At 53.2% G+C, this 59608-nt stretch overlaps 4 protein-coding genes and 1 non-coding gene across 16 annotated transcripts; 2 read left to right on the plus strand and 3 right to left on the minus strand.

Moving 5' to 3' along the window:
• The first annotated feature begins 3707 nt into the window (after positions 1–3707).
• Positions 3708–16061, plus strand: SLC34A1 (solute carrier family 34 member 1). 6 transcript variants are annotated; one of them, XM_041748802.1, is made up of 13 exons: positions 3708–3831; positions 5024–5152; positions 5286–5448; positions 5537–5665; positions 5737–5880; positions 6783–6894; positions 7018–7213; positions 7304–7399; positions 12229–12298; positions 12582–12749; positions 13976–14092; positions 14187–14311; positions 14993–16061. In XM_041748802.1, the coding sequence occupies exons 2-13, from the start codon at positions 5135–5137 to the stop codon at positions 15494–15496; spliced, it is 1842 nt and encodes a 613-aa protein (XP_041604736.1). In that variant the 5' UTR covers positions 3708–3831; positions 5024–5134; the 3' UTR covers positions 15497–16061. The 6 variants fall into 6 exon arrangements, 4 of the variants coding, with proteins under 4 accessions (XP_041604736.1, XP_041604735.1, XP_041604737.1 ...); XM_041748801.1 differs by having other exon boundaries at positions 5299–5448; XM_041748803.1 differs by having other exon boundaries at positions 5299–5448; positions 6783–6790; positions 7088–7213.
• On the minus strand, positions 9661–26549 carry F12 (coagulation factor XII). Of its 6 annotated transcripts, none has more exons than XM_041748806.1 (14): positions 26463–26547; positions 26040–26097; positions 22525–22624; positions 22298–22368; positions 21888–21998; positions 21614–21745; positions 21372–21476; positions 21090–21255; positions 20804–21006; positions 20484–20706; positions 20160–20296; positions 19910–20065; positions 19269–19417; positions 9661–9796 (listed from the first exon to the last, which is right to left on the minus strand). In XM_041748806.1, exons 1-14 carry the CDS (start codon positions 26517–26519, stop codon positions 9743–9745), a joined length of 1722 nt encoding a protein of 573 aa, XP_041604740.1. In that variant the 5' UTR covers positions 26520–26547; the 3' UTR covers positions 9661–9742. The 6 variants fall into 6 exon arrangements, with proteins under 6 accessions (XP_041604740.1, XP_041604744.1, XP_041604739.1 ...); XM_041748805.1 differs by lacking the exon at positions 9661–9796 and adding an exon at positions 18866–19181; XM_041748811.1 differs by lacking the exon at positions 9661–9796 and adding an exon at positions 18866–19181 and having other exon boundaries at positions 20484–20751.
• On the minus strand, positions 16960–18050 carry PFN3 (profilin 3). Its single transcript, XM_041748812.1, has one exon. It carries the CDS (start codon positions 17638–17640, stop codon positions 17227–17229), a length of 414 nt encoding a protein of 137 aa, XP_041604746.1. The 5' UTR covers positions 17641–18050; the 3' UTR covers positions 16960–17226.
• A 4196-nt stretch (positions 26550–30745) lies between the features above and the next one.
• On the minus strand, positions 30746–30852 carry LOC121488423. Its single transcript, XR_005987052.1, has one exon. It is a non-coding gene; the product is annotated as a U6 spliceosomal RNA (small nuclear RNA).
• Positions 30853–33973: 3121 nt separating this feature from the next.
• Positions 33974–49836, plus strand: GRK6 (G protein-coupled receptor kinase 6). 2 transcript variants are annotated; one of them, XM_041750711.1, is made up of 16 exons: positions 33974–34201; positions 37889–37984; positions 38963–39075; positions 39199–39276; positions 39591–39691; positions 40027–40119; positions 40212–40275; positions 40413–40553; positions 40809–40999; positions 41756–41793; positions 41889–41978; positions 42874–43082; positions 43180–43317; positions 47682–47819; positions 47902–48036; positions 48229–49836. In XM_041750711.1, the coding sequence occupies exons 1-16, from the start codon at positions 34150–34152 to the stop codon at positions 48232–48234; spliced, it is 1683 nt and encodes a 560-aa protein (XP_041606645.1). In that variant the 5' UTR covers positions 33974–34149; the 3' UTR covers positions 48235–49836. The 2 variants fall into 2 exon arrangements, with proteins under 2 accessions (XP_041606645.1, XP_041606644.1); XM_041750710.1 differs by having other exon boundaries at positions 48708–49836.
• The last annotated feature ends 9772 nt before the right edge of the window (positions 49837–59608 follow it).

Raw genomic sequence — 59608 nt, forward strand, 5'->3', positions numbered from 1 at the left:
TCCTGGGTGCCATTTCTCAATGTGAGACACCTGCCAATCATCCAGGCTCCAGGCTCCCCCATCTGGGGGAGGCCGTGGCCAGAGTGCAAATGGACAGACAGGGCAGGAGTCATCACTCAGGGGACATGCAGAGTCTGTCACAGACTGAGAGGAGGCAGAAAGTGAGTAGAAGGAGGTTGAAGTGAACAGAGGGGCAGCTCTCAGGCGTCCTGAAAACAACTCTGGTCAGCTCCCAAATTTTGGTGCTTTGACTAGTGCTCTAGCAGCCACCCTCCCAAATACATTCAGAAGCGGCCACTGTTCATAGCATTTTATAATTCTATCTCCTATAGTGCATTTGATGGATAACTGCGTCCTTCACAAAACCCCAAGCTCCAAAATTATCAAAATTTCTAGCTTTATTAAAAAGAAGCACTCCTGGTTCATTAGGAGCACCTTGGATACTGCTGCTCCTGTATCAGGTCTGACCAGAGCAGGGCAGGGGAAAGGAAGAGGGCCTGTGGTTGAGGTCCCTGGACCCACTGTGGATGGGAGTGCTTGGACCCAGACAGCCTCTAGCCCAATGTGATTTTAACAGGTTTGTGAGCCCAAGGACGATTCTGACACGAGAACTTCCCTGGTTCAGCAGCACCCCTCCCACCCATGCACAAACCCCAATCTTACCCAAATCGCTCCCTCCGATTTGAAGTGTTTCTGGGGCACCCAAGGGTTCACTACATAAATTAGGTTCACGGCAGAACATGATGCAACCATTAAAAACAACATTGGCACTGATTGTAAATACACAGGGAAAGCAATATGTAATGGTAGGTGGGAAAGGAGCAAGAGGCAGTCTTTCATAGACAATAAAACCTAGTAGGTTAAAGAGGTGCAGAGAAAAGAACGAGAGGCAGTGTTCTGTTAACAGCAATGTGTTAAAGAAGCAGGCTTGTTGGGATCCCCGGGTGGCTCAGCGGTTTGGTGCCTGCCTTCAGCCCAGGGTGTGATCCTGGAGTCCTGCGATCGAGTCCCATGTCTGGCTTCCTGCACGGAGCCTGCTTCTCCTCTATCTGTGTCTCTGCCTCTCTCTCTCTCTCCCTGTGTGTCTCTCATGAATAAATAAAGAAAATCTTAAAAAAAAAAAAAAGAAGAAGAAGCACGCTTGTTTTTATTTTCCTTTTTGTATGAATGGAGACCTTTCTAGTAAGCAGCAGGTGGCTGATTGCCTGCCTCAGTTCTCCAGAATCTCCCAGAACAAGCCATAAGACCATATGGCTGATTTTCCAAACCAGGGCACTTTTTAAGTGGAAAGGAACTCTCAGCCAACAGCCCTACACCATGAGTTGGCCAGGCAAACCAGGACTTACGGTCACTCTACCCAAAAACAATCCCAGCTGCACCTCTCCTCTGCCTCTCACCCCTTCCCACTTCCCTGAGGGTTTTGTGGCCTAAACTGACACAGCCACAGTGTGGTGGAGCTGGGATCCAAACCCAGGGTGGCGTTGCTCTCTGCTTTTAACCATTTTGACAGAGAGTCCATTGTGAACACTGCCCAGAGGATAACTCCACAATGCTTTGCAAATTAAGTACAAACTAGGTAACATTTTAAAAAAGATTTTTTTTATTTATTTATTCGAGAGAGAGGAAAGAGCACAGTGGAGAGAGGGGAGAAGGGGAGAGGGAGGGGAGAAGCAGACTCCTTGCTCAGCAGGGAGCCTGACATGGGGCTGGATCCCTGGACCTAGGATCATAACCTGAATCAAAGGCAGATGCTTAACTGAATGAGCCACCCAGGAGCTCCCAAATTAGTTAACTTTTGTCACATTAAAAGGGAACTGTGCAGAAATGACCATCTACCTTGATAGGAAAGGCTGGGTCTGTGTCAATAGGAGATATTGAATAGGACTGCAGCTCAGTCAGGGGGCCCCAAGCTATCAAAGGGCAACCAGTGAGCCAAGAGGAGTTGTTGACCTGAAATAGGGCTGAGAACTTAAAGGAAGTGGGGCCATTACCTTGGGAATGCAGCCATCTCAGGGACAGGGAGAGGGGCACAAGAATGTGAAGAGAACACATACTCCAGGACTCTTGTAGGCACTGAGATGGGTCAGTTAGCTCATTGATTTCAACTCACTGCAAAAGAGCTTCTGGTTGCCATTTTGTTATTTTTATTTTTTGAAGATTTATTCATGGGACACCTGGGTGGCTCAGTGGTTGAGCACCTTCGTTTGGCCCAGGGCGTGATCCTGGAGTCCTGGGATCAAGTCCCACATTGAGCTCCCTGCATGGAGCCTGCTTCTCCCTCTGTCTGTGTCTCTGCCTCTCTCTGTGTGTCTCTCATGAATAAATAAATAAAATCTTTAAAAGAAAAGATTTATTCATTTATTTGAGAGAAGGAAAGAGAGAGCAGGAGTGGGAGGGACAGAGGAAGAGGGAGAGAGAATCTCCAGTGGACTCCATGCTGAGTGTTGAGCCCGATGCTGGGCTTAATCTCATGACTCTGAGATCAAGACCTGAGTCAAAACTTAAGAATTGGCTGCCCAACTGATTGTGCCACCCAGGTGCCCCTCTGATTGCCATTTTATAGGTAAAGTGACTTGCCTCAGCACTCCAGGCTGACTCAGGGATTAGATCAGGAGGGAGCTGGCCTAGCTAACCTTGGCTCAGCATTGAGTAGGAACTCAACTAATGTTCTTAGGAATGGGTGGATAGACATATGACTGGCTGGCTAGGTGGGTGGGTGGGTGCATGAATGGATGGACGGATGGATAATGTTGGACAGGTTACTCACATAGTTGCCCACGCTAAATTTTGAATGGAACCCACCGCTGCTGGATCTGTTCAATCTTCCTCTCTTAGAAGGGAAGCTCCCTTCTCATCATTCATGTGAATCTGGGCCCCAATTCAGGCTCCAGAGTCCCATGAAAGGGAAACAAGCTACTCAAAGGCTCCCTAAGAGCCTTCTCTGGGTTTTAGAAGTTTTGCAACAGACCTCATGCCATCATCAGCTTCTTGATCCAGAAATCCAACTGTCATATAGTTCCTCTTTCTGCCATGCTCCCCATCGCCCATTCCACTGTCAAAGAATCCCTGGGATGCATCTTCTCTCCATCCCTCCTGTTCCACTTGATTCAGACCTCATCGTCTCTCCTCTAGACCATCTCATCAGCCTCTTAGCTGGTCTCTCTGCTTCCAGACTTGCCCCCTTTGACAGACAACCCCCTTTTCTCCTACTAAAGAGACCATTCTAAAATGCAGACCAGGCCCTTCCTGATCTGGCCAGGGGCTCCACGTTCTCTCAGACACATCCTGGATTTGTGGTTACACACTGGAGACCCTCCCTGACTCAATACTATGAAGCCTTCCCAGATTTCTCTATTACTCTTTCCATCACATGCTCCCTCTCCTCCAAGTGCTCCTAAGACCCACAGACAGATCCACAGACATCCAGGTGTGTGGCAAGACAAGAGTCCTGTCAGACCAAGAATGAGGAGAAGGGGCTAGAGCCATGAAATCTTTTTGGGGACCCTGGGAATAAAGTGCCTAAGTAGCATAAGGGTCTTTGCCTGAAGGCAAATGTGTCTGTGCCCTAGCTGGCTTGGGTCTCTTTCAGACTGAGTTTCTGCATGGGGAAAGGGAAAGCCTGACCACAGACTCCCCAAGCAGAGCTGACGATTAGTAATTAACTGGGAGGAATCTCAGGGGTGAGGTTAATCGGGGAACAGAGAGAGGGCAGCTAGGGTTTTGGGACTTTGCCCTTGACCCAAGGGTATAAAGAGGAGGGTCCCAGCTCTTCCTCAGGCCCCTGGGGCTTCCTTAAGTAGCTGAGCAGGAGCTGAAACACAGAATCCCAAGGTAAGCCTAGGGCTCCCCACTCCCAAACCCATCCCCAAGTCTTAGAAGGAAATAGCCTATCAGTCTTGCTCCCTCACCTCTGCCCTAACTGTGCTTCCCCTTCCTGCACCCATAACATCTCAGTCCCAGTCCAACCTGGCTTAACCCCCGCAAAGGAAAGAACTCATGCACTTCTCTTCCAGCTCCCTGCAATTCCACCAAATAGCCAAGGGCCCTTGGGACAACATAGGGGTGTGGGGGTACGGGCTGCTGATATAGACTGGGTATGCCCACCCCAACCACCAAGAACTCCTGAGGCAGTTCAGGGGGCTCTAAAGCATGCCAAGGGCTTCTCAGATTGGGGCAGGCATGGGGAAACCTCCTTACCTAAACCGGTCCTGGTCTGAAAGTCATTCATAGGAGAAAGGAATTGGTGTTTGTTTATTGCTGTGAGGGAGAGAGACAGGTGGGGGAAAGAAGTTTGTTTGCGAAGGGAACTCCCAAACCTGAGATCCAGGCCAGTGGATTCTCCCGAGTGCACATCCAGCAGGTCCCATGAGCAAGCAGGTGTCCATGGCTCTTCTCTGCTCTCAGGATGATCAGAACTCCTCCCACACACATAGCCTTGGCCCACATCTGCAAGCTCTGCTGACACACGTTCCCTGGCCCCCTCTGGCTGCAGGGCACTCACAGCTCCTGTCCCTCCCGAGGCCGCTGCACACATGCCCTTCTCCCTCGCCCTCAGGCGACTCCTACTCATGTTCATCTCAGATGAACAGCCCAGTCATCTCTGCCCTCCACCCCTTCCATGGGGCACTCTGGTGGCACCTGTATCTGTCATTAGAACCCTTGTTCCCATTGCCACTTTCTATGTGAGGGGTTACTTCATCGGCATCTGTCTCCCTGCAAGACTTGGAGCTTCCTGAGAGCAGGGGTTGCCTTTGTATTGAGTCATCACTGTACCCTAGCATCTAGCTCAATGCCTAGGATAGAGTTGATACTCAACAAATACTTGTTGAACAAATGAATACATGAATCTGGGATGAGTACCTGAACGTGCATCTCTGGTACATGTGGGGGTGGAGGATGTGCGTTAGGGATCGCACACCATGGGTATTTGTGCATATGTGTATGTGGGTGTGGATGTGGACAGGGGCGTGTGAGCATGGGTCGGTTCCCAGGACGCAGCAGTTGTCATTCAGTGTTACTGCAGCTCCACAGCGTGCACCCAGGATGATGTCCTATGGAGAAAGGATGGGGGGCCCAGCTGTCTCCCCACACCCAGTCCGAGGCGGACACGTGATACGTGGGACAGCCTTTGCCTATGTGCCCAGCCCTCAGGGTGAGTGCTGCTCCCATCCTTGGACCCTGAGTGCCCACAGTTGCTACCATCCCCGGTGAGGTCTCCACCCCTCTCCCTGCCCAGCATGTCCTTGACCCTGCCTATCCCAGGGCTTCTGGGAACTCCTTATCAGCCTCCCTCCCCAGTCCTGCATAGGATCCCAGGGACCTCCGCCTACGCCTTCCCCAGCCTGGGCCCTGTGGCCCTTCCTGAGCACGGCTGCCCCTACGGAGAGGTTCTGGAGTGCCATGACCCCCTGCCTGCCAAGCTGGCCCTGGAGGAGGACCAAAAGCCAGGTAGGCCTGGGCAGGGGTGGACAGCAAGGATGTCAGCAATTGATGCCTTAACCCCTGGCCCCTGTGCTTACAACTGGTTCATCTCCAGATCTGGGCCTGGCCCAGAAGCTGCGCCAGGTTGGCATGACATTCCTCAAGGTGCCACTGATGCTCGCCTTTCTGTACCTCTTCGTCTGCTCCTTGGACGTGCTTAGCTCTGCCTTCCAACTGGCTGGAGGTAGGACCAGAGGAGGGGACCGGGCCAGGGTTCCTGAAGGGCATCAGGCAATGCTGGCTAATACTCCTCAGGGAAGGTGGCTGGTGACATCTTCAAGGACAACGCCATCCTGTCCAACCCAGTAGCGGGGCTGGTGGTAGGGATCCTGGTGACGGTGCTGGTGCAGAGCTCCAGCACCTCCACGTCCATCATTGTCAGCATGGTCTCTTCTGGCTGTAAGTTGGCCCACCAGGGCTAGGGAAAGAGTGTGGGGGGCTGAGTGTGCTGGATGGGGGCTGAGGTGGTGCGTCAGAGCTGGGGGCCAGGAAAAGAAGTGGGGCCAGGGAGCTAAGGGCAAGGGGCAGGACTCCAGCATCTCCCACTCCATCTTCCAAGGCATGGCCAGGAATCTTGGCCAGGAGAAGTGCCTCAAGATTTAGGAAGGGTGGCAAATGGGGAGTCCAGACCCAGGAAGGCTCAGCTCCCTATCACCACATAGTCCTTTCTTCCATCAGTCAGGGAAACAGAACCTACTGGAGATATACATATGATTTATTGCAAGGAATTGGTTTATACAATTGTGGGGCTGGCTAAGTAAATCTAAAATCTGTAGCAGAGGTTGTTGGGAAGGGCAGGCTGAAACTCTGAGGTGCAGCCAAGGCCGGATAGCCTCAGTTTTGCTCTTAAGGCCTTTTATCTCACCAGATGAGGCCCACTCAGATATCAAGAATAATCTCCTTTACTTAAACTCAACTGGCTGTAGAGGTGAATCACACCTGCAGAATATCTTCACAGCAGTAGGCCAGTGTTGGACTGAATGAGTGCTACAGCCTAGCTAAGCTGATGCATGAAACTTACCATCACACTTTGGATGCATGCACACACAAGCACAGATCTGCATTTGCGTACAGGACACGTGCCTCATATACATATATGTGCACATACAGTGTATCCATTCACATGCACGCATATGTATCATGTATACTCACATGTACCTGTGACATCAAGGCTGGGCAGCATCATGGCAGGACTGCCCAGTGGAGGCCAGGACGTGGGCAGCGAGCTGGAGGGAGATGTTGTGGGGGCAGGAGCTAGGAGGCCCTCACACAGTTATGTAAGAGGTCCTCTCTTCTGCTAGTGCTGGAGGTGAGCTCTGCTATCCCCATCATCATGGGCTCCAACATCGGCACCTCTGTCACCAATACCATTGTGGCATTGATGCAGGCGGGGGATCGGACTGACTTCAGGCGGTGAGGGGGTAGAGTGGTGAGGGGCCTGTGTTTGTCGGGGGAGGGTGGTTCCAGGTGCCAGGAGCCCCTGGTATAAGTGCATCCTGGCTCTGGCCTGTCCTGCAATGTGGCCTCCCCACCCAGGGCCTTTGCAGGGGCCACAGTGCATGATTGCTTTAACTGGCTGTCGGTTCTGGTCCTGCTGCCCCTGGAGGCTGCCACTGGGTACCTGCACCATGTTACTGGGCTGGTGGTTGCCTCTTTCAACATTCATGGTGGCCGCGATGCCCCTGATCTGCTCAAGATCATCACAGAGCCCTTTACCAAGCTCATCATCCAGGTGGGGGCAAGGTGGGCATGGGGCATGGGGTGGGGGCTGGGGGATGTAAGGACCCCTCTCTCACTCCCCCCACCCACATCTTGCCCACAGCTGGACAAGTCTGTGATTACCAGCATTGCCACTGGTGACGAGTCCCTGAGAAACCACAGTCTCATCCGGATCTGGTGCCACCCAGACTCCATGGGGGTGAGTCTCAGGTCTGGCCACAAGTAGTACTGTCCAGTCCCTTCCAGTCTCACAGCGGCTTTAGGCAGCTATTGCCAATCAACTCAGTCTAGCCCCATGGTTCTCAAAGTGTGGCCCGGCAGCACCTGTACCGCTGGGAACCTATTAGAGCTACAGGCTATTCAGCCCTTCCCAAGACCTTAGGAGGTCCAGGGAAAACATATTAGAAAAAACTTGGGGTGGGGTGGGACGCAGTACCCTATGTTGCAATAAGTCCTCTAGGTCTGCTCCATGCTCAAGTTTGAGAATCACTGATCTGGTTCAACCTGCTGGTTTCACAGGTAGAGAATAGGCTCCTAGAGGCTAAGACACTTACTGGAGCTTGTCCAGCCATTTCAGGGCCCTGAGTACAGGTGTAGCAGTCTAGGGCTCTCTTCTCCCCACTAGGGTGCCAGGGGGAGTAGTGATTCAGCTGTGCCATGTATTGGGGCCCAGACAGGGAGGGGGTAGTGAGGGGGTTACAAGGATGCCTGGGAAAGCTAGAAAAACAGGGACGAGACAAGTGGGCCACATGGAAACCTCAGTGGAAACACAACAGCCACTTGTACTGATGTCGGGGCCCCTTCCCCAGAGACTGCCACAGAAGTGTCCTTCTGCACCATGTCTACTGCCCAGAATGAAGATCTGTTTGGATCAGTTGGACACCTGTGGAGCTGCCATGACACTAAGCTCACAAGAAAGCAGGCAATCAGCATACTTTCTCACTCAGCCACGAAAATGGAAGTGCTTCATCAAAACTGTAATCCACAGTATTTGCTTCTTAATTGTCACATATAAGAAGCAACTCCACTTAGAACAAGATAGAAGGAAACCCGAAGCCCAAGGCTCCACGCAGGTGGCCCCCTCATCCTTCCTGTTACCTGATGGCCCTTTATCCCAGCTATCCCAGCTTGAACAGAGAGCATCCTTTCAACCTGCCCTCTGTGGTTCCTTTGTGTCTGAGCAGTGTGCAGCTTTGGTTTGGCACTTCTGAGTGTTCAAGGCAGTTTGACATCAAAAGCCCATGTGGGCAGCTCTTGGGCTGGCTTTCTGACCCCTCCAACACAGTGCCACCTTCTCACCAGCCCCCTGGGCAGTCTCTGAGCTCTCTGAATTGACCAAATCCTTTTCACTTAATAGCAGAACCTGGATAACACAGAAATCACAGGGTTTGGTCTTCACAGAAAACCAGCCACAGGAGGGAGCTCCTCAGCTGTGGAGTACCTCCCTCGCTCTGAAAGCCCTGCCCCCGCCCCAGCTGCCTTGGGCAGGTATCCCCTCACATGTGCCCCGGATGTAGCCCTCCCCTGATGGGATCCACGCAAAACGCTGGCAAGGTGGACATGAGTATCCTGTCTTCCACAAGAGGAACCCAGGGCCTCGTGGTGTGAAGTAAGCCAGCCAAGTTCACGTGGCGGGGGCTGTCCTCACTGTCGCAGACGCCGCCTGCCTGAGTAGTGGTCTCGCGTCCCAGCTCTCTGGGAAGAGCCTCTCCTCGAGAGCAGTATCCACTTGGGATTTCCTTGGCTTGGACAGTAGCTGCGGGGGAGGGGGTGGCATACAAGCTCCCTGTTCTCACCCGCCCCTCTAGGTCAGATCACGGGGAACAGGGCTCTGCTGCCCTGTGCTTGCTCTCACCGCGTGTGCTGGTAGCTCCTCCCACACCAGACTCCTAATTTCCCTTTGGCCGCCCGGTCTCCCTTCCAACCTGTCCTTGTGGCCTCCAACTTTCACCAGACTGGACCCAACCTCACCTAAAGCAAGTCATCAAAGACAGTGTTGGGAATCTGAGGGTTTTCAAATAGTGGAAGAAAATCCACAGGCAATTGCAATTTTTTCTTAATTTTTTAAAGATTTTATTTGAGAGAGAGAAGGAGCAGGGGGAGAGGGGATGGGGTGAAGCAGTCTCCCTGCTGAGCAGGGAGCCCCGACGTGGGGCTCAGTCCGAGGACCTTGGGATCATGACCTGAGCTGAAGGCAGACACTCAACCAACTGAGCCACCCAGGTGCCCCTCCAGAGGCAATGGTTTAAACAAGCATCCTTTGAGGACCTGCAAAGGGGGAAAACAGGATTTATCACTTGCCCATTTTACAGTTAAGGAAACTGAGGCTCAGAGAGGCTTACCCAAGTCCATACCATTGAGGTAAGATGAAAATCCTGGTGTAATCTGGAGCCCATACTTCTGAATCCCCATCTTGCTGCCTCTTCCAGAAGCCAGTGTGGTAATCCACCATATATGTCCATTCTCCACTCTTCCTATCGGGCCTGAATGCCGTGGGTGACCACAACCACTCCCAGACTGCTCCAGAGTGGCAGGTAGTGCTCTAAGAGGGAGTTCTCCTCTTTGCCACCAGACGGCGCAGCTGGCACAGTGATTTCTGTGTCGAGAAAAAGAAAGACCCTGGAGTTCCCTTTACCTTGCAGGCTGAACTACACACAGCACAAGCCACACATCCTGTATGTTTCTCCCCAGGGAAAGGATTCTCAGAGCCTGTGAGCTTAATTCTGGCCTTCAGTTTCCAGAGATGCCTCATTAATTTGGATGTTCCTACAGGCACTTAAATCCTCTCTTCCAAGATTCCTCAAAACTAGCCCCTGGGAAGAGGTTGGCAGCATTAGAACTCCTGCTGTAGGGAAGAAAATTAAGGCCCAGAGAGGTTAAGTGTTTGGTGCAGTATCACACAGCTGGGAAAGGTGCAGCAGGGGTTTCAGCTTAGGGCTCCTGGGGTTCATTTATTCTGTTCTTCCCACAGAAATCAGCACCCCACCACACACCACCGGCCCAGGAAGGATGGGTGTGTCTACGGGGTATGTCCCAGACCCTGGGCAGTCCAGTTATTTCTCTAGGCTAGAGCTCCCACCTTCCTGACAAGGAAGGATGTAGGCCTGCTCCCTCCCCTCACTCAGTACCCACCCCCTGCCTGACCATGCAGGTCCAGCCTGCCTACCTTCTGACATCCCCACCACCACTCCTCTCTTGCACTTCACAGGTTCTATGCTGCCCCCACCTTCTCCCACTTCCCCCACTGTGGGAGCTCTGCCAGAGCCCCGCAACCCCAGGCAGGAAGGTCAAGGGTCAAAACCCCAGAGGCCTGAGTCCTCAGCCTTGGCCTGCCCTTAGGCAGCCAGCCCCCAGTGGGACCCTCCCCTTCCAGCCATGAACATCCTCCCTTAAGAAACCATGGGCCGGCCCAGCCAGGTCAGGGGCACAGGCTGGTCAGGCAGCCGTTCATCTCAGGGATCATATGCCTCCCAGGGCTCTGGGCTGGTCCACCAAGGTCTTTCCCACTAGAGCCAGGATCCTCAGGCACACCTGCAGGAGCCATTGATCCTGACCTGACCTAGGAAGTCAATCTCACACAAACACCTACGCACACACCCTTCCCACTGTGTAAGCCTAGATAGGCTCAGGGACAAAGGGGGGTCTAATCCTTATGAGGAGGCACAGTATCTTACGGAAGACTTATCATGAGATAAGCCTTTGAAGAGCGCTTCACACACATTTTCTCCTGTAATTGTTTATAACAGCTCTTATGTCATCCAGCTTTAAACAGGCTCAGAGAGGTGGCATGACTTGCTCCAGGATGTTGGTATAAGAAACAGGACTGCTGGTATGGACAGCTGGAACACATTGGGGTACAGTGCCCCACTCACAGCAGCACATGTCACTAAAATAAACCAGATTTAAAGCCAGGCACCAGAAATAGTTCTTATCTCTATCATACATTTTATAAATGACACAGGTTGGAATAAACCCTAAAGGAGCTGTGACATTGAAGTGCCAGTGCCCTGCCTGAGACACTACCCTCAGCACAAGGGAGGTCTGGGGGTGTGGGATGCAGAACTTCCTGGGACCAGGGCCTAAATCAGCCTCCAGAGGAGGCAGAATGTGAATAAGGAAACGTTGTGGCTCTTGTGTTTTGCCTATGGCCTTGGGAGTAACTGCCCCTCATTGGGGTTCAGTTCCTCCTCGGGGAGACGGTTTCTGCTCATCCAAGCCCAGCCCAATTTTTCCTTTCAAGGCTGGGATCCTAAGGGAAAGATAAGCACCCCAGTTGCACTTGAGAAAAAATAATTCCTCGATCCAATGAGGCTGCAAATTAGTGGTCCAGAACAAACTGGCCCTCACATAATTGGAAAATATGGGGTTTCTCTTGTAGAATTGGGCCATTTGGCCATGCTGGCTTGTCCCTGGATGGTGACAGTGGCCTAGAGCTGAGTGGCTACTGCCCCTATAAGCTACCTGCCTAGTCCTGCGCCCTCTGAACTGGAGGGCCTCTTTAGGAACCCCCCTCACTTTACTGACAGTAGGTGAGGGCTGAAGAAGAGTGGTTCCCCCACCTCCTGTACCCAACCTCCCCCTATAAAGATTTGAGCAGGACAATGAAGTCTGGGCTAATGGTGCCTCAGGTGAGAAGATGGGGCACAGATGCTGGGGAAGCGGGGGGGGGGGGGGCACCAAGAGAGGGACTGGTAAATAAAGGATGGGCAAGGGAGGGTGTTTGGAAGGAGGGCCATGGTCAGAAGCCACAGGATCAGGATACCTCTGTGGGTCACAGTGAGGTCCAGATCAGCAGACTGATAGGACAGTGTTCAGAGGGCTGACCATGGCCAGATTCTTCTGCAGCAGGCATTTCCATCCCCATCTCTCTAGCAGAGGAGACAGGCTCAGAGTACAAGCAAACTATCCACAAGCATGGAGCCAGGAGGCCCACCTCCATCCTACCCCCTACCTCTCCCTAATTCCCATCTTATCCCCAACCCCAGGCTACATTTTCCTATTTTCTAAGTCACTCTCCTCTTCATTTAGGTTCCGACCCTTATGCCCAGGGCAGAGGCGAACACCAGCAGGATGCCTGGAAATGCCTCCATGGAGAAATGTGAGTGCCTGCATCATGGGAGATGTCTGGCATGGTGGGGGCAGAGCTGGGCAGAGAAAGGGCTATCCCTCTCCTGGCCACTGCTGCTACCAGTCCCAGGAAAGCCAGCTGTCTACCAGCTCAGCTCCTGGGCTTGGATTAGGCCCTGTTGTTGAGGCTGAGGGAGCCTGAGGTGGGTCCTTAAGCTCCAATCCTGAGGGCAGCAAAGGCAGGGGACTGGGATACTAGCTGTGGGGGGGGGGGGGGGGTCAGCTTTCAGCAGCTTGACACTTCTCCCTACTAGGCAACCACATCTTCGTGGACACAGGGCTGCCTGACTTGGCTGTGGGGCTCATTCTGCTGGCCAGCTCCCTGATGGTCCTGTGCACTTGCCTCATCCTCCTTGTCAAGATGCTCAATTCTCTGCTTAAGGGCCAGGTGGCTAAGGTCATTCAGAAGGTTATCAACACTGGTGAGCCCCAAGAACTGGGTGTGTGGGCCCCAGGATGGACCCTTCCAAATCTTAAGTCCCACCACTGCCTTGCTGTGTGATCTGGGTAAAGCCCTGCCATCTCTGAGCCTCGGTTTCTCCCTGCAAACAAAGAAGAGATTGGGCTGGGTGGTTTATGAGGCTCCTGAGGTGCTGGCAGCTGGGGATCTGTGACTGCCTCTGGCTGTGGTTCCATTCTAGTAGGTGGCTCTAAACAGATTCTTAGAGGCCACTGATTTATTCAACAAATACTCATTAAACCCATGTGCTCAAGCATGATCTAGTGCCAGGGATACAGAGGTGAGCCGCAGAGATGGATCCTACCCTCAGGGGATTCACAGCCCAGAGAAGGAGATGGACATACAATGAAAGATAAATGATCAAGGGGGGATACATTCAGATATAGAGAGGAGTGACCAAGGAGAAAGCGAAAATGACAGAGAATATGGAAGAAGCTTCCTTCAATGGGCTTTCAGCAGCCTCTGTGAGGCTAAAATGAGTAGTAGTAATCAGAGGTGGCTGAAAAGTGTTCTGTGTGGAGGGAATAACAAGTGCAAAGGCACAAACGCAGGAACCAGCTGGGCAGAAAGGTGGCCAGCAGTGTGGTGGGAGCTCAGTGAGTGAGGCAGGGAGGAGTCAGCAAGGTAACAGGGAGGAGCAGATCGTGCACCCCACCCACCCCCCAAGCTGTGCTCAGAGCCTGGACTTTATACAGATGACTTTATACTTGAAGGGTTGGGGCAGGGGAGTGACACCATCTGATTTTCATTTTAAGCTTCATTTCAGGCTTTGGGGACAGGGCCTGGCACTGGCAGAGGCTGTGTAACAAATGCTGGAGTCAGGTGCATTTATGGATCTCTGGAAGCTTAGGGACAGGAGCAAAACAAAGTCTGCCAGAGGGCCAAGGTCCAGGAGGGCTTTGTAGCACATGATATCTGCACTGAGCCCTGAGGATGAACATTTAGAAGTGAAATGGATATCCCGGGCAGAGGAAATATTACTAAGCAATAGTAAAGGAACCAGGCTGAGAAGAGCCTTTAATCCAAGATCAAGGAGGGCAGAGTAGAAGCCACTGCAGTTGAGCAGGGGACTGAACTGGCAAGGCCTTGCTCAGAAGCCAGCGTCCAATACCTCCTCCATAAGGGAGGTCCTGGCTACCTTCCCAAAGCCCTCCTACTGACCCTACTGGGACGGGGGTGTCCTTGTAGACTTCCCCGCCCCCTTCACCTGGGCCACAGGCTACTTTGCCATGGTGGTGGGAGCCGGCATGACCTTCATTGTCCAGAGCAGTTCTGTGTTCACTTCAGCCATCACCCCACTCATTGGTGAGTAACCATGGCAAGGTGGGGGCGGGGCAGGCTGGCAGGGAAGGCTAAAGGAAGGACCTGGGGAGAACCTATCCTCTCTGTCTGCCCCCAGGCCTGGGTGTGATCAGCATCGAGCGGGCCTACCCCCTCACACTGGGCTCCAACATCGGCACTACCACCACCGCCATCTTGGCCGCACTGGCCAGCCCCAGGGAGAAGCTGTCTAGTGCTGTCCAGGTGCGCCTGGGAGCCTGCCCAGGGCAAGACAGGGCTGTGACTGAGGCACGGTGGCACCAGACACAGGGTGGGACACCATGGAACAAGGTTTTTGACTGCCCACTAGGGGCCACGCACTATGACAGGCTCTGTGGACACCACACGGTGCAAAGTAGACCTGGTGCCACCTCCAAGGCCTTAGCATCTCACAGGTAAAAGTTAATCAAATAATCACACAAACAACAGCAGGTGGGATTTGCACTCAGGAAGGGGTGCAACCAGAGGGGGGCTGGCCCATTCTCGGGGGTCAAGGACAAGCAGGGGTCCAGATGGCAAAGGGGCAGCTGTTCTAGGAGCAATGGAGCAATGACAAGCCTGGGGCTGGGGCTGGGGCTGGGACTAGGGCTCAGACCAATCAGGAGGCCAGAGCTTGTGAGCCAGAAACTAGTATGCATCTTTTTGTTGCTGGGTTTGGGCACAGTCTGCTGGGGAATTTGTGAGACAGATCAGTGGGGAAAATGTGTAGAGTTAGGGCAGCATTTATCACCTGGTTCAAAAGTGTCTCAATATTTTACTAGGAACCCATCAGCCCTGACTTTCTTGCTGCCCAGGCCAGGCCTGACTCCTATTATCTATCCCTGCTGGCATGATGGGGAGTCGGGGCCCATGCCCACCTCAGCCCCTCTGCCCTCTCCTCTACAGATTGCCCTCTGCCATTTCTTCTTCAACATCTCGGGCATCCTGCTGTGGTACCCGGTGCCCTGCACACGCCTGCCTATCCGCATGGCCAAGGCGCTGGGTAAACGCACTGCTAAGTACCGCTGGTTTGCTGTCCTCTACCTCCTCCTGTGCTTCCTGCTGCTGCCGTCACTGGTGTTTGGCATCTCCATGGCAGGCTGGCAGGCCATGGTGGGTGTGGGCACGCCATTTGGGGCTCTGCTGGCCTTTGTGGTGCTCATCAGTGTCCTGCAGAATCGCAGCCCCAGACACCTGCCCAAGTGGCTGCAGACATGGGACTTCCTGCCCCGCTGGATGCACTCCCTGCAGCCTCTGGACCGCCTCATCACACGTGCCACTTTGTGCTGTGCCAGGCCCGAGCCTCGCTCCCCACCGCTGCCTGCCAGGGTCTTCCTGGAGGAGATGCCCCCTGCCACACCCTCCCCCCACCTGGCACTGCCTGCTCGACACAATGCCACCCGCCTCTAGCCTGCAGCCCAAAACTGCCCCAGGGGCCGGGGAAGGGCCTGTGGTCAGTGCCACTGTAGAAGGCCAAAGGGGTGTGTCTGCGCACTCTGGGCATGGGCCTGTCCTTGTGCAGCTCTTCAGAGGTCTGAGCTTGTGTGACTGAGAGTCAGTGTGTATGCGTGTGTGGGCGTGTTCAAGTGAGACTGTGTGTCATCTTGCATGTGTGTATTAAAGCACCTGTGGGGGGCTGTGTGCAGGCTATGGGGCACCTGGTGAAATTTTTGAGTCCTTTGCCCACAAGAAGATCTTGTTCAGAGGCCTGTGTTTGGTTTTCCTGTACACGCAAGTCCGACTCGGGCGCAGCAGGAGTAAGGGTGTGTCTGAGGACATGACTTGCAGCTGTTTGCTTGTGCATAGATGTGGGTGCCTGAGTCACTGGCTGAGTTCTCACCCCTCCCTGTCACCTTCCTTCCTCCATGATACCATCCTGCTCATCCTCACCCAGTTGTTCTGCAGCACCGCTACAACTCCCTTTCCCAATACTTCGTGATGGAAAAGGAATTAAATTCTCATTTGCATTTAAAAATCTGTCTGCTCTCCATCTGGGGAGGGGGCAAGACCATGGCTTTGGGGTTCAGCAGCACTATTTCCTGCAAGCCACCCCAATAATCCTCCTAATCCTGCCTTAATGAGTCCAACCTCTGATTCAGACTTCCTGGGAGTCCCTCCTAGGGCCTGGGACCACCCCCAAGGCAAATATAAGAAAGGCTCTCTGCACCATCCCCACCCACCCCACCCAGCTGACTTCTGGTCTCTCCCTGCCTCTAGACTCACCCACCTTACTTCCTCCCCCTTTCTGGGATAAGAACAAGTTCCAGCAAACAAATGACAGGTGAGGGCTTTGTTGGGAGACACTGAGGAAGGGAACAGGGAAGGTGAAGATGGGCAAGAGAGGCTAGGCCCTGGGCCCCAGCACAGAGTGGGTGGGGACCAGCCATCGTCCCTCCCACCTTTGTCCTTAATCTTTGAGCAATAATCAAGCCTCCCTTAATCCATCCAAACTTTTCAATTCCTCCTTTTCCATAAGGCCCCTGGAGCTAAAGCCTGCAGTGTGAGGATCAAGGGGTGGGGGGATACCTAAGTTCTCCCTTGCAGTCCAGGGAGTCCTCTGGAGCCTTTGGACCCCAAGAGGGAAAGAAGGCTCTAGGGTCCCAGACCTCACTGTGATGGTCTTGGACTTGTGCTCTCTTTCCACTCTTGTTGGATTATGTGGGAGGAGATGCAAGAACCTGGGAGGGGACCCCAGAGCTGCTCTCCAAGCTACCAGCCCTGTTCCCTCACCCACTCACAACACTTGCAAAGGCTTCCTACTGCCAAGTAGAGGGGGTGAGAAGTACACTGACCTCCAGCCTGACTCCCTGACCCCATTGGGTCTAGCTGGGATGCACCTGGGAAGGGGTGTGGGAGGGGCTCCCTTTAGAGTGTGTCTTGGGAGTATGGAAAGTTTTTGGGAAAGGACTCTGGGAAGTCAGGCCAGAGGCCTCTGCAGGGCACTCACGGAAAGAGGGCCAGGAGGCCGGGAAGCCTTTGGGCTCAGAATCCCAGCCCCATTAGGTAACCCCTCTGTAAGAATGTTCCAGGAAACTGGTTTCCTCATCTGCAACTGCCCTGCATGCTCACAAACAGAGGATGAACCAGCCACGCCCAGCTGTTTATTTTGGCCCAGCTGCGAGGGCAGGTTAGCTGTCCTGCTAGGTGCCCTGCGTACGGAGCCCGTTGATCAGTTCATGCGCTGTCTTATTGAGGATGCCGCCGTGCGCGCCACGACGGCCCATAAGCACGAGGAGCACGCGCGGGGTGTGGCCTACGCAGATGGCGCGCCCATCCAGCCCCTTAGTGCGTGCGTCCAGAACGCCATCGCCCTCAGACAGCAAGTGGTCCCGGAGGACGCAGCAGCGGCGGCCTGCAATGCTCAGACCTGCCTGCAGGAAAGTGCGGCGGTCGGGCCCTGTGAGCACACCCACCTCCTGCGGGGATATGGCAGCCAGAAGGCCGCCGGGGCGTGATGCCCACACGCAGCGATTGTCCGAGTGGCCCACGATGGCCACGTCGTCAATACGCTGGTCCCGGAGCACTGCACTGATATAGCCTTTCCAGTCTCCCATTCTGGCTCAGAGTGCGTCCCTCGCCTTGCACGTTCAAGGGATATCCAGCTGTGCCATGTGCCTGGAACCGAGGCACTGTGACGCACGTGGGGTCGGGGTTGTGATATTGAGGTATGATGATGTCACAGAGAGGCTATGTACACTGGAGAATGTATATGTGGGGTGAGGGAAAGAGGTTCTGAGGCCTGGTGAAGTTGTAAGTTTAGCCTAAAAGAGGAAATCGTGTTGAGTCTATATAACCCTTGAAAAACCAACTTAAATGGCTCACCAAGCACAGTGTGCTCCTGGGTTTTAGAACAAAATGAAAGAGGGATGCCTGTGTGGTTCAGTGGTTGAGTGTCTGCCTTTGGCTCAGGTTGTGATCCCACGGTTCCAGGATCGAGTCCTACATTGGGCTCCCTGCATAAAGCCTGCTTCTCCCTCTGCCTCTGTCTCTGTCTCTCTGTGTCTCTCAAGAATAAATATATGAAACCTTAAAAAAAAAAAAAAGAAAAAAATGAAAGAGAGCAAGTCTGGACAGCCAGACCTCTCGGCCTGGTAACCATTCAACCCCCAGAATCCCCAGTTTGGTTCAATGTTAGGAACATCAGAATCTCCTGGAAATCTGTTAAACAGATTGCTGGGTTCCAACTCAGAGTTTCTGATTCAGTAGTACAGGAGGTAGCTGGAGAATATGCATTTCTAACAAGTTCCCCGCTGAGGCTGCTGCTGGTGGTCCAGTACACTTTGAGCCCCACTGCCCTACTGCAAGTTGGGGGGAGTCATCTTCCACATTGCCAGCTCTGAGTCCACACCACTGTTGTAATATTAAGCATTTCTGACCATGGTTCTCAGCCTCTGCTGCACATGGAATCACCTGGAGAGTTATAAAAACATATTACTACCAACACCCCAGTTAGAGATAACTGATTTAATTGATCTGAGGTAGTTCTCAGGCATAGGTTCAAAAAAGCTCCCCAGATGATTCTGGTGTGCAGCAGAGGTTGAGAAACTCTGTTCTACAAACTTCAAATGTTAAGATAGTTTCATACAAGGAATGATTTATGGAGTCACCTTGCTCAGGGCTTGGTACACAGAACAGCTCAGTAAATATTAACTGGACATGAATCTCTATATTTTGCTTAAGATCTCAATAGATTCTGTTCCCTGAGAGGTGTGGAGAACTGCAGCAGTTTACTGTCTTGGCATTTTCCATGGGGTCCCCTGAAGAGCTGTGCCTCTCAAGCATTTTTAAAGCACTTTATTGAGTGCCTACTCCATGCCTGCCACAGTGACGGTGCTAAGAGGAATGAAACACATTCCTTGCCATCCGTAATCATAGGCCAATTCCCATTCCAGAATTGCCCAGGAGGGAAGGACAAGTCCCGAGACCGTCAGGAATTGGTATGCTCCTGGATCCAGGTCACATAGCTGGCCACGTCGGTGTACACACCTGGCTTGTAGCGGTCGCCACAACCTGAACCCCAGCTGATGATACCTCGCAGGATGAGCTGGCGCTCTGAGGCCTCTTCCTCACACACTAGTGGGCCCCCGGAGTCACCCTGGGTCGGGGACACGTGGCTCAGCGCAGTTGGTTTGGGGTCTGCACTTGACCGGGTGGAGGGCGCCAAGGCGGCCCACGGACTCACCTGGCAGGCGTCGGTGCCGCCCTCGAGGAAGCCAGCGCAGAGCATGCCCGGGATAAAAGAGGCTCCGTGTACTTCGGGGGCGGAGCAGCGCTGGGGAGGGATGAGAGGCACCTGCGCTTCCTGCAGGAAGCTGGAATATTCCCCCGCACCTACGAACCGAGAGCGCTTTCCTCACACCCCTCTCGACTTTGCTTGCCGCCCACTAATTAGCCGGTGAGGAAGAGAGTTGCTCTTAACACCATTTTGACAAAACAGAGAAGAGCGGGGATTTGAATGGGCGGGGCGGAGCAGGACTGCTTTGGAACCCCACTCCCCACTCCCACCCCCCAGTGTCTCAGAACAATGCTCCCCAGCTAGCGAACCGACTGCTCCAGCGCGAGGCCGGCATCCTTAGCCGTTGCATCACAGCGCCCAGAAAGAACCAAGGGAAAGCGTGATTCCCCCGGGACCCCTTAGGAGATTTGGATCCCCGTCCCCAGCAGTGAAGCCCAGGACCTGGCAGGAGCTGACTGCGAGGGCCCCGCCGCCCTCCCAACGCGCAAGGTCGGCGCCGCCTGTCCCTCGTGGTGCCCAAACTGCGGGTTTTTCTCGCCTACCCCGGTGGCCAGAGGTGTCCCTGCCGCCCCCAGCCTTCTGCCTACCCTCGAATAGGTGGCCCCAGCCGGCCACCTCGCAGAGCGCGGCCTCGGCCTCGGCCTCGGCTGGGCGGGCAGCGCCGCTAGGCAGGCACACAGGCTGAACGAAAGGCGACGGGAGCGCGCAGCGGCCGTCCGCCGTCTCCTGCAGGCGCAGCAGCGCTAACCAGGCGGGGAGCACGGTGAGCCCCGGGCGCCGGGACTCCGAGCCCGCCTCCGCCCTTTCCCCTGGGCGCCGCGGGGCGCCGCCACGCACCCAGGTCGTGCTGGTAGGTGACGGGCGAGAAGGACTCGTGCAGGCGGTACGCGCGCACGGCCAGCGTCTGGCACTGCTCGCAGCTCCGGTTATGGCGGTCCTGGCCGAGCACCACCGTCAGCTCCCCCGGCGCCGGCCTGCGGGCGGGGGGGTGCGGGGGCGCGCGCTCAGAGCCCGCCACAGGCCTCCTGCCCCCGAGCCCCTCCCTGGGTTTCGGCTCCGTCCTGGGGCGCCGGGGAAGGGGGCGGGAGGTCGCGCGGAAGCTGGGCGAGCGGGAGAGAGGAGCTGGGGTCCCCCGCGGGCGCCGGGCGGGCGGGGACTCGCCGGCTCTGCAGACAGTGAGCCGCCGTCAGCACCCAGCAGGAGGCGATGAGGCTGCCCGCGCAGAAGCTGTGGCGCCAGTACAGGGCGGCGATGTAGGGGTGCGCCCCGGGCAGGGCCACCAGGCCCCCGACGACGCGGCTCAGCGAGGACAGCCGCTTCCGGAGCCGCTGTCCGCAGCCCGAACTGGGCACGGCCGCGGGCTGCTCCCGCGTGGCGCTCGAGGCTGCGGGAGGAGCCCAGGCTGAGCGCGGGGAAGACCCGCCGGGGGCTGCCAGGTAGCGGGCAGCGCAGCCGCTGGCCCCTCGCCCCTTCCCCACTACCTGGGGTCGGGGGCTGGGGCTTCTGCAACGCTGAGAGCGAGGGCACGGGAAGGGTCGGACGGCCAGAGGGGACTTGGGTTGGAGGCAGGATCTGAGGGATCGCCAGGCCCGGTGCCTGGCATCGCGCCAGGCGGCAGTATTCCCAGCTTAGCCGGTCGCCGCTCCGCACGAAGCACCACGGGCGGGTGTCATTGTCCGGGTTCCTGTAACGCGAGCCGTTAAGGCGCGAGTAGCCCCAGAGGGCCCTGGGGCAGAGGGGGACACCCTGCCCCCCCCCCCAGCGCACCGGCAGAAGGCGTGGTTGCCCAGCCCCCAGCTCAGCGCTTGCTCTGCAGGCACTTCCTGGTAGCTGGCCTCCGAGGCCCACCGCTGACACCGAGCGCCCGAGAGCGCAGCATCGGCCGCTCCGCGGTAGTCAAGCCCGCGGCCGTGGTAGCAGCGCGCCTCAGTGTCTGGGGAGAGAGGAGACTCCTTGCAGCCCGGAACCACGCTCTCAGCCGCTCTCCCCACGCTCCTCAGCCCTTCCCCCCTGGGGGCGGAGCTCCCGCTCCTCTGGCTGCCGACTCACCCACGTCGCAGAAGCGTCCAGCGTAGCCGGCGGGGCAACGGCACAGGCGGTGAGTCTCCGCCTGGAAGCAAGTGCCTCCGTTGAGGCACGGGTTGGTGTGGCAGCCTGGCAGATGGAGTGCATTGAGCCACCTCTGGGCCCAAAGACCCCCACAGAGAACTCCCTTTTCCTTGGACACACTACCCTGGGGTTCTAACAGCTTCTCTTCCCGACTCAGGCCAGTTCTCCGCCCATCCACTCACCCTGGCTGGCCACCAGCTTGCAGTGGACATCAGGACCCCTGCACTCGCACTTGGCCACACCGGCTGGCTCGAGCCTATGCCATATTTCTTTCTCATGGAAGAACTGGAGAAGCTGAGGCTCAAAGCACTTCTCTGGGGACAAAGGGGTGAGGGCAGGGGTCTCAGGAGAGGCTGGGAACATGCCAAGTCTCTGGGGATCCAGAGACTTCTTCAGTAGGCCCAGGACTGCCGTGTTTCCTCAGCATCTTCTCCCCTGCCTTCACCATCTCCTTACCTTTTTGGCAGTGCTTCCCAGTGAAGTGTTCTGGACAGATGCAGTGTGGGCCGCCTGGCATGTTCACACAGGTCCCTCCCTTCTGGCAGGGGCTGTGTTTGCTGCAGTGGTCTGAGAGATGGACGCAGTGGAAGTAAGAGTGGGGAGCCTGAATCAGACAGCCTGGCTCATGGAGGCCAAGTCCCTACCCAAACCTTGCTTGTCTTGTGATCTTGGCATTCCAAGTTTCCATGTTTTACTTCACCCACCTGTAAAATGGGGCTACCTTTTCCTAGAATTTTTCCCTCTGGAGGGAAGGAAGGGTCTGGGTGGGCCCAGAATACCAGGTGTGTAGGGACTGATGTTACCCAGGAGAGTAACTAGTGGGGAGGAGAGGGCCCTGCACCACCCCCAAAGACTGTGTGTAGCACCTTTCACTTTCTTGGGCTCCAGACAGTATGCCCATTGCTGGTCCTGCTCGAAGTTGGGGGTGGTAGCACACCTGTAGAAAGAGATGAAGCTTCCCTGCTTTGCCCAAGGGGCTGGCCCACCCTTCCCTAACAGAGCCCCCTCTCTCCACGAAGGATTCCTTGGGCAGAAAGTGGGCAGAATCCATCTCCCCCAGGGCCCTGCTCCAACCCCTTCTGGGGAGTCTTACCAGGGCTGGGGGCCAGGCCGGCCTCTGTGGGTGCATTTATGGTACAGTTGCCGGTTGTACTGGAAAGGGAAGTAGCAGGGCTCCCCAGTGACAGTGAGAACTGCAGAGATAACACACTCCCTGATGGTATGCCCCATGCCCCCCTGCCCAGGTACCACCCCTCACAGTCTGGTTGAAAAATAGACCCTTGAAACGATTGCTGTGCCTTCAAGACTGCTTCTTGCTTAAGAGCTTCAGTTCTGTAGTCAGACAGTTGGAGTGGACTCCTGATTTCACCACCCTACTAGTTGTGTGACCTTGATTTCACCACCTACTAGTTGTGTGACCTTGGGCAAATTTGCAGCCCCCAGGCCTAGAAGAGTGCTTGCCACAAAGTAGGCACTTAAAAAATACTAGGTGAATGTAGAAGTCACTTGGCTACTCTAAGCCTTAGTTTCCTCACCTGTAAAATGGCAATGATCATAGTATAGTTGACCTTTGAAAAACACAAGTTTGAACCATACTCACTATGGTGGATTATATGTGGATTTTTTCCAATAAGTACAGTACTATAAATGTGTTTTCCTTATTATTTTCTTAAAAACATTTTCTTTTCTCTAGCTTACTTTATTGCAAGAATACAATTTATAATACATTTAACATACAAAATATGTGTTAATCGACTGTTTACAATGTCAGTAAGCCTTCTGGTCAGTAGGCTATTAGTAGTTAAATTTTGGGGAGTCAAAAGTTCTACAAGGATTTTCTACTGCTAACCTTCTTGTTCAAGGGTCAACTATACAGTTGAAGAATTTTAATTTTGCAAGATGAAAAAGGTTCTGGAAATGGAGGGTGGTAATGGTTGCAGGACAATAGAATGTCCTTAATACCATGGAATTGTATGCTTAAGAATGATTATGATAGCAAATTTTATATTATGCATATTTCATAATAAAAATAACTTTTATTTTTTGAAGATTTTATTTATTTGAAGGGGAGAGAGAAAGAGGGAGAGTGGGGGATGGGGGAGAAGCAGAGGAAGAGGGACAAGCAGAGCTCAGCCAGATGTGGGGCTCCATCTCAGAACTCTGGAATCATGACCTGAACTGAAGTCAGATGCTTAACTGACTGAGCCACCCAGGTGCCCCTAAAAATCACTTTTAATCATGCAGATATAATAGTACAGAAAGCATAAATTTAAATGAAGAGCAAGTTAAAAACAGCATGTCAAATGTGGTCCTATTTTTGTACAAATATATTTACATATGCATTAGAAAGAAGTCTAGAAGGACATGCCCCAAAGTTTATAGGAGTGGTTTGTCAGAAGATAGTGGATTATGGAGGAATTTCTTCTTGCATTTCTGTAATTTCCAAAGTTTTACAATAAAAATATTGTTACTATTATTTTTTAAAACAGTATGGTCGAGCCTCTCTATTTGCCATACTTGCAAATTTGCCTTCTTGCTAAAATTTATTTATAATCCCCTAACCAATTCTCAAGGTGTTTATATGGTCATTTGTGGACATGCATAGGATGGTGAAAAGTTTGAGGTGCCTGAAGCATTCCCAGCTGAGGGGAAACAAGGTAATGCTCTGCTTCTTGTTTCAGCTCTTCCAGTGTAAAGAAGTGTCCTTTTCACAGTCGTTTAGAGCCACAGTTTTGAAATTTTGTGCTTCTGGTAGATGCTTTTACTGTTGAAAATGCCCCCCAAATACAGTGTTGAAGTTCCTAAGCGTAAACAGGTCACTATGGGTACCACAGAGAGTATTTCTGTGTGAGATAAACTTCGTCCAGCCATGAGTTATAGTGCTGCTGGCCATGGACTCAGTATTTTTTTTTCTTTTAAAAATATTTTATTTAAATTCAATTTGCCAACATATAGTATAGCACCCAGTGCTCATCCCATCAAGTGCCTTCCTCAGGTGCCTGTCACTCAGTGACCCCAACCTCCTGCTCATCTCCCCTTCTGCAACCCTTTGTTTCCCAGAGTTAGGTGTCTCTCATGGTTTGTCTTCCTCTATAATTTTTCCCCACTCACTTTCCCTCCTTTTCCTTATAGTCCCTTTCACTATTTCATATATTCCACATATAAGTGAAACCATATGATAATTGTCCTTCTCTGATTGACTTATCTCACTCAGCATAATACCCTCCAGTTCCATCCATGTCGAAGTGTGGCTTCAGGATTAATGAAGCAACGGTATATTAAGTATGGTATCTTGAAACAGAATCACACAAAAAACAAGCTTTTATGTTGACAGTTGATGAAAATGTTGAGACTCAAGCTCACAGAAATCTAACCTGATATTTCCTTTAGGAACAGCCATTCAGCATTTGCTAATTCAGTGTTCTCGGTGACTTAATAGGCACATGGCAACCATGAATGACAAGACTTGACTGTCTACTTCAGAGGGGTGTTGTGAGGCTCATATGAAATAATGTCTATCACATACTTAACACAGAGTCTAGCACATAGAATGTGCTCAATAAGCATTAGCTGCTGTTTTGTTATTAAAAGCACAGTGGCACTTGCTGAGGGCCAAACCAAGAACAGGAATAAAGGAGGAGAGAAGAGTCTTAGATGGACCTTTAAGATGCCAATGGGATGGACAGAGAGGAGGACGACTGCAAGTGGGTAATGAGACAAGGGCAGGGCACCTAGGTTGGCTCAGGCAAGAGAGAGGAAAGCAGTTTGGCTGGGTGTAGAAGGAAGAGGAAAGGAGGCAGAGACAGGCAGGGTTGGATGTGAGGGCCCTAGTGCCATGCTGAGGTCCTGGGTCTGGCCCCACTACACCAGGCTTACCAGGGCATGGTCCATCTAGGTCACAATTCTAGGCAAATATTGAGTGCCTGAAAGAATATAGGCAATGGGGAGCTGCGGCATGATTTGAGGTGGGGGGATGCAGACATCTTCCACCTAAAAGAGAGCTTGATAAATAAAAGCTAATATAGTTTAATCCTTTACCATGCAGCAATCTGTGGGCTGAAGGCTTCACATGGATTAACAACTAATCTCTCCTCCACAACCCTAAGAAGTGTACTATTTATGATTGGGAGCAATTGAAACTTGGAGAGGTCAAGTCACTTGCCCAGAGTCACCTGCACATAAGTGATGAAGTCAAGATTCAGAGGCATTTAGGCACCAAAGCCCTGCTCTGATCCTTCCTTGTCCATCAAGGGCCATGGCCTCTGTGTAGCATGACTGATGCCTGTAAGATGTACTGAGGGAGGGAGAAGAGAGGCTAGGGAAACTAAAGAAGACTGGAAGGCACTGGAGTGGGCACTCAGATACAGCTCAAGCCCTGCCCTCCAGGAGCACACAGTTTGTCATCACTCTGGGTCCCCAGTGCCCATGGGCACAAGACCAGACACATAGTAGACACTCTGGTCTGAATGTCAGCCAAAGTGGGGACAAAGTGAAGAATACCTAGAATCCCTCCCTGCGCTCCAAGAGCCCCAAACTGCCATCAGCACACTCCGCACAGTACTCATTCCCACCCAAGGGTCTCTTAGGAGGTGCAGCCAGGGTACTTACCCACTGTGTGCTCATCCACTCTGTGATTATGCTCTTTGGTGGCTTTCCAAGGTGGAGTCTACAGAGGAGAGAAGACAGCAGAGAATTGTCCCAGGAAGTCATAGCCAGCCTCTGAACTTGTGCCAGTCCTCAGCTTCCTTTCACATCTCAGAAATGCAAAAATTTCCTCAAAAGACCTAGGCCATTCCTTCCTCTTTCCGTTGTCTCCTCAAGATCCCCTCCTCTGGAAATAAAGACCATGTCCTCCTATCCACTGGCTCTGGGTGTCTCTTTCTCCTCCACCTGGGCCTTATGGGTTATTCTTGCCTTTCCAAATAGGCCTCCCAGTCACCTGGACCAAAAGGTCATGATCAGAGGCCAAGGCTGTGATAGGGACTCCCAGGGCCATCCCAGCACAATTCTCCTTGTTCCCACAGCTCTCACCAAAAGCACTGACTCCAGGCTTCCCAGCAGGGACCCCAGGAACAGCAGAAGCCTCATGGCGTCTGTCTATTAGTCCAGCTGCTTGCCCAGGAATCCAGATCAATAGAATTGGTCAAAGGTCCCCGAGTCCTGGGAAGCAGAGATTGGGTCAAGCTGCCCTCTTGGGCCTGGCAGGGCACAGGCTGTTTGTGGAAAGCCAAGCAGAGCAGCTTCCTTGCTAGGCCCCCAAGGGTGAGGGAATTGGGATTTGGTGTGTGTGGATAGAATAAGGAGCTGGTCTTCTCATCCTTTTCACAGATAGTAGGGCTGGAAGCAGGAAGAGGGACTTTATGTTTCAGGTCCTCTTGGGAGGATGTTAAGGAGATCCAAGAGAAGCTTCCTACTTCGGGGATCATAGTGTCTATGGGGAAGTATACTCGTTTTCTATTGCCGCCTAAAATTAACCAAAAGCTTTGCAGCTTAAAACAATACCCTTCTATTCACAGATCTGTAGGTCGAAAGTCTGGCACTGTGATTGGGTTTTCTGCTTAGGGCATCATGAAACTGATCACAGCTGAGCTGTGAAGGTCTAGGGGCAAAATCTACTTCCAAGGTCATCCAGATCATTGACAGAATTCAGTTTCTTGCATTTGTAGGACTGAGATCCCAGTTTCTTTGCAGGCTGTCAGCCAGGGCCTGGCCTCAGCTCCTAGAAGCTGCTTGCATTTTTGCCATGTGGCCCCCTCCATCCTCTAAGTCAGCAATAGAGAGTCTCCTCCCATGTTGACTCCTTCTCACACTTTGAATCTCCTTTGCCAGAAAAAAGCCCATTCCATGTAAGGGTTCACTTGAATAGGTCAGGCCCACCAAGGATAATCTCATTTGAAGATCAATTTATTTGGTACCTTAATTACATTTGCAGCATTATTCTATAGAACATCTAGATTAGTGTTGGATTGCATAACTAGGAAAAAGTATGCATACACCACAGATCCTTGGGGCCATCTTAGAATTCTAGCTACCACAGAAAGGGAGCCAAGAAAGTAGATGATCCCACAAGAATAATGCTAAACCAAGGGACTCCTGGGTAGCTCAGAGGTTGAATGTCTGACTTTGGCTCAGGGCATGATCCTGGGATCTGGGATCGAGTCCCACATCAGGCTCCTTGCAGGGAGCTTGCTTCTCCCTCTGTCTGTATCTCTGCTTCTCTCTATGTGTCTCTCATGAATCAATAAATAAAATCTTAAAAAGAAAAGAAAAATGCCAAACCAAGAGATACTACTGAGATGTGCAGTTGGAGCACAAGGGAGGGACATGAAGGGAGGGACATGAAGTGGCATTATTGTTTCTCCTGCCCCAAAACCATTTACCTTGGTTCAGTAGGGACACCCTGATTATTCCTTTGGGAACCATTCCTCTTTCACCCTCTCTGAATCTCTAGTGCTTCTAGCTCTACCCTCAGTTCTAGGGCTGGGGGTGTGACCTAGTTCTGGCCAATCAGAGCATGGTAACTCTAGACCACAGCTATTGGTTCAGAGATAAGCATATACATGTTTGGCCAGTGGGAATCAGCCTTAGGACTTTGGCCAGAACTTTTGGGAAAAAGACACTTTTTTCTCACTGGTGTCACCAGGAATGCAAGCCTACAGAGATCGATGGCCATCTTTGTCACTGTTGGGGAAAGCCTGCCTGAGAATGAAGCCTACACACAGGAAAAGCAGAACAAACAGGGAAGGATGGGGTGCTGTGGAAGGCAGATGTTCCCTGTTGATCTTCACCTCCGGGAATGCATGCTTTGTATAGTCTTCCCACATCGAGTCAGAGTCAGAGCTATTCTTTGCGTCCAATAGAGTATGACAGAAGCCCAAGTCACAAAAAGGATTGCAGTTTCTGCCTTAGTTTCTTGGATTGCTCACTCTGGGAAAAGCCAGCTGCCATATTGTGAGGACACTCAAGCAACCCTACAGAGAGGCCCATGTGAGGAGAAACTAGTATCACCTGTGGACAACCAAAATCAGTTTGAATGGGCCACTTTGGAAGTAGACACTGCAGCCCCAAACAACATCTGGCTGCAACCTCATGGGAGACCTCAAGCCAGAACCATACAACTAAGTTGCTTCTGAATTCCTCTTTTTTTCTTTCTTTCTTTTTCTTTCTTTCTTTCTTTCTTTTCTTTCTTTCTTTCTTTCTTTCTTTCTTTCTTTCTTTCTTTCTTTCTTTCCTTCTTTCTCTTTCTTTTTCTTTTTTGAAGCTATAATTGATTCTTGAACTTCAGAAACAATGAGAAATGATAATTGATTGTTGTTGTTTTAGGCCATAGTTTTAGAGTATTTTGTTACCCAGCATTTGATGACTAATACAGATAGATTGATTCCTAATGACTTACCCCATCCCTCAGCTGAGGTGGGAGTAGGAATGTGATCCATATCTAGCCAACCAGGAAACTGTCTCTCTCTGTCCTCAATGATTGGTTCAAAATGAACATCTGACCCAAATCAAACCAGTCAGAGGCAGCCCCAGGATTTTTGCTGGAATCTTCAAGGTAGAGTAGAGGCTTTCTCCCTCCCTAGAAATTGCCTCACTAGTAAGAAGTGAGCATGGGGCTGCTAGCAGCCATATTTATTTTTTATTTTATTTAAAAAATTTTTTATTAGAATTCAATTTGCCAACATATAACATAACACCCAGTGCCCATTCCACCACGTGCCCCCCTCAGTGCCCATCCCCCAGTCACCCCAACCCCGCCCACCTCTCCTTCCACTACCCCTTGTTCATTTCCCAGAGTTAGGTATCTCTCATGTTTTGTCACCCTCACTAATATTTTCACTCATTTTCTCTCCTTTCCCTTTATTCCCTTTCACTAATTTTTATATTCCCCAAATGAATGAGACCATATAATGTTTGTCCTTTTCCAATTGACTTATTTCATTCAGCATAATACCCTCCAGGTCCATCCATGTCGAAGCAAATGGTGGGTATTTGTCATTTCTAATGGCTGAGTAATATTCCATTGTATATATAGACCACATCTTCTTTATCCATTCATCTTTCGATGGACACCGAAGCTCTTTCCACAGTTTGGCTATTGTGGACATTGCTGCTATAAACATCGGGGTGCAGGTGTCCCGGCGTTTCACTGCGTGTGTATCTTTCAGGTAAATCCCCAGCAGTGCAATTGCTGGGTCGTAGGGCAGGTCTATTTTTAACTCTTTGAGGAACCTCCACACAGTTTTCCAGAGTGCACAAGTTCACATTCCCACCAACAGTGCAAGAGGGTTCCCCTTTCTCCACATCTTCTCCAACATTTGTTGTTTCCTGTCTTGTTAATTTTCATCATTCTCACTGGTGTGAGGTGGTATCTCATTGTGGTTTTGATTTGTATTTCCCTGATGGCCAGTGATGCGGAGCATTTTCTCATGTGCTTGTTGGCCATGTCTATGTCTTCCTCTGTGAAATTTCTGTTCATGTCTTTTGCCCATTTCATTTTGGATTGTTTGTTTCTTTGCTGTTGAGTTTAATAAGTTCTTAGCAGCCATCTTTAAATCTCAGAGAGAAAAGTTGCCTGAGAATAAAGACAATACAGATCAAAAGCAAAGTCAGAAGATGGGAAAGACAAATTTTAAGTGACACTATTTGAGACCTGGACTCCAAAGACACAGAAAATCAGAACTACCACCTCTTCTTTTCAGTTACTTGAACCAATTTATTCGTTAAACGCCCCCCCCTTTTTTTTCTTGCCTGAGCCAGTTTTAGTTGAAACCAGAAGTCCTAACTGAGGCAAGAATTCATATATTGTTACCAGGAAGTTCCTAAAACAAAACAAAACAAAACAAAACAAAACAAAACAAAACCCCTCACGATCACTCTGTAAGTCAGTGGCTTAAAGTAGGGAAATAATGACCTTAGTCACAGAGACTGGAAGGGAAAAAACAGCAGTGAACTTGCATCAGGAAACCTTCAATTCCATTTTGGTCACTAACCCCCTAGTATGACAATGGGTCAGAGGCTCAGTCTCTATGAACCTTTTTCTTTCTTTCTTTCTTTCTTTCTTTCTTTCTTTCTTTCTTTCTTTCTTTCTTTCTATTTTTTTTTATGGGAGAAGGAGCCAATGCAATGGCTAGTCTTTATTGGAAAGAAGAAACTTCACAGCACATTTTGAGTAAATTAGTGCAAAGGCTCAGTGGGCCAACTGGTGGGGCACCAGCTTGTAATGGGTTCCACAGCTAGGGCATCGCTGAGCCTCGCCTTTGTGCAGCCAAAACCAGATGACGGTACTATTGTCCTCTTCACAGATGCAGCCCACTAAAAATATGGAACGCTTCACGAATTTGCGTGTCATCCTTGCGCAGGGGCCATGCTAATCTTCTCTGTATCGTTCCAATTTTAGTATATGTGCTGCCGAAGCGAGCACTGAACCTTTTTCTTTAAATTCAAGTTAATGGGGTGCCTGGGTGGCTCAGAGGTTGGACATCTGTCTTTGGCGTGGGGTGTGATCCCGGGGTCCCAGGATCGAGTCCCACATTGGGCTCCCCCCAGGGAGCCTGCTTCTCCCTCTGCCTGTGTCTCTGCTTCTCTCTCTGTCTCTCATGAATAAACAAAATCTTTTTAAAATTTTTTAAAAATTCAAGTTACTTAACATATAGTATAATATTGATTTTAGGAGTAGAATTTAGTGATTCATCATTCATGTGTAACACCCATTGCTCATCCCAACAAGCGCCCTCCTTAATACCCATCACCCATTTAGCCCATCACCCTCCCCTCCCCTCCAGCAACCCTCAATTTGTTTTCTATGATTAGGAGTCTCTTATGGTTTGCCTCTCTCCCTCTGTATTTATGTTTTTTTCTTTCTCTTCCCCTTGTTGATCTGTTTTGCTTCTTAAATTCCACATATGATGAAATCATATGATGTTTGTCTTTCTCTGACTGACTTATTTTGCTTAGCATAACATTTTCTAGTTCCATCCATGTTGTTGCAAATGGCAAGATTTCATGCTTTTTGATGGCTGAGTAATATTCCATCGTGTGTTTGTGTGTACATCACCTTTTTTTTTTTTTCTAAGAGAGGAAGAAAGAGAAAAAGTTGGAGGGGCTGAGGAGGAGAAGGACAGAGAGAATTTTTTTTTCTTAAAGATTTATTTATTTGAGAGAGAGACAGAGAGAGGGAGAGAGAGAGAGAGAGAAAGCCAGTAGGGGGCAGGGTAGAGGGAAAGAGAGACAAGGGGGCCCCCTGCTCAGCCAGAAGCTGGACTTGGAACTTGATCCCAGGACTCTGGGATCATGACCTGAGCTGAAATCAAGAGTTGGATGCTTAACCAACGGAGCCACCCAGGTGCCCCAGAAGAGAGAGAGGATCTTATGCAGGCTCCATGCCCAGTGCATAGTCTGATGCAGTGCTCAGTCTCACGACCCTGAGATCCTGACCTGAGCCATAATCAAGAGTCAGGTGCTTAACTGACTGAACTACCCAGGCACCCCACATCTTTATTATTCATCATTCAATGGACATTTGGGCTTATTCTATAGTTTGTGAGCCTCTATGATCCTTAATTGCAACACCTCTCTAGGAAGGGAGGGGCACTCACACTGCCTGGTCAGTTTGTTGAGATAGCTAAATGGGAATGCATTTGAAAGGGCAGAGCCTGAGGGCACCTGGGTGGTGGTGGCACAGTTTGTTTAGTGTCAGACTCCTGGTTCCAGCTCAGCGTCCTCATCAGTGGAGTCTGCTTAAGACTCTCTCCCTCTCTCTCTGCCTTCCCTCTTCCACCGTCTGCACCCAGTCTCTCAAATAAATAAATTAATAATAATAAAAAAAAGAAAGGGCAGAGCCTGGCATATGGTTAAGACTCAATCTACAGAAGTTTGCAAATAAACTTTCCCATATATACACATTCCCCCTTCTCAACAATTTCTACACATCTGCCCCAGTTCTCCCTGCACATCTGGGTGTCCAGCAACTTTGGACTAGAGCAGAAAGGCACCATCTTGCCCTGGCTTCTGTCTTTGTACAGCTGGGGTATAGGTCTATGGGATGAGAAGTAGGAAGCCATCAAGCTCCTGCTCACAAATGTCTGGATATACACACACAACATCCCACTTCTCTCTAGCAGAGACTTAGGGTATATATTTCAAGAAGTGGCAAAACTGTCTGTTCAAGTCAAGTTTAGGGGATCAGAAAGTACTCAGCCTACCATCCTTCACTTTTCCTCAGTTGGTGGCATCATTTTTCTCCCAGTTATTCAGGCTGTCACCATGGAACCTTTGTACAAATGGAAGCCACTCCTTCCTCCAGATTAGTGCTATCTGGCAGAACTTCTTTTCCGTGATGATGGAAACATTCTCTATGTTGTCCAATATGGTAGCCACATATGGCCATTGGATCTCCTCAAATGTCACACCCTGAGACCATTCCCCCCCTCACACTTTAGTATTTTGTCTTAATGTCACTTATCATTCTCTGAGACCATCCTATTTGATTATTACGGGTCTAACTTTTACCACCCGTCTAGCATGTAAGCAGAGAGCTCGGCTATCTTGCTGACACCACTGTATTGCCCCGCATCTGGTTCAATGCCTGGCACAAAGCAGGTGCTCTGTATTTTTGGATGGATGAATGAATGAATAGGGATCAGAGAAACCTAGTTGAATCCGGCTCTGCCTTACTCTTACTCGCTGAGTTTGGGCAAGTCTTCGTTTTCTGTTGTGTCAGGTGGGAGAGGAGACAGTAGGATATCCGCCTGGAGCCAGCCGCTGGACTTCTGGCACTTCTCTGTTCCCCACCTGTATAATGGGTGTGAGCTCACTCAAAGGTCTCAGGGTGGTAACGCTGCCTTATAAGGCAGCAGAGCCGAGGGCGGGCGAGGCCGTGTGGGTGGAGAGAAATCACAACATCCGGCTGGGGGAGCGGGGCGGGTGCCGGAGGCCGGGGAGCAGCTGGGGAGGCCAACCACCTCCTCTGGACCTCTACCCGCTTCCGATGTGCACTCTCCAGAACGGGCCAACCCAAAGGAATACCGCTGGACAAATGGCTCAAAGCAGTTCGCAGCCGGCCAGCAGGAGGCCCAAGATAGCAAGTGCATCCCTACAAACCTTAGAAAAGCCAAGGATAGTCAAAGGGACCCGGGTCACACCCTCATCTGATGGCCCAATTAGAGTGCAGCGATTAGAATGACTGACGCTCCTTTGACCCAATCAAACATCCGGCTTCCGGGGCGTGACCCAGAGGACCTACCTCTGCTGTCCCAGCAGAGGGCTCGGCCCTAATTGGCAGTTCGCTATCCTACGAAGGCCCAGAAATTCGAACCTAGGGGCTGAACGCCCCTCAGACCAACCAGGAAGAGATGACGTATAAAGTCCCTCCTCCCTTCTCCTTTGAGCTAATCCCTGGCTCGGAAGGCGGGGATTAATGAAGAGGCTGTCTAATGGGGAGACGGCGCGGGGAGCGCCCGCCCGGTTATTGGCCGCGTAAAGTAAACAGAGGGCGGGGCTGGGCGGGCCCGCGCCGTGTGGCCCCCGGGAGGGGGCGGGGCGTGAGCGGCGGGCGGCGGCGGCGGCGGCGGCGGCGGCCGGGGAGGCCGGGGAGGCCGGGGAGGCCGCGGCGCGGTCACTGCCAGCCGAGCGGAGCCGCGCCGATCGCCATCCGGCCCCGGGTCCCGCGAGCGTTCCCGGCCGGCGGCGCGGCCCGGCGGGCCCCGCGGCGCCGCAGCCCATGGAGCTCGAGAACATCGTAGCGAACACGGTGCTACTCAAGGCCCGGGAAGGTGAGGCGGCCGAACGGGCGGCCGGGTGCAGGGAACGCGGGCGCGCGGCCTCGGAGCTCAGCTGGGCGCCCCAGCAGCGAGCTCCCCTAGGGCAGCGCGCCCCGCACCCCGCGCAGAAGCTAGCCCTTCCGGCCGGTAGTCCTCCGCACCTGCCCGAGGGTGCCAGGGCCCAGGAAGGGGCGGGGGTCTGGCCACCGCCCTCGCTGCGCAGCGGGGCGGGGGGAGGACGTGAGGCGGTGAAGAAGAGAGGAAGGAAGAGGGAAGGGTGGGACCCGGGTCCTTGGAGAGCCTGCCTGAGGTCTCCCCCAGGTGAGAAGATGCCCGAGAAAGGGTAGCCTGCCCCACGTGCCTCGGGCCCAGACCCTGGCGCCCAGACTGGATCCGCGCAAAGTTGCTGCAGGATAAAGGTTTGGGGAATGAATGAGTGGAGCCACTGCGGTAGCACAGCCCACCCCGTTTGAGGAAACTACTGGTCACATATGTTGCTCCGTGCCTTAGGACACTGGGGACAAAGGCGAATGGGTTATGATTTCTGCCCTCAGGAAGCCCACCGTCTAGTGGGTCAAATGGGCACAGAAATAAGTGGGAGCTGAGCTTTGAAGGAAGAGAGCATGTGGAACTGGCAGGACTGTAAGTGCAGACCTGGCAGAGGGAGCAAATCTAGTGAATGTGTATTGAGTTCCTCAGAGCTCCCACTGCAAACGTTCCCAGGCACCTGCTCTCTGAGGGTCTTGGGGGACACAGAGGACCAGACCTGGTCCTCGCCTGCCATTGTCCACCTCAGTAACATAATCACAGAACGCTCATTCTGTGCCCTGTCCTGTCTAGGGTGCTGGGGATCAGCCGTGAACAAGACCCTTCTTTTTTGAACTCTAGGGCAGAGAGGTCATGACATGGTCATTTCTACTCTTTCCTGGGCTTCCGGGCCAGGTCATCTGTTTCACTTTTCTGCTTCACTTTTCTTCCCACCATTTTACAGGTGGGAAACAGGCCCAGCCTAAGGACTCGCCCCCAATTCATACAGTGAGACTGTGGTTGCCCCAGGCCTAGGACACAGGATGCCCCCAATAGTGTGTAGGAAGCCCAGTGGAGCCCTCAGATGGCACAGCATCTATACCCCCTTCCTGCCCAGTGTGTGTTGCCCCCTGCGAGGTGCTGCTTGGAAGTAGGCATGGCAGGCTGGGTCCCCAGTGCTCGGAGTCTTCCTTATCTCCTGTCCCTTATCAAGTCTCAGGGCTAGGCCTTCCTCCTAGCCTCTGGGGGCATCTGCCGATTCTGTTCTGCCTCGTCATCCAGCCAGCTAGGGAGGAGGGGTGGGGAGAGCCTGGCCAGGCCTCCCTCCTTAGGGCTACAGCCAGTTCAGGCTTCAGGCCTGCTAAGCACTGCCTTGCCTGACCAGAGAGCATAGCACCTCCCATCAGGCTTCCTCAGGCCATGGGTTAGGTGTAGGGGGGTATGGCCAGACCTGGACTGATGCCTCCGCTGGAGAGCCCTTACCCAACCTGGTCCTGCCCCTCCCACCTGCAGGCTTCTAGACAAGTCTCTTCTCTCTAAATTTGAGTAACCCTTTTTGTGGAATGGTTGGGGATAGGACCTGAAAACTAAGAGAAATCCCTGTTGTCACTCAGTCCTAAACCCTGGCCCCTAGGCTGGCTGCATGGGAACCCCTTCATTAGCTGGCTGACAGCTTGGGGCTGGCTGGGCCTTTGCCACCTCCCCAAAGGATCTGAGGCCCTAATGGTTTGGGAACCCTGGGTATGTGTATTTACTTGACACCTAATGGATGTCAGCATGGTGTGTTTGGCAGGAGAAGGAGTGTGGGTTGTGGTCCTAGGGAGCTGGGTTTTCATCCTGCCTCTGGCACCCCCAGGCTTTGTGATCTTGGACAAATTGGTTCCTCATTTCAAGGCCTCTGTTTTCTCCCAAGGTTGTGCATGGTACGGCAGCATTGCTCTGAGGATGAAGTGGGGCAGTGCTTGGGGGGCTGGGGTTCCGTCTTTCCTTGCCCAGGTGCCCAGAGGCACAGAGAGGGGACCAGGCTAGGCTGGGGAGAAGCCCCACTGACTCTGGTGGCAGTTCCAGGACAGGATATTTGCATGTGACTCTTGCTGCTGCCTTGATGTGGCCTGGCGGAGGGGGAGGAGGAAGTAACTGGTGGGGGGAGGCCAGCGGATGGAGAGTTGGGTGAGGGATCTGTGGTGGGGTGGGTGACGGAGGGGGGGGGGGAGTTCCCCTTCTGGGGAGGCCTTGCCTTGGCTTGGGGGTGGGGGTCTGTTGCTCATTCACAGTGGAGCAATGACTGTGGGGGATGCTGGGTGCAGGCTGCAGGAGGGCTGCCAGCAAGTTTCCCAATGGGTGTCCTGCAACATTTCCTCCTCCAGGCAGCTTAGGTCACAGAAGCCCTGGAGGGACTCAGCTCTGCCCCCTCCCTGGAGCAGCCCCTTCCCCTGTGCCACTTGCTTTCAGCTGGGCCAGATCTAAACAAGGCTGGGGAAGCAGCAGGGAAACTGAGGCCAGGCAAGGGGAAGTGGCTGCCTGAGGTTGCCATGACTTGTTGGAGCTGAGGCCCGACTCTTGCCACAGCCCTGCTAAGCACTAGGCACAGACTCTCCCAGGTACTCTGACAGCACCTCTGGAGGTGGCTTTGGATCCCTAGTACCTGTGAAGAAATTGAGCTCCTAGATGGGCCTAAAGTGTGAATTGGAGATTCAAACCTCTGTCTGTAGGGCTCTAAGACTCAGGCCTTTCCATTTTCAACCTCCTGGCTCATGGGCCACATCTGGCTAGCTCTCTAACATATTTAATTCACTTGGCTACAGTGGGTTTTTACAAAAAATACGACCCAGTATTTCATACAACAGTCCAGATCCCGGCTGGCCAAACTGAGCCTGCATTCCTGCCTGGCCACAGCAAAGCTGCAGCTGCCCCTATTGGAAGGGGTGGATATGGCCCAGTTCACCACACTCCCCTCCACTCCCTGTTGCCTCCCATCTGGCTCACATATACCATACCTATCTGGCTCTCTAAGCACCTGAGGTGCTACTCTGGTCTCAGCAGCTACTGAGAGGGAGTCAGCTAGGTAAAATAAGGCAGGTATCTAGGCCATGGAAGCCCTTGTGTACTGAAGTGGCATCCCAAATGCCTGCCCTCTTGCCACCATATTGTCTGAGTCTCTGGTAGCTCTGATGCAGGGCTAGGTAATAGGGGCTTGAAGCTTCCTTAGGGACATAGGCTGCCCTCTGCTTCTGGTGTCTCTCAGGCATGTTGCACATGTCCTGGAATCTCTTCCTTCTGTGCCTTGACTTACAGAGTTCCTATCACTGTCATGTCCTCTACTTTCTATACCTGAGAAACCCTTACCTGGTAGGAAGCAGCCAAGGCTTCCTGGAACCCCGTGCCCCCCTCCATTCACATCACCCCCCTCCTCCGGCCTGGTGGCCTTGTCTTCACCACCCCTCTTGGATCTTGTAGCTCAGGAGCCCCCAGCAGGAGGCCCAGGGTACCTTGGGTGTCCCAGAGCCCAGCGAGGGCATGCTGAAGCATGCAGAATGGAGACCTGTGGTGCCTCTTGGAGTGGGCTGGGCCTGGGCCTGGGCTGAGCCCAGAAGGCCTCTGGGTACACTGAGTGCTTGAGGGGAAGCGCGGTGGCTGTGGGACTGGAGACCCAGTGCCCCTTTGTTCCCGTAGGTGGTGGTGGGAATCGCAAAGGCAAAAGCAAGAAATGGCGACAGATGCTACAGTTCCCCCACATCAGCCAGTGTGAAGAGCTGCGGCTCAGCCTCGGTGAGGCCTGGGTAGAGACTTGGAGGTGCTGGAGGGCCTCTCCTCAGACCTCACCCCTGGGGCAGAGGGGCATGGTGGAGGGTCCTGGGAGCAGGAAGATTGAGGCTGCACCACCCAACCCAGTTTCAGTTCCTGGGCTTGAGATGGGTGGAGAGCACAGTGCAGACAATGGGGGTGGGGGTTGAGGGAGGGAGTGGATGAGGAGCAGGGCAGCTACATATTTGGGGCAGTCTGAGAGAAGCAGAGGAAAGGAGGGCCCGGCCTAGGGTTTGAGGGGTAGAGAGCACAAGGGAGGCTAGAGCCAACCCACAGATTGATGTATTAGGAGCCCCAAGCCTGTGCTTAGCACAGCCCAGCCTGGTGTGGGGTGAGTGTAAGGTGGGGGTGGATGGGCAGCAAAGCCTTGACCAGAGGGGCTGGGACCCCAGCTCCTGCTTATCTTGGTTGAGGCCCCAGGTTTGTGCAGCACCCAGGGTTGTCTCAAGCCCTCTGATGGCCTGCATGTGGGCAAGGAGTATACCGTGGCTGCTTCCACCGCCTGGAAGGAGGCCTAGCCTTGAGCTCGCCGGAAGCCACAGCTTCCTCCTGCACTTTCGCCAGGCAGGCAGCAGGTTTGGGCCTAGCCTGGGCCGGGCCGGAACCTCACAAACCACACCCAAGCCCTGCACTGTCACGTATGTAGGTGGTGTGAACCGGGAGATAGCAGGGGAGGTAAGGGCCTACCTCTGGAGCCATACTCCTGGCCGTGTGACCTTGAGCGAATTACTTAGCTTTTCTGGGCCTCAGTCCCAAGGTCTGATGGAAATAAGAGTAATGCCCATCTCAGTGTTGTAGTGAGGGCTCTAAAGGAGATAATGGCTTCCATACTACAGGGCTAGGAGCTGCTGTTGGGGCCCAGGACCTGGGTGGTATGGATAGGAGTGGCCCGCTGGCAGTCTCCAGGTCTGGGAACCCAGTAGCTCCTACGCTTGCTTGCAGAACGTGACTACCATAGCCTGTGTGAGCGGCAGCCCATTGGGCGCCTGCTGTTCCGAGAGTTCTGTGCAACAAGGCCTGAGCTGACCCGCTGCATTGCCTTCCTGGATGGAGTGGTGAGTGCGGCCCATCCTGGCCTGGCCCTGAGCGGGAGGCAGAGGTCCCCAGATCAAGTGCTCTCCATCTCCTCACACCGTTGATACACCCAGACCCCAAGCTTTTCTGCCTCCCCCCTGCAGGCTGAGTATGAAGTGACCCCTGATGAGAAGCGGAAGGCCTGTGGGCGACAGCTAATGCAGAATTTTCTGAGCCACACGGTGAGTGAGCAGCGATGGAAGGATGATACCAGTGGGCAGAGCTCAGTGATGGAGAGAGGAATGACTGCAGCCTGGGCAGAGAGTGCCCTGGAGTTGCACCAGGTTCACCTGGCAGACCAGGGGCACGGAGCCCAGGAGGGTGGGCCAGAGCCGGTGGCTCCGCTTCACCCTGCCTCAAGGGTAGCAGTAGAACTGAGTTCAGCATCTGGGCAGGCTGGTGCACCACAGGCCCAAGATACTGGCTTTCTTTGCCCTGGGAGTGGGCAGCTGGCCACAGGACCCCCTGCACTAACCTATTTGTTGCCTGTCCTTAGGGTCCTGACCTCATTCCTGAGGTCCCCCGGCAGCTGGTGACTAATTGCTCCCAGCGGCTGGAGCAGGGGCCCTGCAAAGACCTCTTCCAGGAGCTCAGCCGGTAAGCCTCTCCCTGCCCACAGGCCTGGAGTTGTATCCTGAGGAGGGGGCTTCTGTGGGCCTGGAAGGCTGCGAACAGTTCAGCAGCTGGTGAGGGAGCTCAGCCTCTCACCCTAGCCTTGCATGCACTGTGTGAGCTTGGGCAGGTGGCCTTCCCTCTCTGTAGCATCTTCAGCTTCTGTATGGGTGCATGCCTCCCTTCTCTTTGAGTTAGCCAGAGGGTTGGCTCATGATGCTGCCTTTCAGGCCAAGCGTGCACATAGCAGGGGGTCTGGCCCATCAGGCTGAGAACTTGAGGTGTCAGGGGCTGACCAGTGGGCTGGAACCTCTCAACAGGCTGACCCATGAGTACCTGAGCATGGCTCCTTTTGCCGACTACCTCGACAGCATCTACTTCAACCGTTTCCTACAGTGGAAGTGGCTGGAAAGGTGAGCTCCCTGAAGGCTGGGAGTTTCTAGGACTCTCACAGGCCTTGGGGCCCTGCTCAGCCAGTGTTTGCTCTGAAATCCCATGCCCGCAGGCAGCCAGTGACCAAAAACACCTTCAGGCAGTACCGAGTCCTGGGCAAAGGTGGCTTTGGTGAGGTAAGTGGCCACGCCAGAGTCTCTGATGGAGTGGTAATGTGGGGTACGGTGGGCCTTGGACCAACCCCTGTCCCCAAACCCTTGTGGCCCCAGGAAGGGCACAGTTGTCCCTATTTGCCCATCTGCCTTGGTTCCAGGTGTGTGCCTGCCAGGTGCGGGCAACAGGCAAGATGTACGCTTGCAAGAAGCTGGAAAAGAAGCGGATCAAGAAGCGGAAAGGGGAGGCCATGGCACTCAATGAAAAACAGATCCTGGAGAAAGTGAACAGTAGGTTTGTAGTAAGTACAGAGAGGAGACCCCTCCCTTTCCCCTGGCCATGCACTTGCCCTGCCCTCCCCGCTCACCAGGCCAGATGTCTTCCTGCCCTTGGAAATACTTAGGAAGGGCAGGCTTGGGCTATTGACATCAGGCCTGGGGAGCAGGTGGGACCCCAAGGAGTGGCACTGAGAAGGATTTTTTGGGTGGCTGGTGCCAGCCTTGCCATCAGGTGGCCCCTGGCCCCTGCTTGAGGGCTCGGGTCCCCTCGGCCACAGGTGAGCTTGGCCTATGCCTATGAGACCAAGGATGCGCTGTGCCTGGTGCTGACGCTAATGAATGGAGGCGACCTCAAGTTCCACATCTACCACATGGGCCAGGCCGGCTTCCCCGAGCCTCGAGCTGTCTTCTATGCCGCGGAGATCTGCTGTGGCTTGGAGGACCTACACCGGGAACGCATCGTGTACAGGTTCTGGGCTTTGGCCCTCCCTGTGGGAGTCTGTGGCTGGGCACGGGTGGAGGCTATGAAAGGATGCTAGTGGGCTGGGGCTGTCATGGCAGGCATAAGCCAGTTTGAGCCCTGTTGCGCACTGGCTTGGGGCGCCCTTAGCCAGGCGGACTTGAGAGCTTCTGGGTCTGGCTCACTCACGGGAATGCTAGTGTTGTCACCCTTCTCTGCCAGTCAGCTTCCTGCTCCCTACATTGTTTCCTTTTCTGGGAAGCAGAGACTGTAATTCCTGCCTTGTAGCTGGTTTTAGGGACCAAATGGGATGATGCAGTGCAGTGCACAGAGCCTGGCATGGAGGGCTTGGCAGCAGAGAGCTCTGTGCATTGTTGGGATGTTCAGATGAAATCACTGCCAGTAACAGCCCCATGAGAGGACAGATGAGTAGCCCCTTTGACAGGAAACGTAGAGTTAGCCACCAAAGTCAGTCACCTCAGCACTAGTGGTGAGCAAAGCTCCTGGTGCTGCCTTCCCAAGGACCTGCTCTCCACTTGCCTGGGGACTTGCAGGATGGGTCCTAGCTGGACAGATCCCCAGGCTGCCTCCCTCAAGTCGGGGCTGTGGTGAGCGAGGGCAGAGCTGTCCCTCACCCTGATGATAAATGGCTTCTGCACCTTGCTGCACTTCCCATTCCAGAAGACAAGTGAGCTAGGAGGTGGTACCGTCCTGTCTGGCTCCTCTGCATTTTGAACATCTGACCCTGCCCCTCTCTCCCCACAGGGACCTGAAGCCAGAGAACATCCTACTGGATGACCATGGTGGGTGAGGGGGTCACAGAGGTGGGATGCAGTGGAGTAGGAAAGGGTCTGGCCCACCTGTCTAATGGGCCCCCCCCTGCTCCACCTACATTCAGGTCATATCCGAATCTCTGACCTGGGGCTGGCTGTGCATGTGCCAGAGGGCCAGACCATCAAGGGTCGTGTGGGCACTGTGGGCTACATGGGTGAGTCTCCCTCCATCCTTACTTCTTTGCCCTTTGGACCCCTCCACCTCTGTGTCTCAGGGAGTAGAAAGAGATGATAACTCTAGTTTATAAATTAGGACCAAGACTCAGCCAGGACCCCACACACCTGCGAATACACACTCACCAAATACTGAGCTCTTCCTATTGGCTGGTCTTGCAGGTTGCTACCAGAGGAAGAGGAGAAGGAGCTGATCTTATCTTCTCAGTCCTGCCCTCCTCTGACCTGCCCAGGTTCAGAGAGGAAGTGCCCTCATATTCCCCTTGGAGACTATGTGACACAGCAGACAGAGCCCCAGTCACCCAGGGCCTACCTGTTGTTTGTTCTGTGACTGTGGGCCATATACTGCTGCTCCTAGCCTCACTTTGCCCAACTATAAAGCACTTATACTGACTCCCAGGGTTGCCTGAAGATGAAAAGAGGGAGGAGAGGCAAAAACCCCCATGAGCCCACTGGCAGGCAGTAGGCACACAGCAGATGAGTTTCTTTCTTTCTATATTAAATCCAGAGGTTGCAGACTGGTAACCACACAGGCCTAATGTGGCCTACATTTGTACTTCAATCAAATTGTTTTTAAAACCATTGGAATGAGTTGCCAACATTTGATAGGCCAGACAGCTTCACATTATAAAATACAAACTTCTGACTTCTTTTGAAAAATCAGAAGACCTGGCCTCCTGCAGAGCCACACGGGCTCCCTTTGATGGGGCATGTGCTGTCCTATGCACTGAAGTCCCTACCAGGCTGTTTAGAGTGCCTGCTGGCAAGCAGCTGTTTGAGCTGATACCCCATTTGAAGTGTGTTGGGCATTCCCAGGGCCCCAGGGCTTGGTTCCTGCCTCCTGCCCAGCCCTCACTCCCATTTCATTCTGCCCAGCTCCGGAGGTGGTGAAGAACGAACGGTACACATTTAGCCCAGACTGGTGGGCGCTAGGCTGCCTCCTGTATGAGATGATCGCAGGGCAGTCACCCTTCCAGCAGAGGAAAAAGAAAATCAAGCGAGAGGAGGTGGAGAGGCTGGTGAAGGAGGTGCCTGAGGAATACTCGGAACGCTTTTCCCCGCAGGCCCGCTCGCTCTGCTCCCAGGTAAGGCAGCCAGCAGGAGGCTGAGTGGCCAGGCCTGGGGTTGAGGGGTAGCGGGCACTGCTCCCAGGCCACCCTGACTGCCCCTGCCCTGGTGCAGCTCCTGTGCAAGGATCCTGCTGAGCGCCTAGGGTGTCGTGGAGGTGGTGCCCGGGAGGTAAAGGAACACCCCCTCTTCAAGAAGCTGAACTTCAAGCGGCTGGGAGCCGGCATGCTGGAGCCACCATTCAAGCCCGACGTGAGTGCTTTTCACTCCTGATCAGGGTGGGGCTCTTGGAGGAGAGGTCTAGACACCTTCAGTGCAAGTGTCAGAAAACCCAACTCAGATGGCTTCGCCAATAGAACATAACTCACCAGACTCAGGCAGATGGAAGGCCTCAGAATAGGTGTCGCTTTTGGCATACCTGGATCTGGGGCTCCAGCTACATTGCAGGAATTCCCTCTTCCTCTCCCTCCCCACTCTACTGGCCAGGATGCAGTCTTTACTTCCTGGCTGCTCTCTCTAGGGGATGGTAGTGGTGAATCTACTCTCTAGGGGATGGTAGTGGTGAATCCAGCATTTCAGGTCCACATCCTGAAAATGTGCATTCATCCTGAATCCAGCATTTCAGGTCTCCCTTCCTCGGCCAGCCCGGGAGACACGGTGTACGTCCTGCCCAATAATTTCAAAAGAGGTCCTAAACGGGGAGAGAAAAAAAAAAGTCCTAAGGCTAGTGCTTATTGTCACTGATGGCTCAGAGGCCCTCAGGGGCCACACTTGGATCACTTGCCCACCTAAAGTGCTGCTGGGGCAGCGGGCAGGGGGAGGTCAGTCTCCTAAAGAATGCTGTTGCCAGCAGGGCTAAGGAGTTATTAGGCTGACTGAATTCTGGTCGCCCACCGTACCTGGTAGTGCTGACCTCACCCTTGTGGAGTCTCAACCCACTTACTGAGTGTCTCTGCGGGCAGAAACATCCTCGAGTCATCATATTCCAGGTGGCATGAACCCGGCTAAAACTTGTGTCCAACATGGAGCTTATTGATTCATTGGGCCAGAAGATCCTAGAGTAGGACCAACATCGGGGTTTTGAGTGATGTTGCCAGGACTTCATCTCTTGGCTCCCCTTCAACCTGAATTCAGGCTGCTTTGTGTGAAATCACAGGGAAGGTTGTGATTGGCCAAGATGAAGTTCTGTGCCTGCCTCCCTCCCATATGTAAGGGGACTGGGTCCTGAGATTGACAGTTCACCAGGACCTCTGGGGAGGCAGGAAGGTAATGGGCAGACTGGACTGATGGCTGGCAGCCACACAGGAACTGTTTATTCACTCAGCCAATATCTGAGTGCCCATAAGTGCCAGGCCTCAGAGATAAAGAGGTCACCATAACCCGGTCCTGCCTTCCTGTTGTGGTGGGGAGCATGGTGAAATAAAGCACTAGGACAGAAAGAATATCAGATAATATGAAAACAATAAACCCAGCTAAGAGGGAGATAAGGAATAAGGGGGGGGGGTATTTTTAGCCAAGGTGGTCTCTGAGGACCTGATGGTTAGGCAGAAGCCTAAAATATATGAAGGAGAGCGCCATGCAGAGCTTTAGGGTGAGAGCATTCCAGGGAGAAGGAGAAGCCTCTAGCAATAGAATAGCAAGGAGGCCAGTGTGGCCATAATGAGCATAGGCTGAGGGAGGCACAGGGTTTTATTCTAACTGTGACAGAGGACCTCTGGGGACTGTAGAGCAGGCCTGCAAGCTGTGGGGGCCGGCCCAGAGGTGGCGAATAGAAGCAAGAGGACAGCTAGGGAGCCACTGCTTGTGAAGGACTGTGTCTTGTAGGCCTCACCAGCACCCTGGGGTGTGGACTTTGCTGTGAGTGATTGAACTGAGAGCAGCCTGCTTGGGGCCTGCCCAGCCATCAGGGTTACTACTTCCAGTGCACGTCATCTCATTTAACATTGAAATCATCCCACCACCCCAGAGTCTTTTATTCAAAGCTAGAAATTAGTGCCCTGGAGTTTAACTTTTTAGAAGCAACAGATGAGAAGCAAGTTTGATGATGATATTTTTATTTTTAATGGTTTTGTTGAGATTTAATGCATATACTATATGATTCACTCACTCAAAGTCTGTAATTAAATGACTTTTGGCATATTCAGATTTGTGCAACCATCACCATAATCAATTTTAGAACATTCACATCACCTCTCTCCACCCACCCAACAAAAACCCTGGGTCTATTAGCACTCATTCCCCATTTTCCTCTCTTTGTGGCCCTGGCAATCATGAATCTACTTTCTTTCTCTATATATTTGTCTGTTCTGGACATTTCATGCAAGTGGTGTTATACGATATGTGGTCCTTTGTGACTGACTTCTTTCACTTAGTGTAATATTTTCAAGGTTTATCAGTATCATAGGCTTGTATTAGTACTTTGTCCCTTTTTTTAATTAAATTTTTTAAATTTATTTATTTATTTATTTATTTATTTATTTATTTATTTATTTATTTATGGCAGTCACAGAGAGATAGAGAGAGAGAGGCAGAGACATAGGCAGTGGGAGAAGCAGGCTCCATGCACCGGGAGCCCGACGTGGGATTCGATCCTGGGTCTCCAGGATCGCGCCCTGAGGCAAAGGCAGGTGCTAAACTGCTGCGCCACCCAGGGATCCCTAAAAAAATTTTTTTAAAGATTTTATTTATTTGAGAGAGAAAGAGACTGACAGAGCACAAGCAGAGGAGGGAGAGGCAGAGGGAGAAGCAGACTCCCCATTAAGCAGGAAGCCCCATGTGGGGCTCTATCCCAGGACCCTGAGATCATGACCTGAGCCGAAGGCAGATGCTTAACTGACTGAGACACCCAGGAGCCCACCCCCTTTTATTTATTTATTTATTTATTTATTTATTTATTTATTATTATTATTTTAAAGATTTTATTTATTTGTTCATGAGAGAGAGAGAGGCAGAGACACAGGCAGAGGGAGAAGCAGGCTCCATGCAGGGAGCCTGATGTGGGACTCCCATCTCGGGACTCCAGGATCACGCCCTGCCCCGAAGGCAGGCGCTAAACGGCTGAGCCACCCAGGGATCCCCCTCCCCACAACCCCCTTTTTAGAAAAAGATTTTATTGGGCAGCCCGGGTGGCTCAGCGGTTTAGCTCCTGCCTTCAGCCCAGGGAGTGATCTTGGAGACCCGGGATCGAGTCCCACGTCAGGCTCCCTGTGTGGAGCCTGCTTCTCCCTCTGCCTGTGTCTCTGCCTGTCTCTCTCTCTTTGTGTGTCTCTCATGAATAAATAAATAAATTCTTCAAAAAACAAAAAAGATTTTATGTATTTATTTAAGAGAGAGCATGAGCAGGGGGGAGGGGCAAAGGGAAAGGGAGAAGGAGACTCCCTGCTGAGCAGGGAGCCTGACATGGGGCTCAATCCCAGGATCATGACCTGAGCAGATGCTGAATTGACCGAGCCACCCAGGCACCCTTACTTTGTTCCTTTTTTTGAATAATATTCCATTGTATGAATATGCCACATTTTGTTTATCATCAGTTGATGGACATCGGGGTTGTTTTCACTTTGGGCTATTACGAATAATTCAATGAACATTGACATGCAAGATTTGGTGGGGACATAATGTTTTCATTTCTCTTGGATATATACCTAGGATTGGAATTGCTGGGTAATAACTTTTAACCTTTTGGGGAAATGCCAGATTGTTTTCCAAAGCAGCTGTACCATCTTACATTATGATGTTGTTTTAATTGACATCCTTAATAGTAGGATTTAGAAAACAGTGTGAAGATAGAAAAAGACACTGGCCTTCTGGAGTGAAGTAGGCTCCCAGCAGAAGCCCCAGGAGTGTGGGGGGTTAGGAGGACTATTCTAATCCTCTGATTGGCCATGAAGCTTGAGGAGATGGAGCAGGCCATTGGGCATCCTGGGACAGAGGACCTGTCAGCTCCAGTTCCTGCATGGGGATGTTCAGCTGAAACAACCAGCTAAGATTGTGCCTGCACGCACCTCAGCAGTTGCAACCCCAGACAGCCATGTGTGGGTGGAGGGGGTACCTGTCACTGATGCCCCAAAGCACTGTGGGGGCTAGTTGACTGCAGCAGGTCAGCTACTATTGGATAGGAAAGGCATGGCCTTGACGCAGCCTCATCAGTCAGAAGCAATGAGAGTGGGACGCCTGGGTGGCTTAGTGGTTGAGCATCTGTCTTTGGCTCAGGGTGTGATCCCAGAGTTCTGGGATCGAGTCCCACATGAGGCTTCCTGCATGGAGCCTGCTTCTCCCTCTGCCTGTGTCTGCCTCTCTCTCTCTGTGTCTCTCATGAATAAATAAATAAAATCTTAAAAGAAAAAAAAAAAAAAGAAGCAATGAGGATTAGTAATGATCCCTGGTTTACAAAGGGGAAATAACCTCAAAAAGGAGGGACTGCCATGTTTAGGAAGTGCATGGGGTACCTAGTTTTTGACTCTAAATCAGAGAGCTGCAAGGGTCTGGGCACGGCCAGGCCAAGGCTGGAGTTATTTTCCAGGGCTGAGCTGCCCGCATGCGTGGGCAGGCATGCTGTGTGTGCATGCTGGTGTGTGTGTGTGTTGCTCCTGTCTGACTGCTCTTTCTGTCCCCACCAGCCCCAGGCCATTTACTGCAAGGATGTTCTGGACATTGAACAGTTTTCCACAGTTAAGGGTGTGGAGCTGGAACCCACTGACCAGGACTTCTACCAGAAGTTTGCCACGGGCAGTGTGCCCATCCCCTGGCAGAATGAGGTAAGGACCTGCCCAGCTGGTGTAATGGGCTCCAGAGGAGCAGCCCCAGAGGCAGCTCTCACAGCTGCCTGTGCTTCGGCAGATGGTGGAGACCGAGTGCTTCCAGGAGCTGAATGTCTTTGGGCTAGATGGCTCGGTTCCCCCAGACCTGGACTGGAAGGGTCAGCCACCTGCACCCCCTAAGAAGGGACTGCTGCAGAGGCTCTTCAGCCGCCAGGTAACCCCCAATGGTGTCCTATCTCCGCTCCTAACCTGGCTCCAGGGGACGGTGGGTGGGAGGCAGAGCTGGTGCCCGCATGTGCTGGGAGTGGGCATCTTCCAGCCATGCCAGGTGTGCCCAGGGTCTCTGGCCTCATTCCCGCCTGTCCCCTACCCCTGGCTGGGCTCACGGCCTCTTTTCTCTTTCCAGAGGTGAGCAGTGTGGGCTCCCCATGGGTTGGCCTTGCTGCCCAGCCTCGGGGAGCCACGGGCAGCCCTTCCATGGCAGAGGCAAGATGTGGGCGAAAGAAGTCTGGTGCCCGCTCCCCCCCCCCCAACTACTTCATTTCCTGCACCCTGGCACCTTCAAGCTGCTAGCTTTGCTTATCCATCTGTCTCCCCATGTTCTGCCTCCACCATCTCCAGAGGGAGAGGGTCTGGATGGGACCTTATTCTGGCAAAGCCTGAGATCCCCCTGGACCCTCTTACTCCAGCCTGCTGCCAGTAGCCTCTGCACTGATGTCCACCCATGTCTGGCCTGAGCTGCTGCTCCAGGCCCCTCATGGGGATCCCACAGCCCAGAGCGTGGCTCCGGGCAGCTCCTGGCAGGGCCGCAGCCTGGGTGATGGCACCAGTGGCTAATGGCACTTGCTCTGCCTCTTTCCCTCCGTGTCTTCCCCATCCCTCCAGGATTGCTGTGGAAACTGCAGCGACAGTGAGGAAGAGCTCCCCACCCGCCTCGAGCTCCCCACCCGCCTCTAGCCCCCAGCCTGAGGCCCTCACCGGTGGTTGGCGGTAGCAGCTACTCCAAGCACTGTTTACAGTTTTGCACAGTGGTCTTCCCCATTGTCCACGCAAGTTGTGGCCTGGGGAACACAGCGGAGCTCTCCGCAGCGTCCTCTGCCCCTCAGTCCCTGTCTGGCTGAGTTTGGCAAGGCCTGGGCTGTCCCTGGGACAAAGGTGCGTCCCTTCAGCTCTTGTCTGTGGAGCTCGGGGCTTTCTGTATTTATGTATTTGTACGAATGTATATAGCAACCAAACCATTCTTAAGACCCACCTTGGAGCTGGCAGAGGGGCCACTGCCAAACTCAGGGCTCCTTGGGCCCAGCGTGGACAGGCCAAGGCCCTTGAGCCCCCAGCACTGTGCTCGCCACCGCCGACCTCCGAGTGAGACTCCTGCCTGCCTCTGCTGCCCCAGGCTCAGGCCACCACCTCTGGGGTCCAATGTTGTCCCTTCTCAGCACTTGTCAAAGCTGGATCTGGGGCCTCTGTATCCCCTACGCCTGTGCCGAAGTGTGACCAGAGACTAGGCTGGCCGTGGGACCCATCAGCCCACTGCCCAGGCTGCCCCAGATGGGTCTGCCTCTGCCTTGCAGCTCCCAGGGCGCCTTGTCCCACGTGCTGGGCCCTGTCCTAAAGACACCTCTTATAGAAACACCCCGGCCCGGGCCATGGGAAGGGGGGAGGAGGTTGTCCCTGGCCAACTCTCAAACATTCCAGACTCCCCTCTTAACAATAGACACGTGTGCCCAGCAATAATCCATCCCTCCCTGTGTGTGCCTGTGGTATGTATGTGTGAGAGAGAGAGAGAGATTGAACGTGTGCATGAAGGGGGTAGGTCGAGGTGTGTGTGTGCCTATACCCCAGGCCCCAGTTCTGGTCCTTCCCAGATTGTGATGGCCATCCTGGTCCCAGTGTTAGGGTAGCATGGGATTACAGGGCCCTGGTTTTTCCGTATTTAAAGCCAATTTTTATTACTCATTTTGTCCAATGTAAGCTGCCACGTGTCTCTGAGTGAATACAGTCGAGCACATACCTGGCCAGCCGCCCTGCCTGCCTCTTTCTTGCTCCTGGTGTTCCAGGGGTCTTCCTGCTTTCCTCACCCTGCTGGAAGTGGGAAGGGATCAGAGGTGGGCTTGGTGGGGGCTGCTTTTCCAACATGCCCTGGACCCTTCCCCCCTGGCTGATCTCGGCATAGCCTCTCCGGGCAGCCAGGCTTTGGTGGCCTCTGGGCTCACCTGGTGGGTTTCTCAGCTTCCTAAATAGGATGAGAGGCCTGAGGGAAGAAGCCTGGGTCCCCACTAGGGCGTGAGTCTGGCTCTGCCTTGGGGAGGCAGACTTAGCTGGCAGGATCCCCTCCAAGGCCAGGGTGGCCTGGAGACTGGTTATGGGCTTGGAGCAGCCTGGGGAGCAAGGTAGAAGCTGCTGTTAGAAACATCTGCTCACTCTGTCTCCCCTGGACACCTGTTGTGTGCTCCGCCCAGGGCCAGTGAATTAAGCCATCCCTCTGCCCTGGAAGCAGGAAATGTGGCTAGGCAGAGATGAGACAGTGGTGATGCTGGAAGTTAGGTTGTGGCAAGGGTGGGTGGGGACCAGCTATGAAGGCATCAGGGGTTCTCTGGAAAGTTGAGCTAGGTTTTAGAAGAGACTTATCCACCTGGAGACAGAGGAATTGGGGGAGCATCCCGTAGCCTTCCACCTATGCAAAGGAGATGACAGTCTATTGACAAGTGTGTCTTAGACTTCATAAACCTGTTGCTACTCCATAGTCTCCCAATGCCCCCAGCCCTCCAAGGATGCTCTGTAACCACAGTAAGGGTTTGTTCCTTGCCTTTGGGCTTGGCTCCAATGCCACAGGGACCTCATGAGGTTTGTAGTTGGGCAGTTCTGGGTTCAAGTCTCAGCCGGGCCACTTTTCAAGCTGGCTTTGCATAGGCCCTTCCCTTGTTGAGAAAGATGGGTGTGATACCCATCACTTCACAGGGCAACTGTGAGAATCCATGAAAACAGCCAATCACCTCCCTTTGCCCCTGTGTCACTGACAGGACCCTTGCCAATTAGAGGATTGGGTGCTGGGTGCCAAGCTGACGGCTGTCTCAAGGGCAGCCAGAAGGCTGTAAGCACTGACTTAGTGAAAGGGGCCCCTGTGGTGGTGGCCCAGCTCTTGATGGTATGTGGAGCATGTGCTGCTGCTTCTGTTAACAAGAGGAACCAGAGAGGGCCATGCCCAAGGTCTTCCAGCTGGTGAGCAGCTATTGCATGGTAGCAAGGAAGCCAGCTGAAGATGAAGCCGGATCCTACCTATAATGAGTAGTGTTGGGGCCTGAGGTTCATTTGCCCTTCCGTTTTGGTGGGAGGGCAGTTAGGTGTCAGTTGGTCAAAGCCTAGCCCTGAGCAGGTGTACAAGGGCGAGTGGGGACCAGTTGGACCAATAGGTCCCTAGAGCACTCCACCTGCAAGTGGGTCAAGACCTCCCACCAAGCTCCCCCCGTGGGTTAGGTGGGCACCCAGGGAACTGGTTGGCTATAGTCCAGTTTACCTTAAAGCTCTTACTTAGGGAGTTCATCTCTATGGTGGGAGCTGGGGACCCAAATGGAGTCAGGACCCCTGCCTGTTTGGAGCTCAGTCTGGTAGGGAGACAGAAATGGGAACAGGTAAGCCCCAGTGTAATCAGCACTGTCGCAGACATGATTCTAGAGCTAGTGGGCTGCGAATGCTGAGGGACTGGGGCTGGAGGACAACACCAAGCAGGGAGTCCTCTTGGCCACAAAAGTCTCAGAATTGGTTCCCTCCAGGAGACAGAACCAGAAGTACCTGGATAGAGGAGCCAGATGGATGGTCTAGGGCCTCTGGTGGTTTAGGATAACTTGGGGTGGGGTGGGTGATGATGGGTGGGTGAAGGGAACGACTGGAGCCAAGTCTATGAGCACCACGTAGGGCTTTGAAAGCCATGTTAAGGATGTGGGGCCCCACCTAAAAGGCAGGGATGTCCCTAAAGGATTTCAACTGGTTGTGTTGGGATGTCTGCCTAGTATGTACAAAAATCACCCCATGTTTACTTTGGGGAACCTCCTGTCTCAGTCCACGTGGTTTTGATGGGGCTGGGTTTGCACGCGCTGCATACATATACACCCAGAGTGACCCTGGTGAGGCTGTTAGAGATCTTTGGTTGCAAGTGATGGAACTGTCCTTCAACTAACTTAGAGTGTTACAAGGATATGGGGAAACATGATAGGAAGAACCAGAACTGGGACACCTCCAGGGTCTTAGTCACAGACCCCATTCTCATTAGGGTATTATCCCCAGGAGTAAGATGCTACAGCCATGTTTGTGTCTGCATCATTGAACCTTACTGCAAACCCAAGGAGCACAAAAGGCCCAGCTGGAAATCTGCTCACTGTGCATGGAGGGAGCTGGGCACTTGGGTTCACAGGTCCAGCATGATGGCACCCATGGGGTGCAGTGAGTCCCCCTGATGAAATAGGGTGCTTGTATCCAAAGAAAAGGAAATGGCTACTGGGTAGCTGAACATATTTTCTCTCTCCCGGCATGACCAACTGGATTGGTTCACTGATGTGACACTAAGCCAAAATGAGTTCAAAAATAGTCTTTTGGGGGCTTGCTTAGAACTACTAGGAAAGAATTGAGGTTCTCTTCTTTGGGGTTGGGTGGCAGGATATAAGCCTAGAGCTGTGGGTGTTGTCCTTGCCACCACCTGGGAATTTTCAAGAATGATGCAAACAGAAGAAAGCAGGGTGGAGAGAACAGATACACGTCTGATACCATTGTTGGGACACCTGGAACCAATTGTGATCACAGCTAAAATTTACCTTTGAACTTATCAGTTACATGTGTCGAACACCTTTGGGCCCAAGGCTACTATTTGTTTTGGGGTTCTGTCACTTGCAAACCAAAATGTCCCCGCTGATGTGGTGGTGGTGTTTTTTGGAAGATCACCATAAGCGTGATAGAAAAATTAGGCTGGAAACAGAACCCAATTAAGAGAGACCTATGGACAAGCCAGATTATTGACTTAGCGAAGACAGTGGGGCCCTTACTAGGAGTCACCCCTATTCCCTGGGGATGAACAGGGTCCGTGAAGGCCTCGGCTATGGATCCAGGACTGCATTCTTCCCGTGTTACTTCTTAGTAGACCTGTGGTGATGTATGTTCCCTGGGGACACACTGGGAGGGGTTGTAAGTTGGGAGGGGGCCACATTTGGTGAGTTAGAACAACGCTGGGGTGCCTGCCTGCCCCAACTGTTGCCCACCGCATGTGTGCAGTGCCTCTCGGGTTGTGGCCGGGCGTGAACATGTGTGTGCTTCCCGGGTTGAACTGTGTATGAGTGTGTGTCAGGGGCTCTGACCTCGGCTGCTCGCTTTGAGCAACCCGTGCACTCGGTCGACTGTACCCCCCCCCGTCGGCGGGCGTGCCCCCGTCCGGCCAGCCTGCTGCCAGGAGCGGTGCGGCGCGGCGCGTGCATTCCCCGGGCCGGGTGCGCCCGGCGCCCCGCGAGCGAGTCTGTGCGCTGCGCAGCAGGTGGGCGCCGGGTCCTCCGCCTTCCGCTCCCAGGACACCTCGGCGGCGAGTGGGCTGGGGGGGCCTCTGCCGGCTGCCGCGGCGCGCACGCCGGGCCGGTACGCGCCGTGTACGAGCCCGTGCGCGCGCCCCCGGCTCCAGCCCAGCGCCCGCAGCCGCCTTCGCCGCCACAGTCAGCTCCCCGGCGCCGCCGCCGCCTCCCCGGGCCGGGGGCTCCGTCCGCGGGGCCCGCGCCACTCGCCCCGAGCCAGGAGGACGAGCGCGAGGAGGATGCCTGGGCCCGTGAGTACCGCGGCGGCGGCGGCGGCGGGCGGGCCCGGAGGCGGGAGGAAGATGACCCGGGGCTGAGCCCCTCCCCGCGGGCCGCTCCGCGCTCAGGCCCCGGGTCGCCGCCCCGGACCCCCGCCCGGCCAGCCCCTCCCCCAGCCTGTCTGGAGGGAGGGAGGAAGGGAGGGAGGGAGGAAGAGAGCGGGAGGGCGCCAGTGAGCGACGGAGCCAAAGCCGGGCGCGAGCCGCCACCGGCTCGCTTGGAAACGGTTGCCACAGCAACGGGGTTGCGCTCCCCGGCAACGCTGCTGCGGGCGGCGACGCCCCCTCCCACTCCTCCCCCACCCCGAGCGGGGCCACAGCCTAGGGGCGCAGGGGGGTGCGGGGACTCCCCCTTGAGCGGTGGGGGTAGCGTCGCCAGTCTGGGCGTGCCTGCCTCCACAGCTCGTCGAGGATGGGGGTGGGGGGCGAGCGGCCCCGTGGGCACGAGCTAGCTCCCACGTGGCTGCAGTCGTCGCAGCAGGGCTCCTGGGGTGGCTGCAAACGTGGGGGCGGCCCAGCCTCGGGAGGAGGAGGAGGCGGCTTGGAGGCTGGGTCCAGCGTCCACCGTCTGCGCCCCAACACCCCCCCCCCCCACTACCCCACTCGCCAGGCCAGCGAAACGGCCTGACCCAAGTTGGGTGCCACAGAGGCGATGTCCCTTACCGAGGGAGAAGAAAGAAGCTCACATCCCTGCTCCTCATGGTCAGGGCATGTGCCCGGCCGTGGCTAGGACCGGTTGTGGGTTTCTGCTCCACGTTCCAAGCCCCCATTCTCCCGGGAGTGGTGGGAGCAGAGTGGGCAGGAGCAGAGGCAAGGACATTGCTGACCCAGGGAAGCCAAATGGGAGCGCCCTGGCCCATTGTCTGGATCACAAGTGTCTCTTGTCTGAGCACAAAGCCCAGACTGTGCTGGGTGGCATGCAGGTTGGCCGGCAGGCAGGCCAGCACCACATGGAGATGCTCTGTCCTCCAGGGGAGCTCCTCTGAGAGGAGAGTGGCCGCTGAATCAGAGGAGATGACCTCTGGCTCCTCTCCCAACCTCCCCCAGCCCGAAGTGGCAGGGTGCTGGGAGAGAAATGGTCCTCCTGCCAGCTCTCCCAGACCTGACTCAGCAGATGCCAACCTCCAATCGCAGACCTTAGACTCAACATCCAGCGACCACAACCACCCTTGGGTTTCTTTTCCCATCCAGCAAAGTGTCCTGGGCACCAGAGATGACCATAACCTCAGACATTTGAGGCCTTGACATAAGATACCCTTAGATGAGTGCTGCCCTGAGTCAGTCCTGAGTCTCCCTCCTGCAGGCAGGGGTCCCTTTGGAATTATTCACAGGCTCCTTTCATTCTGTCCTTGCTCTGTGTGAGACCTCTGTTGAGTGTTCTGCATCCATTGTCCCCTACTCCTTTCAAGGATGTCTATTGTTCCCTGTTCCTTTCAAGGATCTGCAAGGTAAGTTTATTATCCCCATTTTAGAGATGAAGACTCCTGAGGCTCAGGGAGGTAATGTTAATTTCCCCAAGGTCATACAACCAGTTAAGTGGTGGAGCTAGGTTTCCAGTGATCGCTTCTCTACTGGCACAGCTGCTCTCTGCCTGCCACACACCATCTCTTGTGACCACAGAGAACAACCATAGGGCCTTACAGAGGAGCATTCTTGACTTTCTTTCATATTCTTCCAGTGAGGAAATTCCCTATGTCTTTCAAGCCCTAGTACACCTTTCCCTCTTCCAGCAAAATCAGCTAGATTCTTGCTCACCCAGACGCTCTACAGGACTGTGATGCTGCTAGGCTGGCTCCATTTTCTTTCTCTGGGTAAACCTGAGCAGTGAGGGCTACCTCAGTTACCTGGGAAACCCCCAAGGCCCTGGTTCTTGATTTTGGGGCTCTGTGGCCTGATCAGCTTGCAGCCTTGGCTGTGGTAGAATTCAGCAAAGATGAGTCCATGTAGTGCTGGCTGCTCTGAGTGCTTACTGTAGCTCAGGGAGTAGAAACCCAAATGCCTCTAGGGCCCTGCGAGCAATGGAACGAGTGAGGTAGGCCAGGAACTACTCAGCTACTGTCTATGTCGCCACGTGAGAATGTGGACTTGGAATGAGCAGATAATTTTTAAGATGAACAAGGAATTCAGACTTTTATGTAAAATCTCCTGGGTTTTAAATTTGGCGACTAATCAGAGTATTTTATTTTATTTTATTTTTTAAAGATTTTATTTATTTTTTCATGAGAGACACAGAAAGAGAGGCAGAGACACAGGCAGAGGGAGAAGCAGGCTCCATGAAGGGAGCCTGACACGGGACTCCATCCCGGGTCCCCAGGATCACACCCTGGGCTAAAGGTGGTGCTAAACCGCTGAGCCACCTGGGCTGCCCTAATCAGAGTATTTAAAAAAATTGACTGTGGGGCAACAAAACATGACCATGAACCGTGTCCAGCTTGAGAATCACAAGGCCATGACCTCTGGTCCATGGTAAAGTGATGGCAGTTTTTGCTGGGCCACTCCCCTTGTAGTGTAGATGTAGTGCCATGGGCTGGTTTCCATATTTGAGCCTCTTGGGGCTGCAAAGTGCTGGCATTTGGTTTGTCACGTGTGGCTGTGTACACCAGTCTTAAAGTATTTTCACTTCATCAGTTTTGCTCCTCCCTTGGCAATGCTAGGCAGATCTCATCATCCTTGTTTTACAGGCAAAGAAACTTCACCTCGGGCATGGGAACAGCTGGGACGGGGGCCACACAGCCTGATCAAGGCAGAAGCAGGATTTGCACCCTGGGCTCTCCCCACAGTGCTCTGTGTGTTACACCATGCTGCCTCTCAAAAGAGGGCATCCTCACCTCCCCCCCAGCACCTGAGCTGTGGCCAACTCCCTAGGAAGGACAGAGAGGAGTACAGTAGACACTGGGCCACATAGGGCCTCTCTGCCCACAAACTCTCTGCAACCCCAGTCTCCGTTGTCCTGTTTGCAGTTTCTAAGCCCTGGGTTCCTGGCCCAGGGCCAGGGTTAGTTACAGAGGTGCTACCTGTAGGCAAGAGTGCCAAGCCAGTACTTTGGCTTAGCTGGAAATGAGGCTCTGGTCAGCTCTATGCCTGGTGGACTGTGGCAGCAGTCCTCTCTGGCCTCACTTATGTTATGGTCTGGAAGGAGTATAAAATTGCTACCAATGCCTGCCTGAAATGCCCTTCCTGCCAGGACAGTGCGCTTTGCAGTCACCTGGGCTTCACAACCTCCTGGCAATGTGGGCCTGAACCGGCCTCAGCTCCTAATCTGTACAATGGGGTGGCAGCAGCCACCTTCTAGGTGTCCCTGAGATAATGACTGTGAAGAGACCAGCAGTGGGCCTGGCTTGTGCTGGGTATGCAGGTTAGCAGTAATTTCTCCCACCTCATACTCACTCTGTATACCACATTCTCCCTCCCTTTGCTATCCGCTGCTCTGAGTCCCTGTCCTTTCACTTGATCAGCAGTTCTGGCCTTATATCCAGGGAACCTTATGACCCAGAGCCCCTGCTGTCTCGGATTCCCTCTGTCCACTTGAGAGCCCCTGACAAATGCCTCCATTTCCTCTTATTCACATGAATATATGGATCCTCATCTCATTTATAAACCACCCTGTGAGGGCCAACAGCTGGGTAATGGCTTCTCTCTCGGTGATTTTTTGGTGAATGGCTGACATTTCCCAGGAGTGAAATGGGATGCAGACCTAGCTCTTGAGGTGTTCCCTGTCCTACAGCTAAAAGACCAAACAGGGAACTGGATATCTCCAGTCACCCTAAAGGATTTTGGAGCTGTTGCATGCCAGATGACAAGACAGATGCCACCTCTGGAGTTGCACACAGGCAGCTACAGCACACTGTCACATCCCTGGGCTTCTCATCGAGCCCTGGGGAGTGAGGTGTCCTAGAGTTGATGTGTCCAGTAAAGTGACAGGCCATGAAGCTGAGTAATAAGTAGTGTGGGGGCAAGAGCTTTGAGGCCGTGGTGTAGGCCCCTCGGGGAAAGAAAGTGGGACTCTCAGTAGCTGAGGATGGGAACACAGGCTGGTTACAGTGGGAAGAGCAGTGTGAGGGGAGGCTGAAGAGGCCTTGGCAGGAACTTCTCCCAGAAGCCATGATCTAGGTCAGTTCTCAAAGTGTGCTCTCTGGACCACAACATCAGTATCTGCTGGGTATTTGTTAGAAAAGCAAACACTCAGGTCTAAACCCAGACCTACTGAAGCAAACACTGGGAGCAGAGCCCAGCACTGTTTGAACAAGTCCTCTCTGTGGCTCTGATGCTCATTCAAGTTTGAGAGGCACCTGTCTAAACTGTCATAAAGAGCAGGGCTGGGATCCCTGGGTGGCGCAACGGTTTGGCGCCTGCCTTTGGCCCAGGGCGCGATCCTGGAGACCCGGGATCGAATCCCACATCAGGCTCCGGTGCATGGAGCCTGCTTCTTCCTCAGCCTGTGTCTCTGCCTCTCTCTCTCTCTCTCTCTGTGACTATCATAAATAAATTAAAAAAAAAAAATTAAAAAAAAAAAAAAAAAGAGCAGGGCTGCCTCCTGAAGAGGTGGGGAGTTGCTAGAGGGCTCAGGCAGGAGAAGGCCTAGGGGGAATAGGCAATGTGGAAAGTGGGTAGGCTGGGCAGCACAGAGTATGGAAGGAGAGAGAGCAGTGGTGAGGGTGGTATAGGGGCCCAGGTGAGAGATGATGGTAGCTGGGCCAAGGCAGTGGCAGGGGGACCAAAGGAAGTGGACAAAGGTAAAAAGAACAGAATTTATCTTTTTTAAAAGATTTTATTTATTCATCCATTCATTCATGAGAGAGAGAGAGAGAGGCAGAGACATGGACAGAGGTAGAAGCTGGCTTCATGTAAGGAGCCCGATGTGGGACTCGATCCTGGGACCGTGGGAGCAGGCCCTAAGCCGAAGGCACTCAACCGCTGAGCCACCCAGGCACCCCAGGATTTGGTTTTTTTAAAAGAAAAAGAGATTTTATTTATTTTAGAGTGTGTGGGCAAGGGGAGGGACAGAGGGAGAGAGGGAATCTCAAGCAGAGCCCAGTGTGGGGCTCTCATGTCCCTGAGATCATAACCTGGAAATCAAGAATAGGATGCTTAACCGACTGAGCCACCCAAGTGCCCCATAAAAAGCACGGATTTAGTGGATGGAGTGATTGGTGGGCCCTTTACTGAGATAAAAGCTCCAGTAAATCTTTAGGGTCTAGGACTGGAGTCCTGGGACTGGAGTTCTTCCTGCAGAGGAGCAATGTGGTAGGTGCCCACAGCACTGCACCAGGCCCCAGAATAAGAAATCTGTGTGACCTTGGGTATCATTTAATCCCTTAAAAAAAAAAGATTTATTTATTCATGAAAGACACAGAGAGGCAGAGACACAGGCAGAGAGCAAAGCAGGCTCTATGCAGGGAGCCCAATGTGGGACTCGATCCCGGGACTCCAGGATCACGCCCTGGGTCTAAGACAGGCGCTAAACCACTGAGTCACCCAGGCGTCCCATCATTTAATCCTTTTGAGCCAAGTGCCCTCATCTGTCAAATGGGAGGAATGCTAACCTCCTTTGTAGGATGCCTGAGAATGATTTGTGATGGCGTGCCTTAAGGACACACACATCTTTGTATCTCCAGCTCAGAAGCCACCATCTTAGCACTAAAGCTAAATCCTTTGCATGAAAAACTAGCTCAGTCGTCACCATGGTCATTGATGAGGAAGCTGGCATCATAGGAGTTAAGAAACTCACCCCCTGGGGTCTTGTTTTTGTCCCCCTGCTAAACTAGTGAGTGTGTGGCCTAAGAAAACCAAACTAATACACTCACAAATTTAAATAAATCCAGATGGAATCCTAAAAAATGTTCAGATAACCTGTAAGAAGGTAAGAAAACAGAATGAAGAAACAAATCATAAAATGGCAGATTTAAGGATGAGGCCATCTGGAGGCACCACCCCTAGCACACAATTGGAGTTGGACAAGTGC

This window comes from Vulpes lagopus, chromosome 3, assembly GCF_018345385.1.
Source record: "Vulpes lagopus strain Blue_001 chromosome 3, ASM1834538v1, whole genome shotgun sequence".
NCBI classification, from domain to species: Eukaryota; Metazoa; Chordata; class Mammalia; order Carnivora; family Canidae; genus Vulpes; species Vulpes lagopus.

Bases quoted from the DNA above. Each gene is read 5' to 3' on its own strand.
- F12 (XM_041748811.1), bottom strand. From the start codon at position 26,519: ATGAGGCTTCTGCTGTTCCTGGGGTCCCTGCTGGGAAGCCTGGAGTCA. The intron at 21,007-21,089 runs GTGCGCTGGGGG...CTCGCGTTACAG, and splicing joins GGCAACCACGCCTTCTGCCG to GAACCCGGACAATGACACCC. The intron at 20,066-20,159 runs GTGCGTGGCGGC...CCGCCTGGTTAG, and splicing joins CACCTACCAGCACGACCTGG to CGCTGCTGCGCCTGCAGGAG.
- GRK6 (XM_041750710.1), top strand. From the start codon at position 34,150: ATGGAGCTCGAGAACATCGTAGCGAACACGGTGCTACTCAAGGCCCGG. The intron at 40,120-40,211 runs GTGAGCTCCCTG...CCATGCCCGCAG, and splicing joins CAGTGGAAGTGGCTGGAAAG to GCAGCCAGTGACCAAAAACA. The intron at 48,037-48,707 runs GTAACCCCCAAT...CCATCCCTCCAG, and splicing joins AGAGGCTCTTCAGCCGCCAG to GATTGCTGTGGAAACTGCAG.
- PFN3 (XM_041748812.1), bottom strand. From the start codon at position 17,640: ATGGGAGACTGGAAAGGCTATATCAGTGCAGTGCTCCGGGACCAGCGT.
- SLC34A1 (XM_041748801.1), top strand. From the start codon at position 5,044: ATGATGTCCTATGGAGAAAGGATGGGGGGCCCAGCTGTCTCCCCACAC. The intron at 5,449-5,536 runs GTAGGCCTGGGC...GTTCATCTCCAG, and splicing joins GGAGGAGGACCAAAAGCCAG to ATCTGGGCCTGGCCCAGAAG. The intron at 5,666-5,736 runs GTAGGACCAGAG...AATACTCCTCAG, and splicing joins TGCCTTCCAACTGGCTGGAG to GGAAGGTGGCTGGTGACATC.